At 42.1% G+C, this 72089-nt stretch overlaps 1 protein-coding gene across 1 annotated transcript; it reads left to right on the forward strand.

The window, feature by feature from the left end:
* Positions 1 to 30692: 30692 nt before the first annotated feature.
* LOC125084686 (spermatogenesis-associated protein 31E1-like) lies at positions 30693 to 36932 on the forward strand. Its single transcript, XM_047702356.1, has 5 exons — positions 30693 to 30713; positions 30753 to 30972; positions 31699 to 31756; positions 32304 to 32364; positions 32619 to 36932. Exons 2-5 carry the CDS (start codon positions 30775 to 30777, stop codon positions 36559 to 36561), a joined length of 4260 nt encoding a protein of 1419 aa, XP_047558312.1. The 5' UTR covers positions 30693 to 30713; positions 30753 to 30774; the 3' UTR covers positions 36562 to 36932.
* The last annotated feature ends 35157 nt before the right edge of the window (positions 36933 to 72089 follow it).

Here is a 72089-nt window from a genome sequence, read left to right on the forward strand (position 1 = left end):
TCCTCGATTTACTGTAAGAAAGATGGTAAAACCTTGAGCAAAGGGGTGCACGATGTCTCTCGTGCTCCTCACTTGAGCCTGCGGCAGGTGCAAGGCTGCCTGTGTGCCAGGATGGCTGGAACAAGCACACAGGCCACAGGCTCGAGGGAGCTGAGTCAGTCTCCGCCGCAGCAAGCACGCAGGAAGCAGGCTGTGTCCCATGGAGCAGTTGGTACGGACTAGTTCCCTTACCCTCTGTGCTCTTGTGTGACACCAGCACCCCAGCTGTCGCTGTTCCTGGACCAGAACCGCCTGAGGGCCTGGCCTCCGCCCGGGGCGGGTGACAGGCAGTCCCACCCCTGGCAGTCTCTCCACACCAACAAGCAAGACATACTCAGGTCAGGACAGGAATGTTGACTCGGGAAAACCTACCAAGTGGGATCTGGAATCCAAAGAGGGGGTCCAAGTTTCAGTCCTGCAAGTGCCTGACACTGGTACCTTGGCCATGGTGGAGTCTGGGACCTGTAAACTATTATATGGCAAACACTGAAATGTGCCCCATTCAGTCCCAGGTGAGGACCTGGTCCCTTCCGTCTGATTTGGCTTTTTGCTAAAAGATCAAGAACTCTGAAGTAATATGGAATTTCCTCATCTATAATTTTTAAAACTTTGTTTCTGATTCTAAAAGTTCTTCATGGTTATAGGAAAATATTTGGGAAATACAAAATGATTTAGGCAGAAACATATGCCCTTCAAAACCCCAACTTCGGTAAATAAGGAGTTAAAGTCTTAGTACTTTTACTTCCAAAGTGCTTCAAGTTCATTTCCTTACCATTTTAGCACAGCTTTCTATATTGGACATACTTGTAATTAACACCACCGAAGTCTGAATGTGACAGCATTGAGGAGTGGGAATGGGGATTCAACTCCATTCAGGCAAGCCTCTGTGCTAGCTGAAGGAACTAAGGGGGTGCTCAGGGGACCATCTGCCCCCACCCTCACTTCCCTGAGCATCTGGGTCATGGACAGGCTCTTGGAACACAGTGAGGATGCCTAGCTGTGTCCACAGTGAGTAGGAAAGGGTGTGGAGACCCCTCACACCTGCACTCTGGGGTCTCACACTCTGGGCTTCCCTGGGGAGGATGCTTTCTGCAACCCACTGGAGTTCTCATCCCCCTGCCTCAGCTGCCTATTGAAGGGAACCCCACCGGGTGGGTCACAGTACATTTTTCTAATTAGATTTCCAGACTGCTCAACAAATGTTGAGTCAACAAGCATAGTCTTAAAATTCCTCTTCATAAAAATTGAACCACTGGTGGTTCTGACCTGTGCCTGACAGAGTCCTTTCCTTTCCTATCTGCTTCCTTACCTCCACCACTGTTCCTGCCACTGACAGGGCTTCCCTCCCCACGGATGCAGCTCCCTGTCCCAGGGATGGCTCCCTCCTCATGGAGGAACCCCTCTCCATCGTCAGCTAACATCCAAGGACACATCCAAGGACACTGTCTTAGGGGACACATTAAATTTAATATCTTTATCTTAGAAGAAAACATAAAAATATATCTTCATGATTGGAGCAGGCAATGACTTTTCAGATATGACACACAAAAAAGTGAAGAAAAATAGGTAAATTGGGCTTCATCAAAATTAAAAACCTTTGGGCTGCTATCAAATAATTAGTATTATTAAATAAAGTAGAGACAAACCACAGAATGGGAGAAAATATTTACAAAGCATATAACTGATAAGAGACTTCTCTCCAGAATATGTAAAGATCTCATACAAGTCAATAATAAGATAACTAAACCAATGGGAAATGGGCAAAGGATGTGTATAGACCTCTCTCCAAGGAAAATATACGAATGGTAACTGGCACACACACAAAAAAATGTGCAAAATCATTAGTCATTAGGGAAATTCAAACCATAATGAGATAAAACCATAATGAGATACCACTGGAGACACACTAGGATAGCTAAAATAAAAAGACAGAAGCAGGCGTTGGTGAGGGTATGAAGAGATGAGATCCCTCATACGTTGTGGCAGGAATATAAAATGACGCATCTGCTTCAGAAAACAGTTTGTTCCTCAGGATGTTAAACACAGATTTATCACAGGATGCAGCAGCCCCACTGGTAAACGTGTCCCCAAGAGGAGTGAGAACAGAGGTCCACAGGAAAACCTGCACACGAATGTTCACATCAGCATTGTCTGTAAGGGCCCCAAAGTAGAAACAACCCAGTGTCCATCAACTGCTGCAGGCATACAGAAAATACGGTATACCGTCCAGTGAAATATTAGGTGTAAGAAGTACCGATGTATCCTACCACGTGGGCGGACCCTGAAAAATACTATGCCAAGCAAGAGAATCCAGTCAAAAAAAGACCATATGTTCTACGATTCCACTTGCACCAAGTTTCCAGAAGAGGAAAATGTGCAGAGACAGAAAGTGTGCTAAAAATATTACTAAATAGTAATAGTGAGCACGGGATGGAGGGAAGCATAGAGGATATGGTGTACCTGCCCATGTGTGTAAATTTCCTTGGGAAAGGAATGAGAATGTTCTCAAACTAGAGTGTTGTGGTGGCTTCGCACCCTGTAACTGTACTTGAAGAACACCGTGCACTTTAAATGGGTGAATTTTATGGTATGTAAATTTTATCTATTACAGTTTTAATTTGGCTTTTCCCACCAGAAACGAATATTTAGAAGAGCTGCCCTTTCCATCTGCTACTTTAGCAAATCAAGTCTCAAGACATCTGTGGTCCTCAGGAAAAATTCATTAAGAAATTACCACACCCAGTCCCAGCACTGTCAGCAGTAAGTTATCTTTTAGAGAGCCATGGACTTATGGTTAAATCCATAACAATTTAAGGAGATAAAATAAGAAGAATAAAGGGAGATCAATAGTTCTACAATTATCCGCAGAGCTGCAGCATAATTATATTCCAGACATCTACACCCTTAATGGACTTCTGATAAGAAGCTATGGATTAATAGTCCACATTAACTTGGGCTGAGTTGCAGAAGAAAATCTGCATTTATAATTGTGTCACTTTTTTTTTTTACATTTTTAATTTTTTATTTTTTTTCAGCATAACAGTATTCATTATTTTTGCACCACACCCAGTGCTCCATGCAATCCATGCCCTCTACAATACCCACCACCTGGTGCCCCCAACCTCCCACCCCCCACCCCTTCAAAATTCTCAGATCGTTTTTCAGATAAAAATATATGTTTATAAAGCTGTAATTGTGTCACTTTTGCCTGTTTTGCAGAATTCTATTCTAGACTGAAGTGCACTATAAAAAGATACATCTATAATCAACCACCATTGAGAAGAAACATGAAAGAAATGACCTCATTTACATAACAAGATCAATAACAAAAAATCAAAAGATATGACAAGAATTTTTTGAAGTAATGTACAAAGCCTACATGAGGAAAACTTCTATTCGACACAAGGTAAGTCTTCTTCATTCTGTTTATTCAATTTCTTTTTAGTAATGATACCTAATGCTTTGAAATTTTGAGAGATATTTAATAACTTTAAAAAAAGGATGTACAATTTCCATCTGTAACAAACATGACCTAAGTTAAGATGCACAGCTCTCAAAGTACATTTCAATAAATACATTTCCTTCCTGGACTGTCCACTCTGAGGGACTCATTGAACTTTAGACCCAAAGTGTATCAGAAGTGACAGTACAATTTAAAAGGCATGCATTACTTAATAGATATTTTATGAAGACTATTTCTTTTCATCTCCATAAGAGCTCTAAAAAGAAGACAGTATTTCCACTATGTGAGCAAGAAAGCTACTTCCAAGATTTGGAAGCTCTGCTCCTGGGCGATGAACTCAGATCTGCCTGTTCCAAAGTCCCTATTCTTCCCACTTTCCACTGTCCGTTGGTGCATTAATCTAATAAATAGTACAGAAAATACAAAAGAGGAGTGCTTTGCTTCTAGGCTCATCCTGAAGAAGATTTTCTGTTTTCATTGGATTCTTACTACTTAATCTCTCAGATCTGAATTATAAATGTAGACTTCTTATCTTCACTATGAAGTTATAGACAGTTTGTGAGCAAAATCAGTAATTCTACATTGTATCTTTTGAAGTACCTAGAACTAGGACGACAGAAGAATAGACCTGACAGATGCACAGAGAGTCTTTCAAGGAATATGGGTAGAAGGGAAAAGGAATCAATAATAATTTGACCAGGAAAATCTGTCTTAAACAACAGATTTTGTGTAGATATACTCAGTGTAATTGAAATGTCAGTTATTCCTAAATTAATATATACATTTAAAGGGATCCCAGTTAAAACACCAACAGGTTTTGATCTCCCATTTTTGTTTTATTGAGTGGTAAGTTCCTTTAGTCAAGCCAATTCTGAAGTCCCCATGGGGAAATAGACCAAAAATTTTTCACAAAACTCTGAACAACAGAGAGTGACATTGCCTACCAGGTAGTGCAGCCCCCCTGTCCTGCATGCAAAATGCCTTCGTCCTATCCCAACATTCCCCAAAGTCCTAACCCATTCCAGCATCACCTGTAAGTTCCAAATCTCATCCTCTAAATCATCCATGTCAGGCAGGAGTATGACTCTGAGTAAAGGCCACACTCAGAAAGACTCTCTCCGTGGACCTGTGAAGAGAGAAAATAGCTATCTTCTTCCAGAATAGCATGGTGAGGCAGGTACAGGATAGACATTCCCTTTTCCATAGAGGGAAACTGAAAGCAATAGAGGGATCACCAAGTGAGTCCAAACTGAGCAGAGCAAGTTCCATTAAGGCTTGGAAGATCCTCTGAGTCTTGGTGCCCTGTCCCCAGGGCTTTTGCGGTGGCCCTGCTGGCCTGGCCTTGAGCCTCTCTGACCTCTGTCTCCATGTCCACATGTGTGTCTTTGGAGTCATTCTTTCTTGTTCCTGAAGGACAGCCCGTGTTTTCCCACAGGTAGCTCTGGAAGCCCACTTCCTGCTTCTAGAATCTTACAGGTTTTGGACAGCCTCCCTTCATTTATTCCTGTCTCTGTTCCTTCAGGAGAAGCTGGTGGTGTTTCTGCTGATACAACATTCCGTGAAACTGTGCCGGTCTGTGGTGTACATCATGGGGCATCCCTGCCGTTAGACCCCTCCAGCCAAACCCCATCTCTGTTCCTGGCTCTGCTGAGATGTTTGAGTGGGTCCATGGGGCCCCGGCTCATGTCTTCAGCAGAAGGTTGCCCAGCCTCACACTTGGCCCTCTCTCCTGAGCATCCTTCATCAGCCACAGATGGCCTTGTTTTCCCACTCCCAACTGGGATTGGCTTGGGACTAACCCAGTCAAATGCTAGTCTGTCTTTGCTGAGCAGCCCTCCTCAATTTATCTCCTTCTTCACACATTGCTACAAGCTGAGTGGAGTCCTGCTTGGAAATCTCTTCAGTTATCCTCAGGATCTCCTCAGCTAAATCTCAGCTAAACCTCTCCATATTTGCCACTCATAAATTGTTTTCCACCGGACAAAAGAACACAATTCAGTTGAGTTTTCTGCCACTTTGCAACGAAGATGACCTTTTCTCCAATTTAGATAACATGTTCCTCCTTTCCTTTTGAGACCTCACCAGAAGCACCTTTAACATTTGTATTTCTGCCAAGATTCTGGTCATCAACAACTCGATGTTCACAATGAGAAACTTTCTCTGCCGTGCTTCTTCCTGAGTTGTCACCAGAATCCCCCTTAACATCCATTCTTCCTTTCCAGTTCCAAAGCCACTTTCCTCAGGCGCTGCCAAAACAAACAGTCACAAACTTGGTGCCTGAACAGAAGTGTTAAGGTTTGGACAGGGTTAGGGCAGGCTGTTCCTTCTGGAGGCTCTGAGGCAATCATTTGCTCCACACTCTCTCATGGTTTCTGGGGGTGGCCAGCAACCCTTGACATTTCTTGAAGTGTTGATACATCGCTCCCATCTCTGCCCCTGTCTCCACGTGGCATTCTCCTTTGGGCAAATATTTTTTCCCATTTTGTTTTTTTTTTTTTTACATTCACTATTTAAAGTATACTTCTTACAGAGAGAAGGGCAGCAAAATACAACCACTTTTTACAGCTAATTTGCAAATGGAAAGTGTTAATTAAAATTTGAGGCTCTCAAAGTTTCTAATTAGCCTGTAAAATTCATTCTGCTATTGGGGTTTGAGTTTTTATTTCTTTTCTTGGTTGTATCTCTAATTATAGACTGTAAACTAAAAGTTTTTTTTTATATTTCATTCACAAGAGCATTATAAAAGAAAATCACCAAAGTTTTAAAAATGTAAATGGCTTCCTAAGATTCAGTTGATGCAAATACTATTAGACAATTTGGTTTCACTGTGAAGTGAAAACTTCTAATAGAAATGGCTGAGCTTTTACTTTATGGATTGGAATTTAGGGAAAATATTCTCAAATATTGATAAGATTTAGCTAAATCATGGGCATAATTCCATCGGTTGGTGATGATACACAAATTTCATATTTTTTATCCAAGTAGCACAAGAATATGGCAAAAAGTGTGGGTTAGCACTCTATTTTTATAAAAATATTCATTTCTTTATTTGAGAGCAAGAGGGAGAGAGGAAGCGTGAGGTGGGGGGGAGGGAAAGGGAGAGAATCCCAAGCAGACTCCCCACTGGGCACAGAGACTAAGGCAGGGCTGGATCCCATGACCTGCGATCCTGACCTGAGCAGAAATCAAAAGCTGGATGCTTGATGGACTGAGCCCCCCAGGCATCCCCTCCATTTTTTGAATATACATCCAGGACTGGTTTTTAAGATCACAGTCTTGCATAATAGGTAAGAAGCTGAAATAATTGGCTGAGTCAGAAATTAAGGCAACAGCAATTCATTGACTAGTCCCCATACATCAAGCACGTAGACACCCCTCGTCACAGCAGTGCTGACCCTTACTACTTCATTTTTTACCACATTCATATGTACCTAGCTAACACAGCATCCAGAGCCGGTAGATGTATCTACATCCTGAAGGCACCCAATTTTAGCATACAACTCAGTAATGCCTAGTCATTCTAGAGTGCTGTCACTATGACCACAGTCCCGTTTGAAAGCATTTCCAAAGAGGCTCGCACTCCCGTACCGTTGGCTTCATTCCCATTCCATGCCTAAGTGAGGGCTAATGTACTTCTTATCTCTACAGGCTTGCCTTTTATGGACATTTCATATAAATGGAATTTTACAATCTGTGCTTTTTAAAAATGTACTTAGCCTGATATGTTTTGAGGTTCATCTCCATTGCAGGATGGATTCGCAATTGGATTATTTCTACTTTTTGGCTTTTCCGAATCATGCTGCCATGAACATTCATGCACATGTCTCTGTACAGACACATATTTTCATTTATCTTGGATGGATATTCAGGAAAGTCATTGTTGGGTGATCTAGTAAATTTACATCTTCATTTTCAAATAAGTGACAGATTGTTTTCCACGGTGGCTGCACCTTTTTGTGTTCCCATGAGCAATGAATGAGGGTTCCAATTTCTCCTCTGCTTCTCCAACACTCATTCTTGACTTATATTTTTTTTCACTTTATTTTTTTAAGATTTTTATCTACTTATTTGACAGAGAGAAAGAGAGCACAAGCTGGGGAGCAGAAGGAAGAGGGAGAAGGAGACTCCTCTCTGAGCAGAGAGCCCAATGTGGGGCTTGATCCCAGGACTCAGGATCATGACCTGAGAAGGCAGACGCTTCACCCACTGAGCCACCCAGGTGCCCCTGTCTTTTTTGCTGTAGCCTTCCTTGTGATTATGAAGTGACATCTCATTGTGGTTTTTATTTTCATTTCTCTGATGGGTAATAATATTGAGAATTCTCCCTTGGGCTCATTGGCCATTCTATATATATGTGCGTTGATGAAACGTCTATTCAAAATTTTAGCTTATATTTTACTGCCTTTTTTCTTCTGATAATTGATCTGCAAGCTTTTAGAATCTATTTGGGATGCAAGTAATTTATCATACATATGTTTTCAACATTTTTTCTTCCCTTTTGGGACTTGTGTTTCACTTATTAATGGTGTTTTGAAGTTCAAAATGTTTTCATTTTTATGAATGCCAATTTGTCTTTAATCACATGTGTTCTTGGGGTTGTAGTAAGACTGTCTAACCTTAGTCCCTACTCTGCTGACAGTGGAAACTGAAGTTTCATGTGGCCCAGGAGATGCTCAAGGGCACACATGTGTTCACGGCCAGGATGTTGTCCCTACACTATCTCTCCTCTGTGCTCACTGCTACCAAGATTGAATTCATGGGAGCCCAGATGGGGGACGTCTGACCCTGGGCCTGCAATTTCCCCAGTGGTGGACGTATTTTGAGTGACCCAAGCCCAGGAAGAAGGAACAGACCTGTCTTCCCAGAAAACACCTCGAGCTTCTTCTGTACCAAGTGAAGTAAATGTTTTGTGAGCAAATACATCCTATCAGAAAGTTTCTGATGATCCCTTCATCACCCTAAAGTAAAATGAACAATTCTCTTCTCTGATTTTAAGATATAAAAAGTATAAACGTAGGGAAGCGAGTCAAGATGGCGGAGAAGTAGCAGGCTGAGACTACTTCAGGTAGTGGGAGATCAGCTGGATAGCTTATCTAAAGATCCCAAACACCTACAAATCCAATGGGAGATCAAAGAGAAGAAGAACAGCAATTCTAGAAACAGAAAATCAACCACTTTCTGCAAGGTAGGACTGGCGGAGAAGTGAATCCAAAGTGACGGGAAGATAGACCGCGGGGGGAGGGGCCAGCTCCCGGCGAGCAGCGGAGCAACGGAGCACAAAATCAGGACTTTTATAAGTCTGTTCTGCTGAGGGACATCGCTCCAGAGGCTTAACCGGGGTGAAGCCCGCGCGGGGTCAGCGTGGCCTCAGGTCCCGCAGGGTCACAGAAGGATCGGGGGTGTCTGAGTGTCGCAGAGCTTGCAGGTATTAGAACAGGGAAGCCGGCTACAGAGACAGAGCTGAGGAGTGAGCTCTCAGCTCGGGGTTACCTTGAACCGGTCGCAGGCTCGGTCAGCTCAGAGCGCGGCCAGAGGCCAGGGTGACGGGAGTAATTGGGCACTGTTCTCTGAGGGCGCACTAGGAGTGGGGCCCCGGGCTCTCGGCTCCTCCGGCCGGCCGGAGACTGGGAGGCCGCCACCTTCATTCCCGCCCTCCGGAACTCTACAGAAAGCTCTCAGGGAACAAAAGCTCCTGAAAGCAAACCCAAGCGGATTACGCAGCCCGGATTACGCAGCCCGGCCCCGGGTAAGGGCAGTGCAACTCCACTAGGGGCAAAGACACTTGAGAATCACAACAGGCCCCTCCCCCAGAAGAGCAACAAGAAACCCAGCCAGGACCAAGTTCACCTACCAAGGAGTGCAGTTTCAATACCAAGGAGAGCGGCGGAATTCCAGAGGAGGAGAAAGCAAAGCACGGAACTCATGGCTTTCACCCCATGATTCTTTAGCCTTGCAGTTAATTTTTTTTTCCTTTTTCAATTTTTTCCCTCTTCTTCTGCTAAATTTTTTAAACTTTGACCCTTTTCTTTTTTAACGTTTTTTAACTAGTTTATCTAATACATTTTTTCCTTTTTAGATTTTTCTTTCTTCATTTTCTTCTTTTAATTGTTTCATTTTTTTTTTCTTTCTGAACCTCTTTTTATCCCCTTTCTCCCACCTCATGATTTGGGATCTCTTCTGATTTGGTTAAAGCATATTTTACTGGGGTTGTTGCCATCCTTCTAGTATTTTACTCACTCCTTCATATACTCTTATCTGGACAAAATGACAAGGCGGAAAAATTCACCACAAAAAAAAAGAACAAGAGGCAGTACCAAAGGCTAGAGACCTAATCAATACAGACATTGGTAATATGTCAGATCAAGAGTTCAGAATGACGATTCTCAAGGTTCTAGCCGGGCTTGAAAAAGGCATGGAAGATATTAGAGAAACCCTCTCGGGAGATATAAAAGCCCTTTCTGGAGAAATAAAAGAACTAAACTCTAACCAAGTTGAAATGAAAAAAGCTATTAATGAGGTGCAATCAAAAATGGAGGATCTCACTGCTAGGATACATGAGGCAGAAGAAAGTATTAGCGATATAGAAGACCAAATGACAGAGAATAAAGAAGCTGAGCAAAAGAGGGACAAACAGCTACTGGACCACGAGGGGAGAATTCGAGAGATAAGTGACACCATAAGACGAAACAACATTAGAATAATTGGGATTCCAGAAGAAGAGGAAACAGAGAGGGGAGCAGAAGGTATATTGGAGAGAATTATTGGAGAGAATTTCCCCAATATGGCAAAGGGAACAAGCATCAAAATCCAGGAGGAACAGAGAACCCCCCTCAAGATCACTAACAATAGGTCCACACCCCGTCACCTAATAGTAAAATTTACAAGTCTTGGTGACAAAGAGAAAATCTTGAAAGCAGCCTGGGAAAAGAAGTCTGTAACATACAATGATAAATATATTAGATTGGCAGCAGACTTATCCACAGAGACCTGGCAGGCCAGAAAGAGCTGGCATGATATATTCAGAGCACTAAACGAGAAAAACATGCAGCCAAGAATACTATATCCAGCTAGGCTATCATTGAAAATAGGAGAGATTAAAAGCTTCCAGGACAAACAAAAACTGAAAGAATTTGCAAACACAAAACTAGCTCTACAGGAAATATTGAAAGGGGTCCTCTAAGCAAAGAGAGACCCTAAAAGTAGTAGATCAGAAAGGAACAGAAACAATAAACAGTAACAGTCACCTTACAGGCAGTACAATGGCACTAAATTCATATCTCTCAATACTTACCCTGAATGTGAATGGGCTAAATGCCCCAATCAAAAGACACAGGGTATCAGAATGGATAAAAAAACAAAACCCATCTATATGTTGCCTACAAGAAACACATTTTAAACCCGAAGACACCTCCAGGTATAAAGTGAGGGGGTGGAAAAGAATTTACCATGCTAATGGACATCAGAAGAAAGCAGGAGTGGCAATTCTTATATCAGATCAATTAGATTTTAAGCCAAAGACTATAATAAGAGATGAGGAAGGACACTATATCATACTCAAAGGATCTGTCCAACAAGAAGATCTAACAATTTTAAATATCTATGCCCTTAACGTGGGAGCAGCCAACTATATAAACCAATTAATAACAAAATCAAAGAAACATATTGACAATAACACAATAATAGTAGGGGACGTTAAGACTCCCCTCACTGAAATGGACAGATCATCCAAGCAAAAGATCAACAAGGAAATCAAGGCCTTAAATGACACACTGGACCAGATGGACATCACAGATATATTCAGAACATTTCATCCCAAAGCCACAGAATACACATTCTTCTCTAGTGCACATGGAACATTCTCCAGAATAGATCACATCCTCGGTCCTAAATCAGGTCTCAACTGGTATCAAAAGATTGGGATCATTCCCTGCATATTTTCAGACCACAATGCTCTGAAGCTAGAACTCAATCACAAGAGGAAATTTGGAAAGAACCCAAATACATAGTGACTAAACAGCGTCCTTCTAAAGAATGAATGGGTCAACCAGGAAATTAAAGAAGAATTGAAAAAATTCATGGAAACAAATGTTAATGAAAACACAACGGTTGAAAATCTGTGGGACACAACAAAGGCAGTCCTGAGAGGAAAATATATAGCTGTACAAGCCTTTCTCAAGAAACAAGAAAGGTCTCAGGTACACAACCTAACCCTACACCTAAAGGAGCTGGAGAAAGAACAAGAAAGAAACCCTAAACCCAGCAGGAGAAGAGAAATCATAAAGATCAGAGCAGAAATCAATGAAATAGAAACCAAAAAAAAAAAAAAAAAAAAAAAAAAAACAATAGAACAAATCAATGAAACTAGGAGCTGGTTCTTTGAAAGAATTAATAAGATTGATAAACCCCTGGCCAGACTTATCAAAAAGAAAAGAGAAAGGACCCAAATAAATAAAATCATGAGTGAAAGAGGAGAGATCACAACGAACACCAAAGAAATACAGACAATTATAAGAACATACTATGAGCAACTCTACGCCAACAAATTTAACAATCTGGAAGAAATGGAGGCATTCCTAGAGACATATAAACTACCACAACTGAACCAGGAAGAAACAGAAAGCCTGAACAGACCCATAACCAGTAAGGAGATTGAAACAGTCATCAAAAATCTCCAAACAAACAAAAGCCCAGGGCCAGATGGCTTCCCGGGGGAATTCTACCAAACATTTAAAGAAGAACTCATTCCTATTCTCCTGAAACTGTTCCAAAAAATAGAAATGGAAGGAAAACTTCCAAACTCATTTTATGAGGCCAGCATCACCTTGATCCCAAAACCAGACAAGGATCCCATCAAAAAAGAGAACTACAGACCAATATCCTTGATGAACACAGATGCAAAAATTCTCACCAAAATACTAGCCAATAGGATTCAACAGTACAGTAAAAGGATTATTCACCACGACCAAGTGGGATTTATTCCAGGGCTGCAAGGTTGGTTCAACATCCGCAAATCAATCAGTGTGATACAACACATTAATAAAAGAAAGAACAAGAACCATATGATACTCTCCATAGATGCTGAAAAAGCATTTGACAAAGTACAGCATCCCTTCCTGATCAAAACTCTTCAAAGTGTAGGGATAGACGGCACATACCTCAATATTATCAAAGCCATCTATGAAAAACCCACCGCAAATACCATTCTCAATGGAGAAAAACTGAAAGCTTTTCCACTAAGGTCAGGAACACGGCAGGGATGTCCATTATCACCACTGCTATTTAACATAGTACTAGAAGTCCTAGCCTCAACCATCAGAAAACAAAAAGAAATTAAAGGCATCCAAATCGGCAAAGAAGAAGTCAAACTATCACTCTTCGTAGATGACATGATACTATATGTGGAAAACCCAAAAGACTCCACTCCAAAACTGCTAGAACTTGTACAGGAATTCAGTAAAGTGTCAGGATATAAAATCAATGCAATGAAATCAGTTGCATTTCTCTACACCAACAACAAGACAGAAGAAAGAGAAATTAAGGAGTCCATCCCATTTACAATTGCACCCAAAACTATAAGATACCTAGGAATAAATCTAACCAAAGAAACTAAAAATCTATACTCAGAAAACTGTAAAGTACTCATGAAAGAAATTGAGGAAGACACAAAGAAATGGAAAAATGTTCCATGCTCCTGGATTGGAGGAATCAATATAGTGAAAATGTCTATGCTACTTAAAGCAATCTACACATTTAATGCAATTCCTATCAAAGTACCATCCTTTTTTTTTTTTCAAAGAAATGGAACAAATAATCCTAAAATTTATATGGAACCAGAAAAGACCTCGAATAGCCAAAGGAATATTGAAAAAGAAAGCCAAAGTTGGTGGCATCACAATTCCGGACTTCAAGCTCTATTACAAAGCTGTCATCATCAAGACAGCATGGTACTGGCACAAAAACAGACACATAGATCAATGGAACAGAATAGAGAGCCCAGAAATGGACCCTCAACTCTATGGTCAACTCATCTTCGACAAAGCAGGAAAGAATGTCCAATGGAACAAAGACAGCCTCTTCAATAAATGGTGTTGGGAAAATTGGACAGCCACATGCAGAAAAATGAAATTGGATCATTTCCTTACACCACACACGAAAATAGACTCAAAATGGATGAAGGATCTCAATGTGAGAAAGGAATCCATCAAAATCCTCGAGGAGAACACAGGCAGCAACCTCTTCGACGTCAGCCGCAGCAACATCTTCCTAGGAACATCACCAAAGGCAAGGGAAGCAAGGGCAAAAATGAACTTTTGGGATTTTATCAAGATCAAAAGCTTTTGCACAGCAAAGGAAACAGTGAACAAAACCAAAAGACAACTGACAGAATGGGAGAAGATATTTGCAAATGACATATCAGATAAAGGGCTAGTGTCCAAAATCTATAAAGAACTTAGCAAACTCAACACCCAAAGAACAAATAATCCAATCAAGAAATGGGCAGAGGACATGAACAGACATTTCTGCAATGACGACATCCAGATGGCCAACAGACACATGAAAAAGTGTTCCACATCACTCGGCATCAGGGAAATACAAATCAAAACCACCATGAGATATCACCTCACACCAGTCAGAATGGCTAAAATTAACAAGTCAGGAAATGACAGATGCTGGTGAGGATGCGGAGAAAGGGGAACCCTCCTACACGGTTGGTGGGAATGCAAGCTGGTGCAACCACTCTGGAAAACAGCATGGAGCTTCCTCAAAATGTTGAAAATAGAACTACCCTATGACCCAGCAATTGTACTGCTGGGTATTTACCCTAAAGATACAAACGTAGTGATCCGAAGGGGCACGTGCACCCGAATGTTTATAGCAGCAATGTCTACAGTAGCCAAACTATGGAAAGAACCTAGATGTCCATCAACAGACGAATGGATAAAGAAGATGTGGTATATATACACAATGGAATACTATGCAGCCATCAAAAGAAATGAAATCTTGCCATTTGCGACGACGTGGATGGAACTAGAGGGTATTATGCTTAGCGAAATAAGTCAATCAGAGAAAGACAACTATCATATGATCTCCCTGATATGAGGGAGTGGAGATGCGACATTGGGGGTTAAGGGGGTAGGAGAAGAGTAAATGTAACAAGATGGGATTGGGAGGGAGACAAACCATAAGTGACTCTTAATCTCACAAAACAAACTGAGGGTTGATGGGGGGAGGGGGTTTAGGAGGGGGGTGGGATTATGGATATTGGGGAGGGTATGTGCTATGGTGAGTGCTGTGAAGTGTATAAACCTGGCGATTCACAGACCTGTACCCCTGGGGATAAAAATATATGTTTATAAAAAATAAAATTTTAAAAAAAGAAAAAAAAATGTCCTTGTGGAAGGTGGCCTCGAAAGTGACCCCAATGACCCCTACCTGCTTGAAACCCCACCCCTGATCCCCCCCCACATCTTGGACATGGGTAGGCTGAATGACCTGCTTCTAACAAGTACACAGCAGAAGCATACACACAGCACTCACAGCACTGCCAAGGTAGGTGACAACATTACATCAGCATCCCCCGGCCCTCCCTCTCTTGAGCACTTGCTCTGGAGGAAACCAGTGGCCATGTTGTGAGCTGCCCCACTGACATGCCATGTAGTAAGGCCCTGATGTCTCTGGCCCACAGCCAGAAAGCACTTGGGGCCAAGAAGGGCCAGTCTCCAGTCCTGGGAATGATCAGGTCTCTCAAGGGATCCTCATCTCTGAACCTACAGGAAAAAATCCTATCCTTTAAGTCAGTATGACTTTTGGATAAACCATATATTCAAATTAAGTGGAGTTCAATCATACCAGGAGTGGGTGAGAGGACTTTAAGTATTGCATCATGATCCAAGCACGCTACAGGTAAGGTCTAATGAGAAGTGCTGTCAGCAGCAGCTGTTACTCCACCAACCTCTGGGGGTGTGGGTGAGCTCAGATTCTGCCACGATAACATCAGACTCAAGGCAACACCTGGCATCTTGATTATTGAAGGGCTGCACAAGGATCTCTCGTTCATTCAAACTACACGTTAGTAATTCTTGACGGACAGATGGTTAGAGGTAAGGGGTTCATTTATATTCTCTTGACCAGCAGTTGTGTAGCACAGGGCACAACTTAAGATTGAGCAATTAGAGGGAGTGAGATTTCTTCTAATTTATCTCTCTTCAGTTATGTTATCAGGAATGATTCTAATGACTCCATGTGACGAGCATAATAATAACAAGGATGGAAATAAACAGGGCATCTTATAAAGCAGCATTTCTCAAAGCACGGCATCTTTTCTTAGAAAACCAAATGCCCTGTCTCCACCCCCAAATTACTGGACCAGTAGAGAAAAAGTCCCCATTGTTTTCAAGAATGACATTTGGTTACCAGGACATCATCAGGATAGATCAGGGTGCTGACTGAGAGGCCAGTTTCAAAGGGAAAAGTTCTGTCTTTATAGTATGAACAGTGAGGTCATGCATCTAACAAAACAAAAACACTCCAGTAAACCAGGTTTTTAAAATAGTTTCTTTTTACATCATTATGAAAGATTTTCTGAAAGAAGTGGAAGGAGTTTGGATGGGACATTTACGACTCATGTATTTTTGTTTTGTTTTGTTTTGTTTTACAGTGGGTTCGATACCACCCAGAGCACACATGTTCTCTACGATCAGGCAGGTCCAGGAACAGCCTTCCCTGGCTCCTCTTGAGAAATGTGGTATTGTCGGAGTCTCGCCAGTGCCCAGATCGTAGAGGAGCTAAGGTGAAGGGTGTGAGGATGAGGGCTGGTCCATCCATGCCTTGGGTTCAAGGACAAGAAGGGAAGAGCCTGTGTGAAGGGGTGTGGGCACAGGGGCCATTCTGATGGATCAGGACTTGAAGGAGCCCAAATGAGAAGTTCTCAGGAGAAGGGAAGGATTGAAACAAATTTTCCGTTCCTCCCCCAGTGAGGGTGTGTGTCTCTCTTCCTATTTTTTCATGTTTCTGAAAACATTTTAAGTTGTTTGTTTTTCATTTCTGCTGCGAGAGCAAATTTTCTGTCGAATAAAAATGTGAACTGAGAAAATTAATAACTAAGAGAAAAGGGGTGAGGTGGGAAGGGGTCTACACAGAATGACCTGCCAGGCTCAGCCTAACCTGCTGTCTTCCTGTCTCACAATTCAGTCCTGAGGGAGGTTCTGGGGCCTCTGAGGCATTTTGCTGTCCTCTCCAACTGCAGACAACTTTAATCATCTTTCTCTTCTTCTACATACTTCGGTCCTCCCCGTGTTACGGTCAGAGATAGCCCCATTTCCCCTGGATTTCTAGAGTGGAGTCATCTGACTGTTTCCTTTTACTCATGCCCTTTATTCAGCTGTCCTGTTTGCCCTTAACTCCCCACGGCCTGACCCCTACAGAAGCCAAGACCATGGAGGATGACATCAGGAGGAGCTTGGGGAGGACCAGGCCTAGGAAATACCACTGGATCGAAGGAGGAGGTTTTGGGTAACACTTCAGAGAGGAACCCCTGGAAAGGGCTGTGAGGAGGGGTGGGTATCAATGCCCTGTAAGGTACTATCATTCTGGCTATTCAACGTGAATATCTACAATCCCCACAGTTGGGGTTATGAAAAAGGAGCATATTGTACAAACACATATAGAGAATTGTTTTACTGCATTCCTACTATATGTATAAAAATTCTATTTAAAATTCTATGAACACAATTATATATTTTAATTTTCTTTTCAGTAATGTGTATTTTAACTCTTTAAAAGTACTTTTTCTAGGGGCACCTGGGTGGCTCAGTCGGTTAAGCATCTGCCTCTTGGTTTCAGCTCAGGTCATGATCTCAGGGTCATGGGATTGTGCCCTGAGTCAGTCTCTGTGCTCAGAGAGGTCTGCTTGAAGGTTCTCTCTCCTTCTCCCTCTGCCACTCCAGCTCATGCTCTCTCTCTCTCTCTTTCAAATAAAAAAATCTTAAAACCAAAACCAAACCAAACAAAACAAAACCTTTTCTGGCTACTGTACATATGCCCCAAGGTTGTTAACCCAGAGAGCCACTGGCCTGAAGCCACACATGTTTGGTCTGACGCACCGCTGCCTTTCAGCTCTTATGGACTCCATTCTCCCATCTATTTTTCAGGGTCACAGATTCTAAGAGGCTTTGCCACAACATCCCAGGGTCCCAGAGTAGCCACATCACAGCATGAGATCCATATGTATGGAGACAACCACAGTCCAACTCCAGAAAAAGAGTCACAGGGCATGTATCAAAGAAGAAATAGAATTTTATGTTTGCATTTTAGGTTTAGGAACCATCAGAAGTACTTGTATTGGCACTGGCTTGTTGTCAACAGGGTAACATGTAGGCAGCAGAGAAACACTATTTCAAAAGCTAAAAATCTCACTAAATCCTTAAGATGTTATGAAATAAAGCTTTGATTCTGGTACACAAAGCAGCCCTTGGAATGTTTCCTGTGCCCTGCGTAATACTTTCTAGCAGATAGGGCTTACTTTTTGGTGTTGTTATTACTTACGTTTCTTTTTTCCTAGTTTTTGGTTGACTTTATTATTTTGCTTTATTTTTAAAGCTTACAAAATGAAGGGTGTAAGTTATGCAGAAGATGTAAGGGATGAAAATAAAGGAACACCCATGCATAACTCCTCTGCTTAAGAAAGAAAACTCAGCCATGTCTTTGCAGACCTATATTGGTCCATCTCTACTCCCATCCTGTCGGTTATCCCCATTGTTCCTCCTCATAGTTTACTTGATGGGAATATACGGCTGAAGAAGCTATCACTTTGAGTTGCATACTTTGAACTTCAAATAGAGGGAATCATATACTGTGTATATTCTTTGACTTGCTTTCTGGCTCAGTAGCATGTTGATAATATTAACTCTCATAAACTTTCATTGTGGTCTATGGTCATTGCTTTATTATATCTCATCATAAAATTATATTAAGCACTTTGATTTGCTTTCTGGCTCAGTATCATGTTGATAATATTAACTCTCATAAACTTACATTGTGGTCTATGGTCATTGCTTTATTATATCTCATCATAAAATTATATTAAGCAAATGTATCCATTCTAGTTGATTGGATTGGGTCTTTCCCCCATTTTTCATATTACAGTGAAAACAGCTATGCATCTTCTCAGGATCTTGGAGACAGGGCTGAAATTTATTTAGAGTGTATACAATAAGAATGGCTGTGTCCAAAATTTGACACATCTTCACATCTATGAAGCTTCAACAAACTGTTTCCTGAGGTGGCTGTGTCCTCATGAGCAGTTAAAAGGCTCTGGAGGTCCATGTTGCTATGTAGAGTTGATGGTGTTGCTCTTTTTAATTGTGTCCAACTTGGTGGTTGGGAAATGGGATCTGTCTATGTTTTAATTGTCATTCCCTTCATTACTAAGGCAGCAAATAGACAAACCAAGAAGGAAAAATGGGAGGGGCTACCTCGGATGAAGGATGAAGGATCGAAGCGGGGGGTCTCCTGTGGAGGGTCATCTATGTAGACATGAGAGACAAGATGGGCTGTGCCAGATAACCAGCTGTGGGCAGGGGGCTGCAGACAGAGGGAGTGGTTTCTAGCAGTTCCAAGAGGCAAAACCCTCTTTCCTTTTAAGTGCTGTAAGTATTCCTAGCTGGTAAATTAGAGACAGTTTCGGGACGCCTGGGTGGCTCAGTTGGTTAAGCAGCTGCCTTCGGCTCAGGTCATGATCCCAGCGTCCTGGGATCGAGTCCCACATCGGGCTCCTTGCTTGGCAGCGAGCCTGCTTCTCCCTCTGCCTCTGCCTGCCACTCTGCCTGTGCTCACTCTCGCTTCTCTCTCTATGACAAATAAATAAATAAAATCTTTTAAAAAAAAAATAAATAAATTAGAGTCAGTTTTCATCTAAATTAGGAGACTAGGGAGAAAAGGGAGAGTGTAGGGAGACATACATTCTGCCTATTTATTCTCTTAACTGGGATGAATTACTTTGCATTGTAAGAAAAGGAAAATCACACATAAAAACAAATTTTTTTAAAATCCTTGAGAAGAATTAATCTGGCATGAATCATACAATGTTTTAAGCTTAAAAGAATCATTAAAAGCTTTCTAGGTTTGGAGAAATATATACATATATATAGTCTGTCATATTTAAGATCTGCATGACTTGCCTGTGTTAAACCTAGATGAAGCATTTCTAGCCCATTGGAGATGCCCCTTATTGTTCCAAAGTTCCGTTATATGTAGCTGCAGTGGGTCGTTCACTATCAGTTGAATGTTGAGTCGAGCTAAGTGTCACCATTCACTCCTGGAAAAGGACCCATCTTTAATGATCAGTGGAGTCTAGAAGAGCCCAATGGGGAAACTTTCTAGTTTTTCTTAGTCACTTTGCATTCTCTTGGGAACAGATGCCAGGATGGAATCAGTCATATGAGTGATTTGCCAGGAAGATGCCTGCGGAGAATGAGGAAGCAGGAGTAGGAGTGGAAAGTGTTCCTACTTCGATGCAGGTCTGACGATCGAGGAGACAGGATGAGGCAGGATTGGGCAAGAAGAGCTTTGGACTTGACTGCAGTTCAGAGACAGCTTCAGCCAGGCTGATGCGAAGTCCAGAGTAAAGGCACCCTCCAGGGAGACCCCACATCAGGCCAGGAGAGTTCCGCTCCACCATCCAGTCATTGGCTGAGAGAAGCCTTGGAAGAATATGGTCCCAGGATGGAGGTGAGTGGGGGCCCAAAAGTCCCAGAGATACTGAGGCTGGAGGCTGTCACTTTCCCATGCCCCTCACAACAGGTTCTTTTGAAAGGGAGAGCTGAAAAATGTATCTCCATAGCTGCCTCATTAAGAAATATAAACCTATTAAACTTCTCATACAAAGAAGCTCACAGTCTTTAACATCTGCATAACAATGAAATATCATGAATGCATCGGGCTCCTAAACTACACGCAGGCCTACCAGTTATGACATCCAAGAGCATCTCACTGGTGTCCCTAATTATGTCGAAATGAAATGAGGATTATTTGCCTGGCTCAAGGGATTATTTTTTAGAACTTTGTGTTGTTTACAAACAAATTAAGGAAGACATTTTTTAAATTTACAAATTAAACTGATGTAGAGACATCTGTTAGTACCCTATAGCTTCAGTTCTCTATTTGTCTGTAAGCACAGTGATCCCCTTTCGTGTTCCTATCCTCAGCACTCAGAGTTGGTTTGCCCTAAGTAGATTTTCTTCAGCATGAGCACATACTCATTATTTATTTGGACTTCACATAAAATGTTTGCTATCCCTGACCCAGTGGTCCCAAACCACTCACGTGGGTCTAGAATGTTCTGTGCCTAGGGTCGCTGTCCTATGATTGCGGAAGCCAGGCCTCCTACATTGTTCATTATGTGACAATCAGACCTCTCAGACTCATCTGCTTCATTATCTTATTCCTACTAACCACACAACTCATTAAAGCAGAAGGACACAAAAATGGGATTCAGACAAAAGAGGCCAAGAGACTTAACCAAGAGACTGGTTCTTCCCCCTCCCTTTGTTTGCAATGTTCAGTTTATCTACTTTCAATGGGAAAGGAGTGGAATGGCTCACTTATACAGAGTAGAAGTTAGTGGAGAAGAATCGTTAATTAGTGAGAGGAAGGGTAACCTCATGTTAGGTTGGCCATCTGTGTGGGAGAAGAGAATTACAAATCCCTACAGGAGGTTTGTCTAACAGAGGCCATGCAGTCGGGAAGAGCAGAGAGCCCTAGAAGTGACATGCGTCTGTGATGCCCACCACGTGACATGCCTTCACCCAAACCTCTTTCTGCCTTACTAGAACCTCTCACTACACAACATGGTTGCCTGCTTAGTCCCATGGCCGCCATAAACCTTCTGGAAAGAGAATAACTTTCCAGTCGGAACATAAGTATTGTTAGTTCTCCCGATGGCCCCCTTCCAGGTCCATGACTCATGATGAGCTACCTTTGTCCTGAATGGCTCTCACTGATAACTTGACCTACCTTTGCTCCTGTCAAGGCCACTCAACACCCTTTAATAGAAACAAAGAGTGTTCAATGACAGTTGCAAAAAGACCCACTAAAAATAGAGCCCAAGTCACTATTAGAAGGCTCCCCATAAATAATTAGCTACTTTCAAAATCAAAGCCGACCCCCCCAAAGCCAAGGAAACTCCCTGACTGACAAATACACTAAGACAGCCACTTTCCAAGGAGACTCCTCCTCCACCACCACACACTGTCCCCTGCTCAACCTTCTGTAGAGACAGAAACTTAATGGACCCAACGCACTGCAGTTGCTAACACCTGAGGCTGAGAAGCTCCTTGGAAGGATGAGGCAGGAGGCTTCACCACTCAGATGGGTTTTGGAGACACCCAAATTGGCCACTGGGTCTCTCCTTGGTCTTTCACCCAAAATTTAGCCCACAGCCTTCATAAAATTACACATTAGTTAAAAGGATATCTCAAAGATCTTCTCCACAAATATTGGTGGTAATGGTGATAACTAGCTCTTCTGCACAACCAGAAATAGGCACCATGTGTTCTCATTTATGGGCTTTTGTCTGATGCATGCAGAAGTTTTAGAATTAAAGCTCTTTATTTATATCTGTCTGGATGTTTTTGTGTCTACACATATGTAATAGTTTCCTACCTTTGGATGGTACTACAAAATTACACCATAAATTCCTTAAAAGGAATTTTATTTTAATTGCTGTAATGATAAATACATACAGATTGAACAGTTCTAAAATTCCCAGAAATTTGGGAAATTTAACTTTTAATACTTTCATATGCTTTAAAAATATTCTTACACAAACTGACTCAAGGATTTTCAAAATTCAAGTTTCCATAATTTGGGTAGGTCTTTAGCAATCAGGACTAATTTGATATTGTTGGTTGAAACACTGGCATTTTTAGCATCATACATTTCTATTCTATTTGGGTATATTCTTCCCAAACTTACAAAGGTTTCCTGATTACATAAACCCGCCTGTGGCTACAGCTGTTTCAGACTATCAAAAATGCGAATTTTTCCTTAACCAAATTGAACCTTCTTCTGACCAACCTTATTTCAACAGTACTTACGATTTGTAGTATAAAAATAGTTTCCAAGCTCTTTAGTAACTTAAAAACCTTAAACTTATGCTAACCTGAGTTAATAGTTTTCTTTAGATACCCAGGTCACTTATAAAGAAGAGAAAATACTGAAACTTAATTACTCAGCATAATTTTAATTCTATATGCTTTTTGTCTCTAATTTTTACACGGTACAGACTGGGATAAGATTTCAGAATTGCATTCAGGCTAGCTTCTTTCTCCTGGAGAGCACACTTCTGTTCTATAGAAAGATCTGGACATATTTCCAAATAATTCTTAAGCCCCAACTACCTCCTCCTCTCATTCACCCCCTCCAAAGCCACAAGGGCACCGTTCTCCATCCTCACCATGAGAACCTACGGGGGTCCTGATGGAGAAGGCCCCCAAACGGTGGCCTCCAGGATTTTCCCAATGAGTCACACCCAGCCTCCAGCCATTTGTGAAAAGTATCATGTAAGTCTCACACGTCTGTGGCTTCAATGTGCTTGCTACGGGCCTCAGGAGGCAGTCACAGGCTCAGCTCCTGTCTCTCTGGATATGCCTGCCTCTCTAAATTTCAGGGTGACAACTAGTCTTGAAGCCTTGGTTCTCTGAGGAGCCCAAGAAAAGCTACTGATTTTTCTTACTGTAAGGCTAAAAGTGATGACTTCTGGAAGTTGCTTCCCTTTCTGTCAACATGTTATACAACCATGTTATGTCTGTAATACTGAGCAGTGAACATCAGTACCACTGTTAACTACAGATTTTATTCTGATTTCACCAGTGTCTTCCACTAGTATCCTTTTTCTCTCCCAGAATCCAAATAAGGATAACACATAGAATTTAGTTATGTATCAGCTTAGTCTCCTCAATCTGTGATACTTCCACAACCCTTTCTTCTTTTTCAAGACTTTTTCACATTTGAAGTTATCTCATTTTGGATGTTTTTGATATTTTCTATTAATTAGGCTGGGGTTATGTTTGAGGGGAAGTATAGCACAAAGGTGAGTCCCCTTTTTATGCATCATATCAGGACGTACATGACAGAAGCTTGACTAATCACTGGGGATGGTAGCTTGATCATGGGGTTTAGATGGCACCTACCAGATTTCTCTGCTGAAAAATTACACTTTTTCCCCTCAAATCTCTATCAGCTAGAAGGCAATCACTAAATTCAGTGCACACTCAAGGGGAAGGAAATTAAACTCTACCTCTTGGTGGCAGGAATATCTGTATCTATATCATGAATAATTTTTCTGTTATTTATTTTTTCATATGGACTCATGGACATTTATTTTATTCTTTGGAATTTGATCCAACATGTGCTTGTTTGTGTCATTGCTCAATTTGTTAAAATTTCCCGGTTTCATCTTTGTTTGAGCTTATAACTTCTTCAGTTTGTGTCTGCCCTGAATAATGCTGCATTCTTACTTCTCCCAGTGAGTGCCTGTCACTCTCTAGTTTTCATGTTGCTTCTTCTTCCTGTGACATCAGTTCTCTGCTGGGTTCACAAAAAGTAACTAATTTCCAACAATGCTCTTTCCAGCTCTCAATGTCTCTGAAGTCATTGATTAGACTGATATCTGTCAAAAACACTTTCCATTTATCCATAAAAATGTCTCAAAAAAAAATCTCTGATAAATCATGATCCAAGAGCTCACTTGAAAATAATGGATGTATAATTACAATATGAGTTCTGAATCACTGGTTCTGTGTGCTCTGAAATTTTCTGATCCAGGCTAGTGCCATTAGAGAGGATAAAAATAGATTATTTCTTCGTGTCATTTCAGTTCCCTCCCTTCACGTCACTCCCATCTGTCCCTCACCTACAGAACCCATTATGCACACAAGGCCCGTGACTTGGCTTGTTCTATATCCATACTATCAATCATGCTCTTTGGCCTTACAGCAATAGACTCACTCCTGACTTTGTCCTCAGGAGAGAATACAGTAAATTATCAAAAAGAGAAGATTTACATTGCTCTCATAAAGTGTAGTTAACAAGCAGGGAGGACGTTCATACAACACCCCCATCAATCAGTGCCTGTGCTGAGACATAACAGTAAATGTCAATGGTAATAATAATAATAATAATAATTGAATAAATAAAGGCTTTTAAAATGGGTACACCTCCGAGCATCTTAGAAAGAAATGCAACATGAATTTAGGACTCAGAGAGTTTAAAGGTCAGAACAGGCCAGGAAGAGTAAAACTAATGCCATTTCATAGATTTGAGCAGTTACTTTAGGAAAAATCCATTACATAATACACCTGTTAGATGCTGAGGAAGTAGTATGGAAAGGGACTATCTTGTCTGATAAAACACTATCAAAATGTATTCTGGAAAGGGATTCAAGATGGCAGCAAAGGAAGATCCCAAACTGATCTCCCATAAACATAAACACATCAAATCTACAGCTACATACGGATCATTCCCCTGTGAAAAAGATCTGAAATCTGGATGACAATCAACAGATAAAAGAATGTCATTGAGACAGGTAAGAGAGGCAGAGATGTGGTCTTCACAAAAAAACTCAAGCCCCAGAGCCCAGCACACAATAGGGAGGGGTCTCACCAGTCTGGTGCTTCCTCTGGAAAAGTGAAGAGTTGGTGCCTCATATCAGGCAGTCCAACCCTTGGGATCTGCACCAGAGAGATGAGTTCCCCAGAGATGCCTGGCTTAGAAAACCAAGGGAGATGAGGGATCCAAAGTACTATAGGAAACTGAGGTTCTCTTTCTAAAGAGCTCATGTTTCGTCTCACTCATCCTGGGATCCTGCTCAAAAGCACCACTTTTTTTTTTTAATGTGGAAAAATTATTTTTTTTATTTCTTTTCAGTATAACAGTATTCATTGTTTTTGTACCACACCCAGTGCTCCATGCAATACATGCCTTCCCTAATACCCACCACCTTGTTCCCCCAACCTCCCACCCCCCGCCCCTTTAAGACCCTCAGGTTGTTTTTCAGAGTCCATAGTCTCTCATGGTTCACCTCCCCCTTTTAAAGTGCCTAGACTGTATGGCAAGAAAATTCATTTGTTCATCTGAGGGTATCTGCCCGAGTGTCAGGGCAGAATCAGGGGTCTCTCAGGAGACAAAGGTTCTGGCAGACACCATTTGTGTGTTCTCCATCTACCCTGCTAGCCAAGGTAGGCACACTGTGACACAGCACCTTCCTGTTGCCTCACAAGAAGAGTGAGGGCTCACAGTCACAGCATGGTCCCACTGCCTTGCTGAGGCTAGAGAGAGTGGGTGGTAGCAGCAATTCTTCACTCCCGCAAGGGCAGACTAGTGTGAATAGTCATGGCATTTCCCTGCCCCCAACCTCGGGCCTGGGATAGGGCACTCTCTCGCAGCACAGCTGAAATTGATGAGTGCATGCAGTCAAGGCATTTTCCTGTTCTCGTTCTGAAGCCAGAGGGCGTGCCTTGCCCCCTTCATGTACCAGCTTCCCTGCTAAAGCCAGTAGGCATGTGAAAACCGCACAGGGGATGCCCCTTATTTGTTTGGCTCTGGTGGCCAAGGGGGCTGGCATTCCTGAGCTCCAGGGAACTATAACAAATGCAAAGACACTTCTTGGCAGACCAGTACCCCCAGGACACTGCATAGACAGCAGGCTGAAACATAACCCCTGTCTTTCTGTGAAAAAAGCCTTTTCACTTACCCTGGAGCTTCAACCTGAGGGACAAGCTTCATGTCTCCCAGACATCTAAAGGCTACAGAGGTGTTCCCAGGGAATGTAAGCAGAGAGAAACCATCCTTGCTCACCCCCTTTGCCTCAATACAGCTCTACCAAACATCCCAGAAAGGAGCTTATACACTTATCTGGAGCCCTGATTTTTGAAACTGTCACCAGAGACACCTCCAGATCTCCCAATCTGGAGTCCAACTGGGATTGCAATAGTCACCCCACAAGACTATATATACTTGCACACTTTAAAAGCTTCTGCCTGAGTGTCTGACTTCCAATCAGCCTAAAATGAAGTGTTAGATTAGATTCCTCTCCTTGGAACACTGACAGGTCTTGGGGACAGATCAGAAATAAATCAGACTGTTTAGACAAACACAAAGGTTAGGAGACAACTAAGAACCAGGACAAGGGTAAGTGAGAAAGTTCATCTCCCACACATGGCAACTTTTCATCACTGGAAGAAGTAGTTGTTTTGCCAAATATATAGAAACACAGGAAGTCAAACAAAATGAGGAAATAGAAATATGTTTCAAATAATAAAATAAGACAAAACTTCAGAAAAACGTTAATGGCATGGAGATAAGTAATCTCTATGTAATGAACTCAATTTGATGGTCATAAAGATGCCCATGGACCTCGGGGGAAGAATGGAGGAGCACAGGGAGAAATTCACCAGCAACAGGAAGTGTGCGAAAGAACCAACCAGAAGTGACAGGGATGAAGAATACAATAATTAGGGGCTCCTGGGTGGCTCAGTGGGTTAAAGCCGCTGCCTTCAGCTCAGGTCATGGTCTCAGGGTCCTGGGATCGAGCCCCACATCAGGTTCTCTCTGCTCAGCAGGGAGCCTGCTTCCCCCCTCTCTCTCTGCCTGCCTCTCTACTTGTGATCTCTCTCTGTCAAATAAATAAAATCTTAAAAAAAAAAGAAGACAATAATTAAACCGAAAACTACACTAAAGGTGTTCAGCATGAGACTGGATGAAACAGAAGATAGTCTCTGAGGTGGAACACAAAGCTGCCCAAACAGAGCAACAAAAAGAAAAATGAATTCAAAACGTTAAAGATAACTTAAGAAATGTAATGTGACATCAAGCAGGATAACACTCAAATTAAAGTGGTCCTAAAGGGAGAGGAGAAACAGAAAGGTGCAGAAAACTTATTTGAAAAAATCATGGGTGAAAACTTTCCTAACCTGGGAAAGAAAACACCACACTGGGATATTCAAATCAGAAAAACAAATTAAAAACACCTCAAAGACCCCAACACCAAGCCACATTATAATTTGAGTGTCAAAAATTAATGATAAAAAGCAGCAGCAGAACAGCCATTTATTATGTGCAGGGAAGTGTACCCAGTAGGCTACCAGCAGATTATTCAGCACACGTTTCACAGGCCAGAAGAGAGCAGTGTGACGTATTCAGAGTGCTGAGGGAGGCACCTCAGTAGCACAATTGGTTAAGTGTCCAACTTTTGGTTTCTGCTCAGGTCATGATCTCAGGGTTGTGGGATCGAGCCCCACCTTGGGCTCCCTGCTCATTCTGCTTCAGTTTCTCTTTCTTTCATCCCTCTTCCAAACAAATTGTTAGGGTCTGTGATCAATGGAATGAGACTGATGCAAAGTGAAAGTCAAGCAAAGCTTTATTGCCAAGCATCGAAAACCAAACCAACAGAGAGGCAGCATTGGCGCCAACAGTACCAGTGAGGTAAAGGGAGGCAGAGGGAGATAGAGGAAAGGGGAAAGATCAGGGCGGTCTCTCTGCTTGGTGGTCCCGTATGCGGACTCCGACCGTGTATGAGGTGGAGTGGTAAGGGCATCTCGGGACCGAGAGTCAGGTTTAGGGAACAGATGGGGGGGATTTCCACATCCTCCACATCCGATGGAGGTAGGACGGTCTTCTTCCCTGGTTCCCCCTCATCTGTCTGTTCTGGTTTTGGTGCTTTGACCTGCCTTAGAGGGAGAGAGATGGTTTCATTAGCAGGGGGAAGGTAGGACTTGAGCCATGATGGTGGCTCTTCTATCAGATATCGCCAGGCCACAATGTACAGTATTTGGCCTCGATGTAGATTGAAGACCTCACTCAGGGTAGAATAGATCTGAGCCTAGGCAAACATTCCTTCCGGCAGCCACCCTGTGGAGAAAGTGAGCCACTCTAATTGGCAGAGTGTTTTTAGTTTTCCCAGGTAAACCTTGTCACCCCACTGCGTGGCTTTACCTTGAAAATCCTTGAAATGTTCAAGAACAAGACCTAGGAGTGTCACAGGTCCCTTACTCCCTGCTTGTCCCATTTCTCCAAATACAACAAACAATACAACAGACAACAAAAAAACAAGGCAAAGACAACCACAGGCCCAGTGATCCCCATGCAGAACCTGCTTCTGGTGGGAACTTTCTTGGTCCCCAACAAACCAGACAACAGACAACAAAAAAAAAAGGCAAAAACAACTGCAGGCCCAGTGATCCTTACCCAGAACCTGGCACTGGTGGGGATTTTCTTTATCTCCTGACTGTCTAGGGGGACTCGAACCCCCCATCCGCCCAGGGGAACTCAAACCCCCCAGTGACTGCCTAGGGAGACTCAAACCCCCTGACTGCCTAGGGTAACTTGAACCCCCTGGTGACCGCCCAGGGGGACTCGAACCCCCTGACCATCCAGGGGGACTCGAATCCCCCTGGTGACCATCCAGGAGGACTCAAACCCCCTGACCGCCCAGAGGGACTCAAACCCCCGATGACCACCCAGGGGGACTCGAACCCCCCATCGATCTACCAGCAGAGGGATGGAGTATCCCCACATCCGCTCCAGCCCTGGAGCATGGCTGCATCCAGCTTCCCCCGGGTGGGCTATACCCTGGAGCTCTGCAACCAGTCAGACATACAGGATCCCAAGATCTTACCTCCGGAGGCTTTTCCCAGAAATTCTGATGCTGGCTCAGTTCTTATTGTTTGATCCCAGATGAGCCCCAATGTTAGGGTCTGTGGTCAAAGGAACGAGACTGATGCAAAGAGAAAGTCAAGCAAAGCTTTATTTCGCACCAAGCATCGAAAACCAAACCGATTGGTAGGGGCCATCTCTTACAAAGAGGCAATGACGATGACCCTGACGAGGCCGCTCCCTGGATGAGGCCGCTCCCCCGACAACAACCTCGATGAGGCCGACGACTACCCCAACAACTACCCCCAATGACTACCCCAATGACTACCCCAATGACTACTACTACTCCCCCCCATCCAGCCTCACAGACTAACCTTTATAGAGGTTGTTGAGCCTGGCCCACACACAGGCGGCCAGTGAGATTGTAACACACAGGGAAAAACTGCACAGTTATTCTTGGTGGGCAATATGGGTGACCAATTGAATTTCAATTCACCACAGTAAATATATGCATGCCCCACTGATTGGATGGCTCCATCTGGTCTGGCTCTCCCCTATATCTGGGGTTTGCAAGCAAGTTCCTCTGGCTAACCAGGCCCTCATACAGGCCCTCACAAAATGAGATTTTAAAAACAAGAAAAAAATGCTGGCTGACTGCAATCTGCCTTTCTTTCCAGGGTGCAAAAAGAAAAACATGCAGCCAAGAATTCTCTACCCAGCAAGGTTGTCATTCAGAGTTAATAGGGAGATTAAGAATTATCTAAATAAACAACTAAAGGATTTTATTACCACTAAGCTGGCCTTATAAGAAATGTTGAAGGGACTTATTTAAACTAAAAAGAAATGTCATAATTAACAAGAAAATACATAAAAATAAAATCTTAAAGGCAAACGCAACATACAGTGTATGTACAACAGAGGTAGTGGGTAAATCACTTACAAAGCTAGAGTGAAGACTAAAATAGTGTGTTTAACTGAAACTACAATAATTAGAAGATTCATATTTTTAAAAAGTTGTGACATCAAAAACATTAAACATGTGGTTCCCCACAGTATAGAACTTCAACAGTTTTACATCAATGGAAAAGTCATCCACACAGAAAGTCAATAAGAAAGCATCAGTCTTAAATGAATCATGTATACTGGGGTGAATGGATAAAGATATCACACACATCAATACTATTCAGCCATAAAAAATAATGAAATGGTGATGGTCGTGGTAACATGGAGAACCTTGAGAATACTATATTAAATAAAATAAGAGAAAGACAAATACCATATGGTTTCACTTGTATGTAGAATTGGAAAAAAAAAAAAGAAAGAAACTCGGATTCATAGATACAGAGAAGACATTGGTGTCTGCTGAGAGGAGGAACTTGGAGGCCTGGGAGGGTGGAGGGATGGAGCTGCAGGGTGGGGGGAGGGGCTGCTTCTCTTCTGTCCCCTCCCCCTCCCTCAGGAGCCCTTTGTGACCAGACAATAGCTCAGTGATGTGGGCGTGGGGCTTGTGTCTGCACCTCCACACCCAGAGCTCAGTTGCCTGAGGGCAGCAGTGCGATCGGTCACTAACTCTCAGGGCTCAGTTGCCTGGGGGCAGCAGTGCGATCAGACGCTAATGTCTGATGAGGAAAGGGATGGAGAATTATCTCTTCCCTCAGGAATTCTTTATTGATGGTTGGCTGAGCTCCAGTCCCACATTCTGGGCAGTTAATTCCATCTTTGCCTTCGTATGTGGACTGGGGCTCTTCGTCTTCTTACTTTCCTATTTCCATCCTGATCCATCCTCACCACCAGGCAAGAGACACAGGAAGAGCAGGAAGGTAAGGAACCCTCAGCCCAGACCCAGCAGAGTGTGATTCTATCATCTTTTCTATTATTCTTTCCACTTTTCTGAGTCACTGGAGAGACTCCTGAAATGGGAAAGAATATAACGGGTATTCTCAGGAGACAGTAGACCATCCAGGACAAGCCAGACTAGGCAGGGGTTAGAGGGATACGAGGATTTCTCCCCGAAGATCTCAGGCCGGAGTCCAGGTGTGGTGGAGGGGTCCAGGACAGCATCCCAAACAGAGTGACCGGTGGCCGAGGACCGGAGGCTGAAAGCTGCCTCTCTATCGGAGGTCAGGCCCCTGAGTACTGGGTCACCAGCTGCCGGTCCAGGACAGGTGTTTCAGGTGAATGTTCCCCCTTCGGGGCTGATTGAGGGCAGTACTGAGCCCAGGAGGTCCCAAGCAGCAGCTAGAGTGGGGCTCTGGCCTTGGAAAGGAGTCCTATGTGAAAAAGTCCAGCTGCACCACCAGGTCTGGGGTTGTGTTTCTTGAGCAGAGGAACTGTGGCAAACTTCTCACATAGAATATCCTTCTGTACATTCTTCAAAAAATGAAAACTGGAAATATTTGTATCCATTTTGAAAAGGAAATGAGTAAAACTAAAGAAAATCACAGCCCACCCCCCCTTAGTTAAATGTAGGAAGTCACGTACTCATGAGCAGTGAGCACCTGCTGCTGGGGCGGGGGTCCCAGCCTCCCTGTGTTCTCTTATCTCAGTACCAAACGGAGCCACGGAGAAGGAGCAACAGAAGCCAGAAAAGCCAGACTCTGAAAGGTGAGCATCCGCCACTCACCCCTGCATGCCCCAGTTACACTGTGCCCCCTGCTCTGAGGCCAAGCCCAACCGTCTCCAGGACACCAGGGCCTGAGCCCATCCCTCAGGAAACAGAGCCCTGGGTGGTGGGTTGGTGGCTCCTGGGAGGGAGAGCACAACCCAGAGGCTTCCCAGATTCTGCGCCAGAACAAAGCCCTGAGGGGCTGGAAACAGGTGTCGCCCAGCAGGGGCTCCAGGGCCTGGACTGGGGGTGGGACCTCCTGCTCCCACTGTGGACAAGCTGTTCAACTCGGCTCAGATTCCTCTGTGAGGCCATGCAGTCCTTCCTCCCCCAGCAAGGTCATGAGTGAGAAAACACTTTGGAAAAGACAAAGCGATCCCCAAAATGAACCCTGTAATCACCGTGTGGGCACGTGGCCTTGGACAGGGCTGTTTGGGGCTCCCAACTCCAATCCCCCAAAGGTCTCCCCTAAAGGGACATTGTATCCTGTCTCCTGTAAGACCCCTGGGCCCCGCCTTCCTCTGTGACCTGGTCTCCTGTTTCCAGTTTTCAGAGATTGCCTACAGGATCTGGAAGAGGTTCAGGACCTGTTCTCCTTTCTGCAAAGGTAAAGAATCTGCCCCCTTCTCCCCTGGGTGGGCCTTCCTGAGTCTATGGTGTGACCCCGGGGCTGCAGGGAACGGCCTCTGGGGCTGTTTGGGGAGGGGCGCTGGGAGGAGCCTTGGGACAGATTGTGACCAAAGCCTCGGACTGAGGGACAGCAGGAGCATTGTGATGTGGGTGTGGGGCATGGAGGGCCATGGGGTCCCCTCCCAGCCCCAGGCTGCTGCAGGGACAGCTCACACCTCCTGTCTCCCGCAGCCACCTGGAAAGGCTCTCTGACCAAGGGGGCTTTCACCAGTCCTTATGGCAAGCAGCCCCTGGGCAGGTGCGTGGAGGGGCGCCAGATGGAGCCTGTCAGCCATGCAGGGAGCCTGTGGAAGACGCTGTTCCTGCCATGGCCTCATCACCTGCTCATGCTCTGCTGACAGGGCCCCCTCAGCCTCTGGCCTCCACCCTGCCAGTGAGACCTCAAGAAGAGCAAACTAACTTAAAAAAAATCCTACCAGACACAGTGAGAAAGAACTTTCTTCCAGGTAATTCCTACTGGGCCTCTCTCATTCCAGCCATCTCAGGCCTTGGCCATGCCAGCTACCCCATTTTATCCTTTTCCTGGTGGTGGGAAAGTACGAAGTCCTTGTTCTTGCCTGGCACATTACAGCACAAGTGCCAGCAAGAACATGTATCCTGCCACCCACCAAATGCCTCATTCTGGGGTGGCCTTACTAACAGGCAGATAGAGACTCATAACCCTTCGTTTGTCAATACGGATGTCCAGAAGCTCCTTGAACTACTAATCAGCAAAAGGGTAGAACTGAAGAGTTGGAAGGAGAAAGAAAAGGTTGGGTCAGTTTTCAAACAATGGTGCTCAGACAACCACGTGAGCTTCTGGGGGACTCTGTGGAAGCTGCTGGGTGCTGAGCAGAACACCACCACCCTGCCATCCTTCTGGAACATGAAAAACAAAGCAGAGCCACTGGCCCAACCTCAGCCGTTCTCATCTTCCAAGGTCTCGGAAGACCACTTGCAGTGGAAATGCAGCCAGCTCTTCTGGGGTCTCCCCTCTCTGCACAGTGAGTCCCTGGTGGCCACTGCCTTGTTCTCTACTCACTCTTCTCCACTACAGTCTCCCTCTGTTTTATTCAATGGGACCTCTAATTGCTTGCCAGTTCTAAACCAGGATCAAATTTCTTCACAGTTTTCCCATGCCCCACCATTGCTCCACCGTGGGATCCAATCCCAACCCTCAACGCTAACCTTGCCCCAGCCCCAGGTCCCCCTTGCACCCTCTGTCCCAATAAGACCACCACCTCTCCCATCCCAGAGGAGGGCCAGTGGGGTATCTTGTGCTACATCCCAGAATAAGACACGATCCTTCATCCCAACTAAAATGCAACATCTGGAGTGGCCCTTGTTGCCAAAGCAACAAGGAAGGGGGAAGACTTTACCCACTATGGAGAAAAGATCTCCAAAATTCTTTAGCCAAGTCCCTCCCAAGCTTCTGGAGGACCACCAGGACTCCCAGGCCCACAGATCAGGTTCCACTTTTCAAGGGGACTTTGTCATCTTTAATATCCAGAAGCCACAGCTTCAGAGGAAGCTCAGCAGGAATAAACAGCAAAGCAACTTGCCCCACAAGGTTCAGCTGTCTCTGGAACTGAGGTGGCCTCAGGATGAATCCCCAGGGGTGAGTCAGGCACAGAGAGAGCAGGGGCTCTCAAGGCCCTTTGTGTTTAAGGGCAAAAGCAGCCAAGCTACATGGAGGACCAGGTCCAGATACCACAGGAAGTATCAAGCAAGATTCCAACTAGAGAAGAACTTTAGTAAGGGTCTATGGCAGTGTCTGAAGAGGACTCCAGTAGGTCTCTCCAGGATCTCAGCTAGGTTCCCAGTGAAGGTTCTGGGAACCAACTCTGAGAAGGAGTTTGGAAGACCCTTGATAGGGGCCTTGGAGGGTGATCCAGGAAAATACTTAGCCAGGGGCCCAGATAAGAAACATCTAGAAAAAACTTTAAAGGTTCATTTGCACAGGAAATTGGGACAGATCAGTGAGGGTCTGATCCCTGTGACTGTTGGTCGATCCTGGTTTGTGTCCAGCCATGCTTTTCCCAAGTCCCAACCCCACATAGCTATCAGAAATCTAGCAATTTTGAAGGATCGGAAGCCCTGCGTAAACACCTCCCATGAGCTGTCCTTCCTTTGTCCTAACACTCAGCAGAAGCTGGAAACACACATCGTAAGTTTTCGAGTGAGGCGTAAGTGGGACCTACCTCTCCAAACTGTTGAGCCCATAGATCTCAAACTACGTGAAGCTCAACACGTGCCCTTTCCCCAGTCCCCCTTTCCGTGCTCATCCACCTTTGTACCTGGGGCCCCCTCAAAAGCCAAATTTTACAAGTTCTTGGGGAAACCACCTCAGCCCCATCCAGGAGAGAAGGGTATAACTGAAAAGTCTGATCCCACTTCAGGGAGTCCCCTGTCTGTTTCCTCACCCATATGTGAGCAAATCCAGCAGGCCCTGGGAGGGACTTCACCTGGTGATGGCCATCAGTCCTCAGAGACGTCTTTATCAAGACAGGAGGGCAGATCACCTTCTCAGGCCTCCATTCTCAGCCTCCCAAACAGAACCCTGTACAGCAAGACTGTTATGGGGGCCAAGAAAGACAACCTGGAACCAAGTCCAAGTTTAGCAATGGCCAGGAATGAGCTAAAAGAGAGAGGGGGTCAGGCCTCACCAGACATGGTAGCAACACTGAAGATGAAGCTCAGGTCCCAAACTCCAATGTCTGAAGGGGCCACAGAGGTGATGGAGGCCAAGAAGGCCCCTGCTTGGAAAGTTGTCTTAAGACCCAGTGGGCTGGCCAACAAACCAGCCATTTATGTGGATCTGAGGAGATCAGGATATCCAGGTGCTAGGAAAAGCCCCTCACCATCTACAGTGTTGGTTATTCAAGATCCAGAGGAGGTAAGCCTTAAAACAAAGGTTAGTAAGGTTGAGCTCCAAGAGAAGATAGAGTCGGAGAACCAGCCTGAAGGCCATACCACTGGTGTGCTTCCTCAAGATTCTCCCAGTGACATCCTCCTTCCAGACTTTGCTACTTGTGTGCTTGTTGAAGACAGTGGCACCAATGTGCTCCTGCCAGACTCTCACACTAATGCTGTCCTTGCTGTAGACAGCTTGACAGAGTCACCCTCCTGTTCCCAAACGGAATGTGCCAGTGGAGAGACACCAGCTTCCCCGGTGTCACATAACCTTAGCTCAAGTGGATCGAACAGTGAGGGGCAGCAAGAGCCCTGTGGACCAAAGGTTGAGGAACCAAGTGACAGCCAGAGCAACAGTGAGATCACTGATGAAGGAAAGGACCAGAAGAGACCCAAACCAGAAGAGAATGAAGACAGGTGTACAGAACCGTTGGAAATCAGGGTTTCCCAAGCTAGCAAGATAGGCCACCCTCCCCAGGTCAGAGGATCAGGAGAGAGCCTTGGGAGCAAATACCTCCAGCTCATGCCACCAGAAAAGGGACATGTTTTTCCGGAAAGCCACTTTAGACAAAGGATGAAGAATTTTCTGCAGTGCCTTAATCCCAATAAAAAAAACAAAGGACTGGAAGGCCCCCTTCAAAAAGGCAAGCCTGCTTCGGCTCCTGCCCAGAGCTGGGTGCCAGTCAGAAGCAGATCGGTTATGGACAACAGGGCTGCCAAAACTCAGACGATCGTGACAGCTGTGGGACAAATCCTGGTGGAAAAATTGGGACTCCACCAAGGAATTCGGGCCTCAGAGATAGATCAGCACAAGGAATTGCAGGCCCCAGTACATAGGCATTATTGCCCCCACAGGGCTTTCGCCTCCACAGACCAGAAGAGAGTGATGGGAGGGATAGCCTCCAATCAGCAAGGTACCCCCAATGGTCATAGCTGCCCTAGCAAGAGCCAGCTGACCAGAGACAGGAATGGTGAATGGGAAAGCCTCCCCAGGGACCTGGGGCCCCCAGGCAGACCCAGCCAGCACCAGCCGATGGTGGGAGGTGTCTCAGGTCAAGTTCACCATTATCCTACATGCAGTCTTCGAAAATATGTCTCAACCTATCAGGCAGAGAACGCTTCACACATCTTTCGTGGTCAGAAAGATTTCCTTCAAGAAAAAATCGAGTATATGCAAAGAAAGCCCATTTTTTCTCACATTAGCACATCCTCTGTGTGCTAATGACTTCCCTGTGCCACAATTTTGTTTCCCAAAAATATATGTATGTATGTTTTTTTCTCATGAGTGGTGCTGGACTTTGTGTGTGCCCTGCTTGTGTGTGTGGGGGGGGGGATCAGGGTTTTCTCTCCCTGAGGGCCTGCTTTGGCTTCCAGAAGGAATGGGGCCTTGGAGGGCTAGTGACCTTGAGGTTCACCTCCACCCCCTTCCTCACACACCTTCCATTTCCACAACAAGGTGAACAAGACCCAGAGTGGGACCTCGCTCTGCCCATCCTCTCCTGCTTTCCCTCCACCTGAAATTTGTGTGGCTGTAGGGAGGCTCTGCTGAGGCAGAAATTACGCTCAGGCTCCAGGAAGATGGAGTCCTAGATCAGAGTGAGGCCCGCAGTTGGGAGACGCAAGGCTGGCCCTGAGGGCAGAGGTGAGAAATCCTGCTGCTACCCCAGGAGACTTCTCTTCCCAGAGAATCCCATCTTAGCTCCATGCAGCCCCTCTTATACTTGGAGCAGCAAAGGACGAGCTCGCTCCCGGCGCTGAGGGTGTGTGGGGTGCCACAGAGACCCCCAGGCACCAGCCTGCCCAGCCCCAGGGCACTGAAGGGGCCTGCTTACCAGCACCCCCTTCCCCTTCTGGGGGATGGAGGGGGTGTGGCTGTGGGCAGAGGGACCCTGCCCTGAGGGTCAGGACCACATCCTGAGGCCAGGAAGGAGGCCAAGTGACAGGGTAAGCCCGTGCCTGGTGTGACGACTGAGGATCCTTAGTGTCCCACTGCCACCTATGGGCCCAGAGGGGAGAAGTTAGAGGCCCTGGGACTGTCCCCACAGGATCTCCACCCCACTCCATCTGCCAAGTCCAGGGGTGGGGTGGTGGAGGGGGTGGGGTGGGGGTTGTACAGAAGCCACCTGAGCTCCCACATGGAGGGCCAGGTTCCCAGAGGCAGCAAGGCCTTCAGGCAGAGATGTTAACTTCTGCACAGTTTGATAAGCTTGTAGGATTGCAGGCCCCAGGACGGACTTGTGGTCTGTGACCTTTACCTACACATGTGGCCCAAGGATGGCTCCCAGGGGACTGGTGGGGACTCGGAGGCCAAAGGACTGGCCTGGCTCCTGGTCATGGTTATCCCAGAGCCCAGAAGGGCAGGAGGACAAGGTGGGGCTTGTCCCACCCCAGGCTGGAAGGGACGTGTCCAGAATGAGGGTGCAGTCCAGGAGGGCCCCCCCTGCGTGCCCTACTCCCAGTCCAACATTGTCCTCCAGGGCCCCTCACACATCACTCAGATGGTGGAGAGTCCCACTCCAGGAGGGATCCCCCATCCAGATGGCAGCAGGGATGGCCCCGCCCTCATGCTGTCAGGATACCCCATGTGGGAATGTATCTGGGGTGGGGTACAAAGTGGGTGCAGTCCTGCCCTGCCGCAGCTTCTCCCTGGAGCCAGGTCCTGCCTCTAAGTCCCCAGGGTGGGCCAGCAATGACAGTGTAGTCAGGACCCGGGGGAGGTGGTACAAGGACAGACAGCGCCCCAGGCCCTTGGAAGCTCAGGAAAGGGTGGCCCAGAGCAGAGTCCCGAACCTGGCTGCTGCTAGGTCCTCCCAGTGGCATCAGTTCTGGGAGTTGAGGAGTCTGACGTGCACCCCACGCTCCTGTTTGTAGAAGGCCCAGCATGGATCTGAAGCCACTAAACTAACTGGCAGTGCAGTTGTGCTCTACAGAGAAAAGACTTGTGTATTTTTTAATTACTTATGAAGACTTAGATTCCCCACGTAAACCTGAAAAATCCTTTCCTTCACAGATTTTCATTAGCTTGAGCTCCCACGCACAGTTTAAAGAATCAGAAACTGAAAACAAAACTTTGCCATCATCTAATGAGGGAAGAACTCTTATTTGTCCAGTTTTAGCTACGGTTTAGTGAAATGGCCTCAGGGGTCACGTTCTTTATTTTGTTAGGGACAAGTCCCTCCACCCAAAGTGACTTCTTCACGTTGGAAACGCTGTAGGGAGGCCTACAGCCATTGGAATGTGGGATGGAGTGAACCAGCAGAGAGGCCACTGACTCAGCTGTACAGACAGCACACTCTTTGGCCCAGAGCAGCTTGTGGTAGGTTTGCGAGGCTTGCTTATCTTTAAATCAAAGAACTCACAGTGTCAAATACATGAAGCTGTTTCAGAAATGAGACAGTTCGGCAATATTTCTGTTATTGCCTTTGGTTTGTTTATATTTACTGTTAACAACATAAAATAATTATATCTTTTTCTTTTTGTTCCTTTTAAAATATGATAGTATCCTTAGATGATATCACATATACGTCCAGAATATGAAAAAAATCACGAGCTAATGCTCAGCTATGGTAGCTTAAACTTCTGGAGTATTCAGAAAGTTTCATATTTTACAGAATCTTAAGGCACGTTCAGTTTCTAGGACTCGGGAAGTCAGGCTCTGCTTTATATTATCAGCTAAAAAAGGGCACAGTGCTTAAATAATTTTGATATCTTACAAAATATTCCATTTAGTTGCTGCTTGAAATATATATTACCTCAATTAAATTACTTGGAAATTGGCATTTTAACATCTTAAATTTTAAAAGTATACATTTAATCAGCATTTCATTGTAATAACAAAGATCTCACCATCTACCTAATATTTTCCAAACTGTACACGTAGTTGAGACTCCATATTTCTCACTGGTCTTAAGAGTCCTGTTGCCCTGACCTGATAAGATCTAGATAACAGATCTCAAGTGTATGCCTAAATCTCTCAGGTCACCTGTTGAGGTGATGATACCACAATCTTTTCTCTCAGAAGAGAGCAAGGGCTGGTGTCAGTTCTGTGGGTATATATACGTTTTTTTAATTAAGAAAAAACATAGGAAGTAAAATATTTTATGGACTCAAATAGTTATTGTTATTAACATTTTGAAATTTGCTCCCTTGATACTTTCTCATGTTACTGAATCACAGGAACTATGGAAAGTGGCCCTGGATAGCCTATAAGGTCCAATCAGTAGTATTTAATAACCAAGAAAACTCATGATTTCCCTATAGATGCCTGCATCCACGATAACCCACAATCATAAAAAAGATACTTTCTTTTTTAAGTTTAAGCTACTTCTAAACCATGGTTTTAGTCAGAATGAAATTAAATTCTTGTAAGAGGTATAAAATAATGTAACTTCTAACAAAATAGATGGGAATTTTTGAAGTACTACCATCTTTTGAAGGAAAACATCACTGCCTCGTCTCATCCTGATAACAAGAAATGAGATGACACAGCTCTTTGCTTTCAGCAATTTTATGTGTGTGTGTTAGTTGGTTCTGTGGCTCAGATGCATTAGTATTCTTTTTTTTTTAAAGATTTGTGGAACAGACTATTTTTTAATTTATTTTCAGCATGACAGTATTCATTGTTTTTGCACCACACCCAGTGCTCCCTGCAATCCATGCCCTCTCTAATACCCACTACCTGGTTCCCCCAACTCCCCACCCTCCGATGCTTCAAACCCCTCAGATTGTTTTTCAGAGTCCATAGTCTCTCATGGTTCACCTCCCCTTCCAACTTCCCTCAACTCCCTTCTCCTCTCTAACTCCCCTTGTCCTCCATGCTATTTGTTATGCTCCACAAATAAGTGAAACCCTATGATAATTGACTCTCTCTGCTTGACTTATTTCACTCAGCATAATCTCCTCCAGTCCCATCCATGTTGCTACAAAAGTTGGGTATTCATCCTTTCTGATGGAGGCATAATACTCCATAGTGTATATGGACCACATCTTCCTTATCCATTCATCCGCTGAAGAGCATCTTGGTTCTTTCCACAGTTTGGCGACCATGGCCATTGCTGCTATAAACATTGGGGTACAGATGGCCCTTCTTTTTACTACATCTGTATCTTTGGGGTAAATACTCAGTAGTGCAATTGCAGGGTCATAGGGAAGCTCTATTTTTTATTTCTTGAGGAATCTCCACACTGTTCTCCAAAGTGGCTGCACCAACTTGCATTCCCACCAACAGTGGAAGAGGGTTCCCCTTTCTCCACATCCTCTCCAACACATGTTGTTTCTTGTCTTGCTAGTTTTGGCCATTCTAACTGGTGTAAGGTGGTATCTCAATGTGGTTTTAATTTGAATCTCCCTGATGGCTAGTGATGATGAACATTTTTTCATGTGTCTGATAGCCATTTGTATGTCTTCATTGGAGAAGTGTCTGTTCATATCTTCTGCCCATTTTTTGATATGATTATCTGTTTTGTGTGTGTTGAGCTTGAGGAGTTCTTTATAGATCCTGGATATCAACCTTTGTCTGTACTGTCATTTGCAACTATCTTCTCCCATTCTGTGGGTTGCCTCTTTGTTTTGTTGATTTTCCTTTGCTGTGCAGGAGCTTTTGATTTTGATGAAGTCCCAAAAGTTTATTTTCACTTTTGTTTCCTTTGCCTTTGGAGACATATCTTGAAAGAAGTTGCTGTGGCTGATATCGAAGAGATTACTGCCTATGTTCTCCTCTGATGAATTCCTGTCTCATGTTGAGATCTTTTATCCATTTTGAGTTTATCTTTGTGTACAGTGTAAGAGAATGGTCGAGTTTCATTCATCTACATATAGCTGTCCAGTTTTCCCAGCACCATTTATTGAAGAGACTGTCTTTTCCACTGTATATTTTTTCCTGTTTTGTCGAAGATTAATTGACCATAGAGTTGAGGGTCCATATCTGGGCTCTCTACTCTGTTCCACTGGTCTATGTGTCTGTTTTTATGCCAGTACCATTATGTCTTGGTGATCACAGCTTTGTAGTGAAGCTTGAAGTCAGGTAACGTGATGCCCCCAGTTTTATTTTTGTTTTTCAACATTTCCTTAGTGATTCGGAGTCTCTTCTGATTCCATACAAATTTTAGGATTATTTTCTCCAGCTCTTTGAAAAATACCTGTGGAATTTTGATCAGAATCGCATTAAAAGTATAGATTGCTCTAGGCAGTATAGACATTTTAACAATGTTTATTCTTCGGATCGAAGAGCATGGAATGGTCTTCCATCTTTTTGTGTCTTCTTCGCTTTCTTTCATGAGTGTTCTGTAGTTCCTTGAGTACAGCTCCTTTACCTCTTTGGTTAGGTTTATTCCCAGGTATCTTATGGTTCTCGGTGCTATAGTAAATGGAATGAATTCTCTAATTTCCCTTTCTGTATTTTCATTGTTAGTGTACAAGAAAGCCACTGATTTCTGTACATTGACTTTGTATCCTGCCACGTTACTGAATTGCTGTATGAGTTCTAGTAGTTTGGGGGTGGAGTCTTTTGGGTTTTCCATATAAAGAATCGGGGACAGACTTTTTTTATAGGAGTGATAAATAGGACATGTGTCTTGTTAGTGTCAGTAACCATTCTTACCCCACTTGGAATAAGGGCAAGCGAGGAACCGACACAAACATTTTCTGGGAAGTGATTCCATTACCTTGAACTTTTTTCAGTAGAAGAAAAGGTGTGAGGTCTCAGGTAGGAAGCTGAGACACTTTTGCCCCACAAATAAGTACATAATTCATAGGCTATTAAGACTGGGAGGGCTACTGCAGGCTGTTGGCTGGAAGGATTTGCAGAGAGCAGATGAAGAACAGGCACGTTTAAGGTGTCTTGGCCATAGCCAGGTCACCATTTACAAAATGTGCCCATAATATAAGTAGGAAACAAAACTTGGCCAAAGCATGCTGCTTGTCCTATCTTCCCTCAATTTACACAGGGAAGACATTGCCCTCCACCACCACCTCCCCCCAGAACCCTCCCTCATTGTCAGACACTTACTGCAGACTTCAGATGAAGAAGTAGGTAAAGAAAGGAAGAAGAGAAGAGGAGAAGAGGGGAGACAAAGAACTATTACCAATGCACACAAGTGTGTCGCGCGCACACACACACACACACACACAAAATGGTGTTGGTCTCTGCTTCATCCCAGCCACCTAGTTAACAAATGGGGATCCCATGGTACAGAGAGTCTCCCCAAGGGTACTCAGTTTCCACATCTGACTCTAATCCAATGCTTCCTCTGCTACACAACTTGAGCAGTGTGAAAGGATCCCTTTCCTAAGTCAGACAGATGATATCCCTACAGGAAATTATTTCTATCACCACCAGATAATGGTACATATCACTATTTCAGAGAGAAAAAAGGAAGAAAAAGTCATCTTGCCATTTAGATAATGAAAATTTCAGAGAATAGAAACCTCTCTGGATCACAGTCTGGTTTTTTGTTTGTTTGTTTTTTAAATATTTTTTTGACAGTGAGAGATAGTGAGAGAGGGAACACAAGCAGGGGAGCTGGAGAGGGAGAAGCAGGCTTCCCGCCTAGCAGGGAGCCTGATGTGGGGCTTGGTCGTGGGATCGAGCCAGAGCCGAAGGCAGACACTTAATGACTGACCCACCCAGGCACCCAAATGAAAGTTTGTAATATTTCTTTAAAAAAAGAATGACAAATGGGAATTTAATTCTATTAACTTTCATGAAAATAAGTACAACGGAGTGTGTTCCACTTTTCCCTCTGGGTGGACTCCTTGGTGAGAAGTGTACCTTTCTCCACATCTTGAATCTGCCTGCAATTCCAAGTAGTCCTCACAGATTTTGAGGATTGGAGGCAAAAGTACACAAAACCCAGTTCCTGGAGATACCATTCCTGCTTTGCTCATCTGAGAAGCTTGGGGAGTCCATTAAGAGACGGTTAGGGCTGATTTAATGTTAAAACCTGTTTAACTATTAGGGCCTGCTTAGCTAGAGCGGCTCCATATTGCCTAGGTAGCCATATTGTTGTTTACATCCATGGACTTCAGAAATAAACGCCCCATTAGTTCCTGGTATCAGTTCCAGCTATTGATTCCAGGAGTAAACGCCTTAACAATAGAAGCCACATACCTTGAGGTCTGTGGTTATGCCCTATAAAACCAACCTCTGAGATCGGGATGGGGTCACTCTCTTCGGAGGCGGCCCTGGCCAGTCAGTCTGACTTCTAGTGCTTGGCATAGAATAAAGCTTTGCATAACTTTCACTTTGTCTCAGTCTCATTCCTTTGATAATGGACTCCAACAGAGACCTTTTTGTGGAGGGGCTCACCAGGGGACTGGACAGGACAGTACATAGGGGTGCAGAAGGAACACATTAGAACTTCCATTTGGAAACTTTTTCATCTCATTTCTTAAAAAAATCCCTATATTTATATGAGCTTTGCCATGGATATAAATTATAGACTTACTATGCATGTAGTTAACTTACAAATACATAAACACACACACACAGAGGCTACATACTCTGAAAGATTTTTATGGGCTCAAAGAATGGTAGAAATGTAGAGACCACTGACATGAACAAGATTCCCGGTCTTTTCTAAGAAGCTGATCCAGAATCCAAAACAATCACAGGTTCTGGGATCCATCAGCCAAACCATGTATATGGCTGGTCCAGAAAGAATGAAGACCGTGGAACTCCAGAAGAGCTGTTTCACCAAACTTGGCAACCTTGATCATCCCCTCATAGGCAGGGCATGGGTGACACAGAGGTGAGTGAACCATTCTGCCCCAACTCACCTGCAAACACAGCACAGCTGTGCACAAATAGGACCCCAAGCCTGTGGTGAGGGTTGTGTTGAGGGGAAACAAAAGGGAGCCGAAATTCAGAGTGCAGTGAAGGAACCTCATGCCCTTCCTGGACCATCAGACCTACGGGAGGTGTGGGGAGGGTGCAGAAGCCATGGGGACCCCGGACAGCATTTAGCAGAGATCGCACACACCATACTCAGGAAAATGGCTTATCGTTAAGAATGCAATGGTTTGCATTTCCATTACAGTTTTGCAAGTATCCTATTGCTTTCAAGGTAAAATTTTGAAGGTAGTTTTATTTCCCTACGTAAAAAAAAAAAAAATGGAAAATCCACTGGGAGATGTTATTTGCTTTGGATCATATGAATAGTTGTGGGGACAGAAAAGAATGGATTCCTGCAATCAAGCATATGGACACAGTGATTTGACTAGGAAGCAAGGGGGCTAAATACATTGGACCAAATTAAACAGCTTGGCTATTCCTCGGGCGCACAACCACTGATGGTGCTCACAAGCTGGCGTATTAAGACAGACTTCTAGCTAACAGGCCAAGCAGCTGCTGTGAGTGCACTTAAGCACAGACAGCCCGGGAAACACCCCAAGGTAAGGGCTGCAAGCGTGGATACAGCAAGGTCAGCCAATGATCCAGTTCTGGTGAAGGCAGCATCTGCGCCGGTCAGCTCTCGCCATAGAGGATGATGTGAGGAGCACAAGCGGAGAAAAGTATTTCAACTTCGATGTCAGAATCAATCACCTGAATGTATCACTAGATGTAGAAAACGGACTGAACTGAGAGTCTAACCAGTTCGTCCACAGTGCGCTGTCTACGTTACCTGCTTGTCTTCTGCAGAAAGGACATCATTATTTCTCAGACTCTCTGATCCCCACCACACTGGGAGAGTCCGATATACTTGTCAAGGTGAAGCCAGACATCAGGGGACAGACTCACAGGAAGTATGAATGTCATGCAACTCCCCAAGAGACAGGCACCAAATGAAATATTTCATGGCATGACATGATAAGTTATGATCTATGATGGATGTATCGACAAACAAAGGGACAGTGAAAAATACTATAAATTATAGATGTGAAAAAAAAATGACCTCTGCCATCTCAGGAGAAGTACTCTACTTTTAACTTCATTCTGCCACTCTCAAGGGCTATCATGTCTGTGTTCTTTTTATTGGGGTGACATTTTTGCCTGTACTCAGCATATGGATAATTTATCAGTGAACAAGTTCTTATTAAAACCCTTTGTAGAGGTGCCTGGGTGGATCAGTGGGTTAACCTCTGCCTTCAGCTCAGGTCATGATCTCAGGGTCCTGGGATCAAGCCCAGCATTGGGCTCTCTGCTCAGGGGGGAGCCTGCTTCCCCCTCTCTCTCTGCCTGCCTCTCCGCTTACTTGTGATATCTCTCTCTGTCAAATAAATAAATAAAATCTTTAAAAAAAAACCCTTTGTATTCAAATTATAAGCAGACTTTATATAATAAATGTCTTTTTATTATATAAATGTCATTTATTTTTATGATAATTTATACATTTGTATACATCTTATACATTTTTATAATAAATGTTGTTATATAATAAATGCTTTGTGAATGTCCTCTTTGTTTTATATCATTCCACTCTGATACCAGTCCACTAGTTTTCTAGGGAATAACAGTGGGATGGTGAAAAGTCAGAGGTTGAAATCTTAAGCAAAGGGAACCAGAGGGCCCAGGCTGAGACAGGGCTTGAGAGAGAGTACAAGAACTGAAATCATCTTGGTGGTTTTAACATTTATGAATTTTTACTATGTCAAAATAAATATAAAATTTGGGAGTGGAAGAGTTAAGCCAATCTTAGAGAATACATCCAAGCCAATGATGCACTTACCCATTAATCTCTTTCTCCCCATACATTGAACAGGTTTGGCTAGAAGACCTGTACATTTCACTGATTTCTAGAATTCAAGAATTATGTCTCCCAAACGAAGGTAAAAGCTTACCTGTGTTCCCTTTACTGATGGGATGGTGTGTGTGTGGGGGGGATCCAGCCCTGCTAATATCCAGAAGTGGCCCTGATTCACACCAGGGCTGTGTTACTCTCCTCTTGGACATAAATGCCAAGGGGTATCACAGAATACCAATGCCAGACAAAGTTACTCTGAGATAATGATAAAGGGGGACAAAATGAAGGTAACTCATAATTGTTTTCTAAGTATAGAAACAAAGATCACCCCAAAATACCCCCCAAAATACCAGGCACCCCATTCTCTTCGTTAATATGAGTGACATCTACCTCATTACCGGTAATGGTTTTTTCCGACTATAATCTTCCCTCCTATAGATAAGATTTATTGATATCATAGAATTGCCTCTGCCTTCAGCATCCAATGAAATGTGATTAGATTCAGCATCCAATCTAAATCCAATCTAAAGTGACCCCCCACTTTTCGTCCTTCCCTCAAATCACCCAACCAAAACCCAATCCAACAGTAGATTTTTTTCTAAAACCTCCTCCCCAGACACCTCCTGGTTCCCCATGGTGTATGTCCTCCCTTGTTGCAATGAATAATAAGCCCAACTTGTTCTGAACAAAACTTATTCACAGGAGTGTTCCTGGTGGTCTTTGGCTAGAGGATGTGAACTTTGGAATGATCTCAGGGAAACCAGCTGACTCTCCCTCCCCAAGGAGAACACCCCCTATTCTTCAGCCCTTCCTCCAAATACCACTCACTCCACAGCACTTGCCTCCTCCCCCAGCTGAGTCAGATCCCACGTGCTGCTTCTCCAGAACCCCTTGCACTCCCTCCTGTGACAGCCACTGCCTATCATGGCAGGCTTCTCACAAGCGCATTGAAAGCTCCTTGTAGGCCCAGTGAGGAATGTCTGACCACATTGCCTGTACTTGGTCTGGTGCCTGTTGAAACAGATCAGTAAAAGTTGGCTTATTCATGGACACATGTCGAAGAGCTTTCCAATCTACCTGAAGACTGAATCACAACAGTGTAATCACATCTTTAAAAAGGTTTCCAAGTAGCCAATATGTTTTGATAAGAATCTGTAAGATAAAATAGCATTAACAATTGAAATTTAATGATGCAAAGAAAACTCCAAATTATTGAATCTAAGTCTTTTATTTATATGTCAAATACAAATATCCTTATTGCTTTTGAAATTAATCACAAAACTTAAGTGTTTACAGAATACAGTTTAAAAAGCAATTTTACCTTAAGGTATTATTTCTATGATGACAAAAAAAATCATTTAAAAAGCTATTACCAAAGAGTATATTTAAGATAATTTAAATATGCAACTTGCAACAGCTACATATATTGTAAATCTACTATTCTAAAAACACGAAACAATTATCTCTTGTTTACTTTAACATTTAATGTGCTAAAAAGTCCAGAGAACCATTGGTTTATTAATAAATTCATATAAAAAAGGGTAGTGAACAATCACACTGCATGCATTTTCCCTCTTTGAAAATTATTTTTGAATTATTGAAAGTGTTTAAAGACATTATTTGAAAGGTGTGTGAGAGAAGGGAAAATATGCCTGCATGCTTAATGCCTAACAATTTAAATTACAAATATACATAGGTACCAACTTTCAATTGTTAGATGAATAAATTTTAGAGATTTAATGCACAAAGTGGTGATTATAGTTAATAATAATGTATTATATATTGAAATTTGCTAGGAGAGTAGATCTCAAGTGTTCTCACTACAAGAAAAGGGCAAAGACATAAGGTTATGGGTATATTAATTAGCTTAACTGTGGTATGATTTCCTGGTTTCACTTGTGAGATGATTGTGAAATCATTTCACAATATGTAGGTAAATGAAAACATCACATTGTACAACCTTAATCCATACAATCTTTATTTGCCCATCATACCTCAATAAAGCTAGAAGAAAAAATGCACAGATGTATACACACACATGTATATCTGTATATGTTACATGGTGTATATATATGTGTGCATTTTAGCATCCTTAAATTTGTATTACCGGGGCACCTGGGTGGCTCAGGGGGTTAAGGCCTCTGCTCTCTGCTCAGGTCATGATTCCAGGGTCCTGGCATCGAACCCTGTATCGGGCTCTCTGCTCAGTGGGGAGCCTGCTTCCTCCTCTCTCTCTCTCTGCCTGCCTCTCTGCCTACTTGTGATCTCTTTCTCTCACTGTGTCAAATAAATAAATAAAATCTTTTAAAAAATTTGTATTACCTATTCCAGTTTTTGCTGGAAAATACTGTTTTCACTATTCTACATAATATGGCACACTAAGGTTGATAAGCAGATATGATGCCCAAGTAACTTTTTTCTTTCTCCAGGGGTTTCTGCCAGGTCGAACTGAACTTGAGTTTGGAGAATTGCCTCCCTACTCCACACCAACCACTGCCAGAATTCCCAGATCATTCCCAGATCATTCCCAATCCTCTGGTTCTTCAAAACTTTCATGAGTATAAAGAGGTTTTTTCTTGGGAAAACACTGGATAGCTCTACTATTGACCACCTGTGCATTTATAATGAAGGATCCATCTGTGTGATTTGTCTATAAACTTGGAAGGGCAAAATGAATGCTTTTCCTTTTTACTCAGAATAACGAAAGGTATGAATGAATATACTATTAAAGGTAAAATTTCATTAAAAGGTGTTCACAAAAAAGAACTAAGAGTTCTTTGTGTGTCCCTACATCTAAGAGGTTTTCTCCTGGGATTTGTTTTGATTGTTTCATAATGTTATGTTTTATAGCTAAGTTTGTGATCCATTTTGAGTTAATTAGTGTGGAGGGTCTGAAGTTTGGGTTGAGATTTTTTGAGCCTATGGATGTCCATTTTCTCCAATATTTTTTTTAAAGACTGGCTTTCCTTTTTCAGAAAAAAATTGTCAGAGACCATAGTGAATGAAGAAAAAAAATGCAAAACTGAAAGTGAAGATTTTCATTGCCTTTGTAAAAAATGCTTTAAGAGATTGCCATTTCTAAACAAATAACAATTTATAGATAGAGTTACATTAAGCAATAAATAATTGTGAAATTGAATCATGTTCAAAGTTAACCTACCATGTTTGAGGAGAAGACCTCATTAATCATATCCATTGCTATGAGATCATCACAACTTTGTGGGTATATTGGTGAATCTGAGACACAACTTGATCTCACATGGCCCTGCTGTCATTGGGCCCTCACTCAGGATTGTAAGGCCACCCCCACTTTTTCTGTTGTGTCTTCCTCTATCTTCAAGCCAACAATGATATGTCAAATCCCCCTGTGCCTCAAATCTCTCTGACCTTTTCTTCTTTTACCAGACAAAGCCTGTGTAAAGAGCTCACCTGATTGGGTCTGGCCCACCTGGATAATCTCTATGTCTTAAGGTCAAGTGACTCAGAGTTTTAATTACATTTGCAAAAATTTCTTCACAGTGGTACCTAGATTAGTGTTCGATTGAATAATAAGAGGACCTGAATCTTGAAGGACTGTGTTTAGAATTATTCCTACAATGGGGCACATGGGTAGCTCAGTCAGTTAAGCGTCCAACTCTTGATTTTGGCACAAGTCAGGATCTTAGGGCTGTAGGATTGAACCTATTTAAGATTCTCTCTCTCCCTCCCCTTTTCCCTCCCCTTCCTCTCTAAAATAATAATAATAGAATTATTCCAACCATGGCTTACATCCATACTATTCTCCATACTGGCTTCACTAACTTACAGTCCCACCAACAATGCATGAATATTCCCTTTTCTCTACATCCTCACCAACAATTGCTATTTCTTCTGTTTTTGACGGTAGCCATTCTAACAGGTGTGAGGAGATATGTCACTATCATTTTGATTTGCATTTTCCTAATGGTTACTACTGGTATGCATCTTTTTTTTTTTTGTACCTGCTGGCCATCTATATGCATCTAGACGACTGTTGCAAGTTTGTATCTGCATGTAACTGTTGGCCATTCTCTTCCAATTCTATCTAGAACTCACTCAAGCAGGCTACCCCACTACCAAAATACCTGCCTTAGAAATCATTCCTCCTCTCTCTCTGCCTGCTTCTCTGTGATCTCTCTCTGTCAAATAAATAAATAAAATCTTTTAAAAAAATGGGGTGCCCTAACATTGTGAACATCATCCCTGGTCACTTTCAGTTCTGCCCTAATCAATTCCATTTAGTCATCCATGGCTTTCTCCAACCTAGCTATTGCCTGGATAATTGTTAGCCTGAATTCTCTTTCCAACATATTGTCTATGTTGATAGCCATTAGCTCTGTTGCAGAAGTCCCATCCTCTGTATTTTTCTTCTGTTGGGCATTCCTCCTCCTAGTCATTTTGGTGAGAGATGACTGAACGGATGTAGCTGGATGTATCGACGGTGGTGCTGTCAAGGTGCACCTTGGAATGCTTCTGAGCAATCAGGATTCGCCACCCAAATGAGAGAAAAAAGAAAAGAAAAGGAAAAAAAGAGAGAGAGGGGGGGGGGAAAAAGGAAGATAAAAGAGAAGGTTCAACCCAAATGGGCCCCAAGGTAAGATTTATGAAGTATACAAACAAAAACAGACAAACAAAAAGACTGATAAAAGTATATGACAAAAGAAAAAAATATATTTATAATCAAATAAAGGAAGAACCTCGTCAAAAAGAACCCCAAGTGTAAGATTTATACACTATCAGGACAAACACAAATACACAGAAACACTGGGGGAAGAAAAAGATGGGAGAGTGGTTATAAATTCTCAGTGTGGGTGAGGAAGGTTGTTTTGATTCTTCCTGGATGTATCTTGGTATCTTTGTTAAAGGACTCAACTTTCCTAAGATAAAGGGGGATTAAAAATTGGTTTACCTATAGGGGTAGCATTTATTGGGGATTACCTTGAAGTTTAACTCTATATGAATATTAGAAAATAAAAATAAAAAAGGAATAAACTAGACTAAACTAAACTAAAATTTTTTAAAAATTTAAAAAATAGAAATGCAAAAGAAAAACACAGGTGTATGTATCAAAAAGTTCAGGTTAGAAGGTTATTATGGAATTTGATGTATTGGACATCTCACTGTGATGGTAAATAGGTTAAAAAATTATCTATATAAAAAAAATGAACCAGAATAGTGGGAATGGGTTAAAAATAAAAGTTGTCCTATGGAGTAGTGGTGGTTGTTCTCTTGTAGTCTTTTTTTTTTTCTTTCCTGGTTGGTTTTTGGGGGGGGGGGGGAGGGCCTGCCACGTGGGTTTTCAGTCAATGATGTTCCCTGAGTTAAGTCCTCCTGCCCCCCTCAAGGGGGGGGGGCTCTGAGGAAACCGGTTTTTTCAGGCTTTTGTTCTGTGGAGGATTTTATGTTTGTTCACTTTTTTTTCTCTTGCCTTGACCACTTTTGATGGTTTTTGTAGGTTTAGAGGAAAGCAAACTGCACCCTGACCTCCCTCGCAGAGAGAAGCCTCAGTTTGGTCCCCTGTGGGTGCTGCAGAGTCCACATAAATTCCCCCTTGGCCGCTGGCAGAGCAGGTTCCGAGTCGGGTCCCAGAGGACGCGGGATCTTCTGCTTGTACCCAAAACCACGGCAGCAGTGGCTGTCTGGGTAGGTCCAGACCACCAGAGAGGTTCCAAGCAGTGATCGCACACAGATTTTCCCGCTGGCCTGGGCTGGGAGTGCCTGGTCTTTCTGGGTCTAAGAGCGCCGGGCTTGCGCGCACCTCTCTTAGGGGAGGGTGTGGGTCGCTCGCGGATCTCAGGCTCTGGTAGCAGGGCGTGGGTTCCATAGCACCAGGCTGGGCCTTCGCACACCTCTCTGAGGGGAGGGTTTGGGGTACGCGTGTCTCAGGCTCAAGTTAGCACTATTCGGCATTCTGCCATCTGGCGAGGCTCCCAGCCCCTCACAGGAATTGGACCCCACGCTTTCTCAGGCGTGCTGGCGGCTCAGAGACCGAGACCTGGTTTCTCCACCGCACTCTCTCTGGCTCAGTGCCAGGGGAGGTTGTCCTGGGTCCGGGGACTTAATCCCCTGTCCCTAGCTGCCCCGATTCCCACAGTTTCCACCACCACCACCCCCCCCCCCGCGATGCTTTGCTCTTTTTAAGTCCTTTCAACCAGTCTCCAAGTTCATGCTGGTCCCCAGTCGCAGGGCACTCTCGCTCATATTAGGGGTATTACTTTCCAATCGGTCGCCTCTGGTGGCTCCCTCCCCCTTTTGTTTATCTTCCGATATCAGTCCGACATTCCCACTCTGCTTTTCCTGCCCACTGGCATCTTCTGCCCCTGTAGAGATCCAGACGTGTATAATTCTGATCTCAGGCTGATTTCATGGGTGATCGGAGTTCTTTGGTAGGTAATCAGCTCATTTTAGGGTACAGGTTGAAATGGCACCTCTTCCTATTTCCCCTCCATCTTGTCTCCCCCTGCCTGATTTTTTAAAACTTTTTTATTATGTTATGTTAGTTACCATACAGTACTGCATTAGTTTTTGATGTAGTGTTCCATGAAGTGCTGGGCATTATTCATAACTAATGAATTATTGAACACTACATCAAAAACTAATGGTGTACTATACAGCGGTTACCTGAACATACATACATAAGAAAGACACTTGGCTTTCAAAACCAATGGGGGGTATGTCCAGGGCAACCACAGAACTGTAGGGAATAGACTATCCATTCTTAAAGGACTCACACACAGATTCACTCAGCCTGGGAATGAGCATAAAAACGGCATTTTGAAAAAACCTAGACCATAAGTGGAAGAGAGTCACCTACTAATCTTAAAGTGACTTCCAGCAAGACAGAGTCCTGTTGTGACTCTTTCCAGGAATGAAAGTGCTGGTGGGCACCACTGTTGTAGAAAAAAAAAGTCCCACTTTACCTATTAATACTGGCATTGGCAGGTACCATGTTGGCACTCTGACCTACTAGTGCCACTGGGCACACCCTGCCACACACATAAGACAGCACACTGCAGCCAGCCAGGAGAACCCCAGCTCTACCATATATGGCAGCTACACCAGAGCCATCCAGGAAAGCACCCTATCCCCCTGTGCTGCAGCCATGCCAAGGTCAGATGCCTCATCTATGTGCTGCCTACAAGAGACCCACTTCAAAATGAAGGCACATGCACCCATGAAAAGACATTTCATGTAAGTGAAAACCAAGACAAGCTGTTGTAGTTAGACTCAGACAAAATAGACTTTAAAATAAAGGCTGTAACAATAGACAAAGAAGGGCATTACATAATGATAAAGTGGTCAATCCAGCAAGAAGATGCAACATTTATAAATACATATGGACCAAATATGAGAGCACTACAAGAAAGCAAATATTAACAGACCTGAAGGGAGAAATTGACACAAGAAAATACAATATACTACAATACAAGTAGGCAACTTGACCCCCCCCCTTACATCAATGGATAGATCATCCAATTAGGAAATACCATAGGAAACATCAGTCTTAAACAACACGTTAGACCACATGGACTTAAAAGACATGCACAGGACTTTCCATCCAAAAGTAGCAGAACACATACTCTTCTCAGGTGCATATGGGACATTCTTCAAGATGCATCACATGCTAGGCCACAAAACAAGTCTCAGTATATTCAAGAAGACTGAAATCATATCAAGCATCATTTCCAACCACAGTGGTATGAAATTAGAACTCAATTACAAGAAGAAAACTGGAAAAATTATTAATATGTGGAAATTAAACATGCTATTGGACAACCAATTGGCAATTGGAGAAGTCAAAAGAGAAATGAAGAAATACCTAGAGGCAAATGAAAATATAAATGAGGCCTATCAGGGGCACCTGGTGGCTCAGTCGGTTAAGCATCTGCCTCTGGCTCAACTCATGATCTTGGGGTCCTGAGATCAAGCCCCACATCAGGCCCCCTCCTTCTCACTCTCCCTCTGCCCCTTCCCCACTTGTGCACTCACACGCATTCTATTTCTCAAATAAATAAATAAATAAAATCTTAAAAAAAACTTTAGGAAAAATTGAAATGAGACATATCAAAATCTATGAGATGCAGGAAAAGCAGTTATAAGAGGGAATTTTGTAACAACCCAAGCCTACCTCAAAAAAACAAGAAAAATCTCAAACAAGCAATTTAATTTTACAGCTAAAGGAACTAGAGAAAAAGAAAAACAAAGAACAAACAAGGCTCAAAGTAGGAAGAGGGGAAATAATAAAGATCAAAGCAGAAACAAATAAAATACAGACTATAAAGGCAATACAAAAAAAAATCAATAAAACTTAGAGTTGGTTCTTTGTAAAGATAAAGAAAATTGACAAATCTTTAGGTAGACTAGCCAAGAAAAAGAGAAGGTTCAGACAGACAAAATACAAATAACAGGCAAGAAGTCATAACTAATGTCATGAAAAATACAAATGATAATAAGAGACTACTAAGAAAAAAGAGAAGCCAAGAAACTGGACAGCCTAGAAAAATGGATACATTCCTAGAAACGTGCAGTCTAAATCATAAGAAATAGAAATTCTGAACAGTTTGATTACTGGCAAGGAGATTGAATTGGTAATCAATACTTTCCAAAAACCAAACGTCCAGGACCAGGGATTTATAAATATATCAAAAAGAGTAAAATACCTAGGAATAAATTTAATTAAGGAGGTTAAAGACATGCACACTGAAGACTGTAAGACACCGATGAAAGAAACTGGAGATGACACATATAAATGGCAAGATATTCCATTCTCATGAGTTGAGAGAATTAATACTGTATAAATGCCCATACTACCCCAAAAAATCTACAGATGCAAGGCAATTCCTGTCAAAATTACAATGCTGTTTTTTTAACAGAACTAGATTAAATAATTTGTATGGAGCCATGAAACACTCCAAGTAACAAAAGCATTTTGAAAAAAGAGGGACAAAGTTGCAGGTATCCCACTCCATGATTTCAAATTATACAACAAAGCTATAATAATCACAATAGTATTGTACAGGCATAAAAACAGACCCAGATATGAACAGAACAGAATAGATACCCCAGAAATAAACCCACACATACATGGTCAATTTATGACAAAGGAGGCAAGGACATACAATGGGGAAAGAACAGTCTCTTTATTAAATGTTTGTAAAACTGGACAGCTACATACAAAGGAAAGAAACCTGATTGCTATCTTACACCATATACAAAAATCAACTCAAAGTGTATTTAAAAAAAACTTGAATGTAAAGCCTAAAACCATAAAACTCTTAAAATAAAACATAGACAGTAATATCCTCTTCTTGTAGTTTTTTTGGATCTGACTCCAAAGGCAAGGGCAACAAAAGCCAAAATAAACAAAAGTGACCACATCAAACTGAAGCATTTCTGTGCAGCAAAGGAAAACCTCAACAAAAAGAAAAACAGCCTCATGACATGGAAGAAGATAGCTGCAAATCATATATCTGATAAGGAATTAATATAAAAAATAAATTTTTTAAACATTCATACAACTCAATAAGAACAACAACAAAAACCAAAATCTGATTTAAAATGAGCAGAGGACCTAAATAGATATCTTTCCTATGAAATACAGGAGGCGAGGAGGCGCTTGAAAAGATAATCAACATCACTCATCAGGGAAGAAAAACCAAAACTATAATGAGGTGTCCCCTCACCTGTCAGAATGACTAGTATCAAAAATACAAGAAATTAAATGCTGGTGAGGATGTGGAGAAAGGAACACCTGCTGCACTGTTGGTGGGAATGTAAATTGGTGCAGATACTATGAGATACGGTGTGGGGGTTCCTCAAAAACTAAAAAATAAATGGCCATATGATCCAGGAATTGCACTGTGGGGTGTCTATATGAAGAAAATAAAAATACTCTTTTGAAAAGCTAGTATACTACAGAGATACTGTTCTGCTCATGGTAGCCTTGTTCACAACAGCCAGGATGTGGAAACAACCCAAGTTTTCCCAACAAATGAGTGGATAAAGTAAGTTATACCTATATTATATGTGTGTGTGTGTGTGTGTGTGTGTGTGTGTGTGTGTATATATATATATATACACACACATATACATATATGTATATATATATATATATATAATTGAGCATTCTTATAATGACAAAGTCATCCATTCTCCAAGAATATATAGCAATCCTAAATGTGCATGCTCCTAGAAAAAAGCTTCAAATACATGAGGTGAAAGCTAATCAATATGAAAAAAGAAAGACATAAATACCACAGTAGGGGACTTCAATACTCTTCACTTAATAAATGATAGAATAAGTGAGCAGAAAATCAGGTGAAGTATCTTGACTTCAAAAAGCCAGATGTTTTTGTGATTTCAAAAACTCAACTAGAGATTATAATGTACCATTAACGTGTTGTTTTGGCTATTTCTCAAGCATTATCTGAAGAGCAAGTGTGGTCAAGTCAGGGGCTAGAGCTGTGTGCCATTTATAAGGATTTATCTTTTGCAAGGAACACCAGGAAGAAGCTAGTGGGAATGAAAGGATGGCTCATACAGAGACAGTGGCATAGTACATTTGGATTGACCTAATTGTGGAAGTTCTTGTGGCAAGACTCCCAATACAATTCATTATGTAAGCACATACATAAAATTGAGACTTAACCATTCCTTTTGTTGAACCCTATTAATATTATGAGCCCTTTCATAAGCAAGTTTTCCTACCAGTGTAAAAGTTTTGGTTCTGATTTTTGTTTCTAAACTACAGTGAAAACTTCTTCACATTAAGAAACAAGAAATTATAAAAAATATATAAGAAATTGTTCAATGTCTCCAATAAAATAATGTTTGCATGTTGAGGTGGGAAAAGCAAGGGAGAGAGGAAAGAGGATGACAGGGAATAGATATTAATATGTCTTTTTAAAAAAAAATCTAAACATGCTGGTATGTTAAGCAAAACTCAAAGTTAGAAATACATAAAAATTCGCACATATGCCATTCTGCAGCAGAGGCTGAGAACATGATAAACATGGCAGCAATCACAATACTAAGAAAATGAGAGTCTGGTTATCAAGAGTTGATGGAACTTCTGGAACCACAGAGCTCCTGACCCATTAGCGGCTGAACCGAAGTGGAGAATCAGCATCAAATAGCAGTTTCCTGGAACCATAATAACTAAAATAATAATTACATAACTGTGAACTTATGCACCACAGGAGAGAACCATTTGCTTGAGTTTATTAAGAAATTAAAATTCCAGTATAACTCCAGAATAAAAGCCACTCCCTTAGGACTGACTATGGAAAGATAGTTGTACTTTACATAATTTATCTTTTAGCACATTATTAGAAATGTAGTGAAAATATCAGAGGAATTTATCAAATTTTTTCATCCCTCCCAAGTAATTATTAATTATAAGTGACAGCATCAATATTTTAAGAGAACTAAAGGAGAAAACACTAGATGAAATATGTGCTTTAATTTAAAAATCATAGAAATATTAAGGATGAAAAACATGTCTAACCATTGGAGGAACACAGCAAGTCCCATCATACTGATCAATAATCAGACTATTTAATGAGGGTGGACACATTATAATAGGAACATTCATGAACAGCTGTAGCTCTAGAGGAACAAGAACAGAAGATGAGGATTCTGAAACATGGTCTCAGAACTTAATGGGACTAAGATTTGCTGAAAATATGAGACCTGGAGGAGGTGCAGTGACATATGGAAGTGGATCTAACTTGCTAGAAAAATTAGTTGGGGAGGTCAAGAAGACTAGCACTGGTGTTCAAAGAGGCATATGTAATGAATCCAGACTCTTCTACTCTGCCTGGAGCCCTTTCCAGGGAGCTAGCTTGGCCACAGCTGTAGAAGGAGACTATATAAGGAACAACTGTTGAAGCAGGAAGTTTCACTCAATGACTGAAATGTGTGAGACCAGAGGAGGGGCATTTAGGATGGACTTTAGGGATATCTAGTCTAACTCCCCAATTCCATGGGTGAGTTTATCAAGGCCTGGGAAGAAGAGAAATAAAGCAGTTGATAAGTAGCTGGGATGTGCTATAATCCAGCTTTTCAAGTTTAGTGATAAGATGCTAAATTTCTTGAGGATAACCACCTTCCATTCTGAGAGATTTGAATTTCAAACTCAAGATTGTTTGCTCTCAGGAGATAGGTTTCCAGATGCCTAGTTTCATGGAGACCTATATTGCTAATAAATGGACTAATACATAATTAGGCATTCAGACCGTCCTCGTTTATTTGGCATATATCCTCATATCCCCTTTTAATGTTTCTAGGCCCCATCAAGTCTTATAATCCTAATCCAGGATAAATTTTAAAAACACACATATACATTCAGGAAGCTTCTTTCAGAAGTTTCATAAATGTCTAGGGTCTTCATTATAAAACTATATCCCACAAAGTGCACAGCTTCAGAAGTCAATGGCATTTCCTTTCTCAATCCCTCTTTGTTAAGTCATGCCCTTAGGTACAATTATATCACCAAACCCAGAGCTATAAAAAGTAAATTTATAATTTTTTCACACTGAAACCTATCTATAATTACCTTTTTTTTTCTTTTGCCTTGATGATACTCTCCAAAAATGTGAAGTTGCTTGAGTTGATTGTTTCCAGAAGGCACTGTTTCTACTCCTAAATATGAATGCCAAGAACAGGTAAATTGCTCTCCTTAAGGGCCTTTATACTTTTATAATTATTTCACACTCTGCAATAATCAGTAATGGCAAAGAAAAGTTATTTCAGTTACCCTGCAATGTGCTACTAGAGTGACATATGGATGCTTGATTGACTAGGGTATGAGCGCAATGTAATTTTCTGATTAATCAAAATATCTAGGTTTTTTAAAGTCATATTTTCCAGCTAGTCAATAGAATAGGTCATAGACACTTTAAGTTTAATGAAAAACTTAAAAATCAGAAATATCCAATTAGAAAATCAGAATACCCAATGCATGGAAACCAGTAAGGTTAAACAAGAAATTACGCTTCGCTGTCAAGATCAATCCTCATGGGAGTGAAGACATTGGTGCTGGAAGCCCCAAGCATCCATCTCTCCAGATGGACAACAATTGTACTAGCAGAAACCATCTGAAGAAAACACTTTGGAGCTCTGTAGTTTCTTTGATAACTTGAAATGTCCAGGGGATAGCTTGCTTGGGAAATTTTGGTTAACTTGATTTATTTAAGGCATGAAGGTAATGACAGCTACCCAGCCCCATATCAGGCAGTTGTAAAGAATATGACCCATGTTTCTGAGGAAGCTTACAGGACCAGGGTTGCCAATGATAATCTTGTCATCCAAATATTAGGGACTTAAATTCTCATTAAGAGTTATTGCTCTGATTGATGAGATGGGGACAGGGAGGCTGGCCACCAATACTCCAATTTCCACAGCTAAAGTGACTTCTGGGAGATTTGAAAGAGTCACATCTGTTGTTTTTTATATTAAAACAACTGTGTATAAGGGGGAATTTAGAAGGCCACACACTAAACCAAGGAAAGATGCAGCTCAGAAAAAACACTTCAGCACAGAGGTACCTTATAACATAAAAAAGCACCAAACTTTGGTTAAAGGGGGGAATCTTATTTCCAGTTTCCACATGATAAGATTCAAAATTCCAATTTTCAATAAAAAAAATAGCAAGGCATACAAAGAGACAGGAAATTATACCTGATTCAGAGAAGCAAAATAAGTGAACATAAAATGAGCCTGAGGAAGCCCAGGCGTCAGGCTTATTGGACAAAGACTTTAGGACAGCTGCCTTAAAGATGCTCAAAAAGATAAATGAAGGGGGGCCTGGGTGGCTCAGTGGGTTAAGCCGCTGCCTTCGGCTCAGGTCATGATCTCAGGGTCCTGGGATCGAGCCCCACATCAGGCTCTCTGCTCAGCAGGGAGCCTGCTTCCTCCTCTCTCTCTGCCTGCCTCTCTGCCTGCTTGTGATCTCTCTCTGTCAAATAAATGAATAAAAAAAATCTTTAAAAAAAATTTAAAAAGATAAATGAAGACATAGACAAAGAAGAAAATAATATGTGGAAAAAAATCAATAAAAAGATAAATTTATTTTTAAAAAGAACCACATAAGGGGTGCCTGGGTGGCTCAGTGTGTTAAAGCCTCTGCCTTTAGCTCAGGTCATGATCCCAGGGTCCTGGGATTGAGCCCCACGTTGGTCTCTCTGCTCCGTGGAGAGCCTGCTTCCTCCTCTTTCTCTGCCTGCCTCCCTGCCTACTTGTGATCTCTCTCTCTGTCAAGTAAATAAATAAAATCTTTTTTAAAAAAAAAGAACCAAAAAATTCTAAAGCTGAAAAGTATAATAACTGAAATGAAAAATACATCAAAGAGATTCAAAAACAGATTTGTGCATGCAGAAGAAAGAGTTGGTAGGCTTAAAGAATTGAAATTATCAAGTCTGCAGAAGAGAAAGAAAAAAAGAATGAAAAAAAATTGAACAGAATCTAAGGGACCTCTAAAACACTATCAAGTGGACCAACATAGGCATTGTGGGAATGCCATCAGGAGAAGAGGGATAGAAAGGAGCAGAGTGGTGCCTGGGCGACTCAGTTGGTTAAGTGTCTGCCTTCAGCTTGGGTCATGCTCTTGAGGTCCTGGGATCAAGCCCCTTGCTGGGCTCCCTCCTCAGCAGGGAGTTTGCTTCCCTCTCTTCCTCTGCCTTCCCCCCATGCTTGCACTCTTTCTCTCTTTTTCTCTGTTTTTATCACTCAAATAAATAAATATATATATTTTTTTTTAAAGGGAGGGAACAGAAAATAATTTGAAGAAATAATGTCAAAAGACTTCCCAAATTTAAAGGATTGAAATTATAATAAATTAATCTACACATTCAAGAAGTTCAACAAACTTTAAGTTGAATAAAATAAAGATACTCGCCCAACAACACATTGTAAACAAAATGTTGAAAGATAAAGCCAAAGAAATGATCTTAAAAGCAACAAGTAAGAAGTGACTCATCACACACAGGAGATCCCCAACAAGATTATCAGTCAATTTCTCATTTGTGGAGCATAAGAAATAACACGGAGGACATGGGGAGATGGAGAGGAGAAGGGAGTTGAGAAAAATTGGAGGGGGAGATGAACCATGAGAGACTATGGACTCTGAAAAACAATCTGAGGGTTTTGAAGGGATAGGGGATGGGAGGTTGGGGGAGCCTGGTGGTGGGTATTATGGAGGGCATGTATTGCATGGAGCACTGGGTGTGGTGCATAAAAATGAATTCTGTTACACTGAAAAGAAATTAAATTAAATAAAAATAAATAAATAAATAAGCACCACTATTAAAAAAAAGAAAAGAAAAGAAAAAGGAATCTTGGAGGCCAGAATTAGGTGGTTTGCTCTACCCAATATGCTTAAAGGAAGAAAAAACAAAGACAAGCAAAACTGTCAACAGACAACTTTATATCCAGCAAAATTGTCTTTCAAAAATTATGAAGAAATGGCACTCTCAGATTTTAAAACACTAAGGGAGTTTACTACCACTACACCTTCCCTGTAAGACATGCTAAAAATAGTCCCTCAAGTTGAAAAGAAAGTAAAATAGTAACTGGGAGCCATATAAAGAAAAAGTGTAAAGATAAGACATGGGCATTGGAAAAGCGATTATTATTATAATGTTGGATTATAATATAAGCCAACTTTCTATTTTCTTCAGCGTAAAAAAGACAAATGTACATAAAATAATCACTGATTTATATTATGCAGCACACAATGTATAAAGATGTAATCTATGACAATAGTAACAGAAGGGACTCTGAGGCGATATATGAGAGGAGAGACCATGGAGGGGGGAGGGAGTCTCTGTCAGCTGGGTACTGACAAGCGGTGGAGCAGTGGAGCATGAAATCAGGAATTTTAGAAGTCTGCTCAGCAGAGGGACGTCACTCCAATGACTAAGCAGGGGGTGGAATTCTCATGGGGACAGTGTGGTCCCAGGAACCATGGGGGTCACAGAAGACCAGGGGTATCTGAGTGTGGCAGAGCTCCCAGGTTTGGAGCAGGGAAGCTGGCAGCAGAGATGGAGCCGAGCATTGGGCTCTCAGCTGGGGTTGCCATAAACCATAATCCCAGCACAGTCAGGCCACTGCTCTTTGAGCAGGAACCCCACAAGTGGCAGATCCAGAAAAACCTCTTCCTTCTTTCTCTGGGATGAGCAGTGCAGAAGTGGTGCAACAGGAATCTGCTGGGTTTGGAGACTCCAAACGGCCATGCGCCAGAGAGAGAAACACTCGGTCACAGGACAGGTGAGCTCAGAGTGCAGCCAGAGACCAGGGAGATGGGAGGGATTGATGGCTTTTCTCTGAGGGTGCACTGAGGAGTGGGGCCCCAAGCTCTCAGCTCCTCCAGCCAGAGACTGGGTGGCTGCCATTTTCATTCCCGTCCTCCAAAGTGGTACAGAAAGCACTCAGGAAACAAAAGCTCCTGAGAGCGAACTGGAGCAGATTACTTAGCCTGGCCCCTGGCAAGGGTAGTGCAATTCCACCTCAGGCAAAGACATTTGAGAATCACAGCAACAGTCCCCTACCCCAGAAGATCAGCAAGAACATCCAGCCAAGACCAAGTTCACTGACCAAAATGAGAACTGCAGAAATTCAGACCAAAGGGAAGGTAACACATAGAATTCATGTCTTTTTCCCCATGATCCTTTAGTCTTTCAAAGTCAATTTTTTAAAATTTTCTTTATTTTTTCTTTTTCTTTTAAAAAAGTTTTTCCTCTTTCTTATTTTAACCAACATCTTATCAATAATACCACGACAAGGATGCCCACTCTCACCACTCTTGTTCAACATAGTATTAGAAGTCCTAGCAACAGCAATCAGACGACAAAGAGAAATAAAAGGTATCCAAATTGGCAATGAAGAAGTCAAACTCTCTCTATTCACAGATGACATGATTCTTTATATGGAAAACCCAAAAGACTCCACCCCCAAACTACTAGAACTCACACAGCAATTCAGCAATGTGGCAAGATACAAAGTCAATGTACAGAAATCAGTGGATTTCTTATACACTAACAATGAAAATACAGAAAGGGAAATTAGAGAACCGATTCCATTTACTATAGCACCAAGAACCATAAGATACCTGGGAATAAACCTAATCAAAGAGGTAAAGGAACTGTACTCGAGGAACTACAAAACACTCATGAAAGAAATTGAAGAAGACACAAAAAGATGGAAAACCATTTAAAAAAATCTTTTTTATTTTTCGTTTTTGTAGTCATATTCTATCCCTTCATTGCATTTAACCTTATTTTTTTGTGTATATATATATATATATACACAAAATATATATAAAATGTATACAAAATATATACATAAAATATATACAAAAATATATTTATATATATATAAAAATAAGGTTAAATACAATGAAGGGATAGAATATGACTGCAAAAATGAAAAATAAAAAAGATATAAAATAAAAATAAATATAAAAAATATAAAAATATTTTTAATAAATATATTTAATAAATTTAATAAATATAAAATATAAAAAATAAATATAAAAAATAAATTATATATATGTGTGTGTTTTTCTTTCTTTTGGGATAAGGTTTCTTATATACCATATATATGTATATATATATACCCTTATATACCCTAACTCTAGTGTATCACTTTGTTCTAGTACTATGCATGATCACTTTCTCTCCCTTTTTAAATTTTTTTCTTTCTTTTTTCAACCAACTTCTTATCAATTCATTTTTAAAAATCTTTTTAAATTTTATATTTATAGTCATATTCCATCCCTTAATTGTATTTACCCTTTTTTTGTATATATATATATATATATATATATATATATATATATATATATGAAGTTTTTCTTTCTTTAAAATTTTGGGAGGCAGTTACATCTAATAGGCCAAAATACACCCAAAATCTAGTGTGTGGCTTTGTTCTATTCACCACCCTGATCATATTTTTCCCCCTATTTTCCAACAGTTGCAGGTCTCTCTTTTTTTTTTAATTTCTTTACAGCGTAACAGTATGCATTGTTTTTGCACCACACCCAGTGCTCCATACAATACATGCCCTCTCTAATGCCCACCACCTGGTTCCCCCAACCACCCACCCCTGCCCCTTCAAAACCCTCAGATTGTTTTTCAGAGTCCATAGTCCCTCATGGTTCACCTTCCCTTCCAATTTCCCTCAACTCCCTTCTTCTCTCCATCTCCTCTTGTCCTCCATGCTATTTGTTATGCTCCACAAATAAGTGAAACCATATGATAATTGACTCTCTCTGCTTGACTTAAATCACTCAGCATAATCTCTTCCAGTCCCGTCCATGTTGCTACAAAAGTTGGGTATTCATCCTTTCTGATGGAGGCATAATACTCCATAGTGTATATGGACCACATCTTCCTTATCCATTCATCCGCTGAAGAGCATCTTGGTTCTTTCCACAGTTTGGCGACCATGGCCATCGCTGCTATAAACATTGGGGTACAGATGGCCCTTCTTTTCACTACATCTGTATCTTTGGGCTAAATACCCAGTAGTGCAATTGCAGGGTCATAGGGAAGCTCTATTTTTAACTTCTTGAGGAATCTCCACACTGTTCTCCAAAGTGGCTGCACCAACTTGCATTCCCACCAACAGTGTAAGAGGGTTCCCCTTTCTCCACATCCCCTCCAACACATGCTGTTTCCTGTCTTGCTAATTTTGGCCATTCTAACTGGTGTAAGGTGGTATCTCAATGTGGTTTTAATCTGAATCTCCCTGATAGCTAGTTGCAGGTCTCTTCATTTAGTTTATATTTTTCCTGGGTTGTTTTTACCCTTTTAGAATTTCATTCTCTCATTCATCTATGCTTCTCTGGACAAAATGACAAAACAGAAAAACTCACCTTAAAAAAAAGAACAAGAGACAATACCAACTGCCAGGGACCTAATCGATACAGACATTAGTAATGTTGGAACTAGAGTTCACAATGGAGACTATAAAGATACTAGCTGGGCTTGAAAAAAACATAGAAGATACTAGAGAATCCCTTTCTGGAGAAATTTAAAAACTGAAATCAAGAAAAGTTGAAATTAAAAAAGCTATTAATGAGGTACAATAAAATATGGAGGCTTTTACTGCTAGGATAAATGAGGCAGAAGAGAGAATTAGTGACATAGAAGAACAAATGATGGAGAATAAAGAAGCTGAGCAAAAGAGAGACAAACAACTGCTGGATCATGAGGGGAGAATTCAAGAGATAAATGATGCCATAAGATGAAATAAAAGTAGAATAATTGGGATCCCAGAAGAAGAAGAAGGGGGGGGCAGAAGGTAATTGTAGCAAATTATAGTTGAGAACTTCCCTATTTGAGGGAAGGAATCAGGCAACAAAATCCAAGAGGCACAGAGAACCCCCCTCAAAATCAATAAAAATAGATCAATACCCTCTCATCTAATAGAAAAACTTACAAGTCTCAAAGACAAAGAGAAAATCTTGAAAGCAGCTAAGTATGTGAGGTCTGTAACCAAAATGGTAGAAATATTAGATTGGCAGCAGACCTATTCACAGAGAACTGGCAGGCCCAGAAAGACAGGCATGATATATTCAGAGAACTACATGAGAAAAATATGCAGCCAAGAATACTATACTGAGTTAGGATTTCATTGAAAACAGGAGAAGAGAGAAAGAGCTTCCAGGACAAAAAACAACTAAAAGAATTTGCAAACATCAAACCAGCCCTACAGGAAATATTCAAACTTATCCTCAAAACAAAGAGAGAGCCTAAAAGAAACATAGACCAGAAAGGAACAGAGACCATACACAGTAACAGTCACTTTACAGGCAATACAATGGCACTAAATTCACATCTTTCAATAGTTAACCTGAATGTAAATGGCTAAATGCCTAATCAAAAGACACAGGGTATCAGAATGGATAAAAAGCAAGACCCATCAATATGCTGTCTGCAAGAAACTCATTTTTTACCCAAAGACACTTCCAGATTTAAAGTGAAGTGGTCAAAAACCATTTCCCATGCCAGTGGACATCAAAAGAAAGCTGGGGTGGCAATCTTTCATGTCAGACAAATTAGATTTTAAACCAAAGACTATAAGAGATGAGGAAGGACACCATATCATGCTTAAAGGGTCTGTCCAAGACGAAGTTCTAACAATTCTAAATATCTATGTCCCTAACATGGGCGCAGCCAATTATATAAGCCGATTAACAACAAAGAAATACATTCACAGATAATCATATAATCAAAGAAACACATTCACAATAATACAATACTAGTAGGGGATGTTAACACTCCCCCACACACTGCAATGGACAGATCATCTACACAAAAGATCAACAAGGAAATAAAGGCTTTAAATGACACACTGGACCAGAGGGACATCACAGATATATTCAGAATATTCCATCCCAAAGCAACAGAATGCACATTCTTCTCTAGTGCACATGGAACATTCTCCAGAATAGATCACATCCTGGGTCACATATCAGGTCTTAACCAGTACCAAAACATTGGGATCATTCCCTGCATAATTCCAGACCACAATGTTTTGAAACTTGAACTCAATCACAAGAGGGAAATTAGAAAGAACCCAAATATATGGAGGCTAAAGAGCATCCTACTAAAGAATGAATGGGTCAACCAGTAAATTAAAGAAGTATTAGGGGCACCTGGATTGCTCAGAGTGTTATGCCTCTGCTTTTGGCTTAGGTCATGATCCCAGGGTCCTGGGATCAAGCCCCGCATCGGGCTCTCTGCATGGCAGGGAGCCTGCTTCCCACCCCACCTGCTTCTCTGCCTACTTGTGATCTATCTCTCTCTGCCAAATAAATAAATAAAATCTTTAAAAAATAAAGGAGTATTTTTAAAAATTGTGGAAACAAATGGAAATGGAAACGCAACTGTTCAAAATCTGTGGGACACAGCAAAGGTGGTCCTAAGAGGAAAGTATATAGCAATACAAGGCTTTCTCAAGAAACAAGAAAGGTCTCAAAGACACAACCTAACCCTACACCTGAAAGAGCTGGAGAAAGAACAGCAAATAAAGCCTAAATCCAGCAGGAGAAGAGACATAATAAAGATCAGAGCAGAAACCAATGAAATAGAAACCAAAAGAATAGTAGAACAAATCAACGAAACTAGGAGCTGGTTCTTTGAAAGAATTAATAAGATTGATAAATGCCTGGCCAGACCTATCAAAAAGAAGAGAGAAAGGACCCAAATTAATAAAGTCATGAATGAAAGAGGAGAGATTGCAACCAACACCAAAGAAATACAAACAATTATAAGAACATAGTATGAGCAACTACATGCCAGCAAATTAGACATCTGGAAGAAATGGATGCATCCTAGGGACATATAAACTACCCAGACTGATCCAGGAAGAAATAGAAAACATGAACAGACCTATAACCAATAAGTAGATTGAAGCAGTAATCAAATATCTCCCAACAAACAAGAGCCCAGGGCCAGACGGCTTCCCAGGGGAATTCTACCAAACATGTAAAGGAGAATTGATGTCTATTCTCCTGAAAGTGTTCCAAAAAAGTAGAAATGGAAGGAGAACGCCCAAACTCATTTTATGAGGCCAGAATTACCTTGATCCTAAAACCAGACAAAGACCCCATCAAAAAAGAGAATTACAGAACAATATCCCTAATGAACATGGATGCAAAAATTCTCACCAAAATACTAGCCAGTAGGTTACAACAGTACATTAAAAGGATTATTCACCACAACCAAGTGCAGCCTTGGGCTGCAAGGCTGGTTCAACATCCACAAATCAATGTGATACAATACATTAATAAAAGAAAGAACAAGAACCATATGATACTCTCAATAGAAGCAGAAAAAGCATTTGACAAAGTACAGCATCCTTTCTTGATCAAAGCTCTTCACATTGTAGGGACAGAAGGTACATACCTCAATATCATAAAAGCCATCTATGAAAAACCCACAGCAAATATCATCCTCAATGGGGAAAAACTGAGAGCTTTTCCCCTAAGGTCAGGAACATGGCAGGGATGTCTACTATCACCATTGCTATTCAACATAGTACTAGAAGTCTTAGCCTCAGCAATCAGACAACAAAAAGAAATAAAAGACATCTGAATCCGCAAAGAATCCTCTCACTCTTCACAGATATGATACTTTATGTGGAAAACCCAAAAGACTCCACCCCAAAACTATTGGAACTCATATAGGAATTCAGCAAGGTGTCAGGATATAAAATCAATGCACAGAAATCAGTTGCATTTTTAAACAACAACAAGACAGAAGAAAGAGAAATTAAGGAGTTTGTCTCATTTACAATTACACCCAAAACCATAAGAATACCTAGGAATAAATCTTACCAAAGAGGCAAAGAATCTGTACCCAGAAAAGTATAAAATACTCATGAAAAAAATTGAGGAGGAGGCAAAGAAATAGAAAACGTTCCACGCTCATGCATTGGAAGAACAAATATTGTGAAAATGTCTATGGTACCTAGAGAAATCTACACATTTAATGCAGTCCCTACCAAAATACCATAAACCTTTTTCAAAGATGGGAACAAATAACCCTAAAATTTATAGGGAACCAGAGAAGACCCCGAATAGCCAGAGGAATATTGAAAAAGAATTGCAAAGCTAGTGGCATCACAATTCTGCACTTCAAGCTCTATTGCAAACCTCAAGACAGTATGGTACTGGCACAAAAACAGACACATCGATCAATGGAACAGAATAGAGAGCCCAGAAATGGACCTTCAACTCTAAGGTCAACTAATCTTTGACAAATCAGGAAAGAATCTCCAATGGAAAAAAGACAGCCTCTTCAATAAATGGTGTTGGGAAAATTGGACAGCCACATGCAGAAGAATGAAACTGGACCATTTCCTTACACTACCCACAAAAATAGACTCAAAATGTATGAAAGACCTCAATGTGAGAAGGAATCAAAATCCTTGAGGAGAACACAGACAGCAACCTCTCTGACCTCAGCCACAGCAACTTCTTCCTAGAAACATTGCCAAAGGCAAGGGAAGCAAGGGCAAAAATGAACTATTGGGACTTCATCAAGATCAAAAGCTTTTGCACAACAAAGTAAACAGTAAACAAAACCAAAAGATAACTGACAGAATGGGAGAAGATATTTGCAAATGGCGTATTAGATAAAGGGCTAGTATCAAAAATCTATAGAGAACTTAACAAACTCAACACTCACAGAACAAGTAATCCAATTAAGAAATGGGAAGAAGACATGAATAGACATTTCTGCAAAGAAGACAACCAGATGGCCAACAGAAACATGAAAAAGTGCTCAATATCACTCAGCATCAGGGAAACACATCACACACTTGCTAAAATTAACAAGTCGGGAAATGGCAGGTGTGGGCGAGGACACAGAGAAAGGGAAACCCTCCTACACCATTGGTGGGAATGCAAGCTGGTGCAGCCACTCTGGAAAACAGCATGGAAGTTCCTCAAAAAAATTGAAAATAGAGCTACCTTATGACCCAGAAATTGCACTACTGGGTATTTACTCTAAAGATACAAATGTAGTGATCTGAAGGGGCATGTGCACCCGAGGGTTTATAGCAGCAATGTCCACAATAGCCAAACTATGGAAAGAGCCTAGATGTCCATCAACAGATGAATGGGTAAAAAATATGTTATATATATATATGTGTGTGTGTATATATATATGTACACACACACACGCACACACACACACACACACACACACACAATGAGATATTATACAGCCATCAAAATGAAATATTACTATTTGCAATGATGTGGATGAAACTAGAGGGTATTATGCTAAGCAAAATAAGTCAATTAGAGAGGGACAATTATCATATGCTCTCATTGATTTGAGGAATTTGAGAAATAAGACAGAGGATCATAGGGGAAGGTAGGGAAAAATGAAACAAAATGAAACCAGAGAGGGAAACAAACCTTAAGAGACTCTTGGTCTCAGGAAACAAACTAAGAGTTGCTGGAGTGAAAGGAGGGTGGGAGTAATGGGTGGCTGGGGGATGGACATTGGAGAGGGTATGTGCTATGGTGAGTGCTGTGAATTGCATAAGACTGATGAATCACAGACCTCTACCCTGAAACGAATAATACATTATATGTTAATTTTTGTACAATGCTAGCAGATGGAAATAAATAATAAAGTTTAGAGCAGAAATAAGTAAAATAGAGAAATAAAATAATAGGAAAAATAATCAATGAAACCAAAAATTTGTTCTTAGAAAACACTAACAAGTTTGACAAACCCTTAGGAGACTGACAGGGTTAAAAAAAGATAGAGAGAGAGAGAGAGAGAGAAGAAATAAAAAAAGAAGACGACACAAAATCCATCACGACAGTCAGGTGCCTGGGTGGCCCAGTCTGTTTAGTGTCTGCCTTTGGCTTGGGTCATGATCTCAGGGTCCTGGGATCCAGCCCCCGCATCAGGCTCCCTGCTCAGTGGGGAGTCACCCTGCTGTGTGCTCTCTTTCTCTGTTAAAAACATAAATAAAATACATAACTAAATAAATAAATACTTCCCTTCCCAGTTGGAATGATGGTAAGTTTTGGCAATAGAGCTCTCTGGAGTGCTCTAAAGAGACATTGCAAGAGGAAGGGGTTTCCCCTCCCAGTTATTGTATGCTCTTTCACCAGCCTAACTCTAACCGTGCCTACAGTCATGCCCCATCTCCTGGGTTATGTGTGCCTACAAGCTTCAGCTCACCGGGACTCCAGAATTATTGCTGCTTTCCCTGTGTTTAGAGGCCAGCTCTAGCTGGGGTGATCCCACAAACCTCTCTGCCATCTAGGGGTCTGGAACTACACCCCCTTTTTTTTGTATTTTTTTCAGTGTCCCAAGATTCATTGTTTATGCACCACACCCAGTGCTCCATGCAATACATGCCCTCCTTAATACCCACCACCAGGCTCACCCAACTCTCACCCCTCTCCCTCTAACACCCTCAGCTTGTTTCTCAGAGTCTACAGTCTCTCGTGGCTTTTCTTTCCCTTCGATTTCCCCCAACTCACTTCTCTTCTCCATCTCCCAATGTCCTCCGTGTTATTTCTTATGCTCCACAAATAAGCAAAACCATATGATAATTTACTCTCTCTGCTTGACTTATTTCACTCAGCATAATCTCCTCCAGTCCCATCCATGTTGATACAAAATTTGCATATTCATCTTTTCTGATGGAGGCATAATACTCCATTGTATATATGGATCACGTCTTCCTTATCCATTCATCTGTTGAAGGGCAGTTGGCTCTTTCCACAGTTTGGTGACCATGGCCATTGCTGCTATGAACATTGGGGTATATATGGTCCTTCTTTTCACTCTGTCTGTATCTTTGGGGTAAATACCCAAAAGTGCAATTGCAGGGTCATAGGGAAGCTCTATTTTTAATATCTTAAGGAATCACCGCACTGTTTTACAAAGTGGCTGCATCAACTTGCATTCCCACCAACAGTGTAAGAGGGTTCCCCTTTCTCCACACCCTCTCCAACACACGTTATTTCCTGTTTTGTTAATTTTTGGCCATTTTAACTGCTGTAAGGTGGTATCTCGGTGTGGATTTGATTTGAATGTCCCTGATGCCTAATGATGATGAACATTTTTTCATGTGTCTGTTAGCCATTTGTATGTCTTCTTTGGAGAATGGCACCTTATTCAACAAAGTCCAGATTCCCCTTCCAAGTTTGTACTTCCTTGGGTCCTCTCCCGTAAGCCCTAAAGTACCATTTAAGGTTCTTCTTCCACCTCTAGAATTACTCTTCTATACCAGCTTAATACTTCTTTATAGTTTCCCAAGTTAAAAAACTGTGGTTTCTTTCTCCTGATAGCACTCAACCTGATAGCAAGAGTAGTTCCAGAAGATGGACCCATACAGAGGGGATCGATGAGTTAGCTTGCTCATGCCTTCAGGCTCAGTGCAGTGTTGAGCTCCTGCCTCGTGGAAGACAAGGTGCTAGTAATCCATGGCATGCAGGGCATAAAATTTAACCAAGCCACACTAATTATCTGTGTTGAATGATGAAAAAGCACCAAGTGACACATACACTTTG

This window comes from Lutra lutra, chromosome 14, assembly GCF_902655055.1.
Source record: "Lutra lutra chromosome 14, mLutLut1.2, whole genome shotgun sequence".
Lineage (NCBI taxonomy): Eukaryota > Metazoa > Chordata > Mammalia > Carnivora > Mustelidae > Lutra > Lutra lutra.

Coding starts and splice junctions, on each gene's coding strand:
- LOC125084686 (XM_047702356.1), top strand. CDS start 30,775: ATGAGGAAAGGGATGGAGAATTATCTCTTCCCTCAGGAATTCTTTATT. Junction 30,973..31,698: donor GACACAGGAAGAGCAGGAAG/GTAAGGAACCCT, acceptor CTCTTATCTCAG/TACCAAACGGAGCCACGGAG. Junction 31,757..32,303: donor GAAAAGCCAGACTCTGAAAG/GTGAGCATCCGC, acceptor TCCTGTTTCCAG/TTTTCAGAGATTGCCTACAG.